The sequence below is a fragment of the Mus caroli genome, unplaced genomic scaffold, assembly GCF_978045245.1.
Source record: "Mus caroli unplaced genomic scaffold, Mus_caroli_1 scaffold_10, whole genome shotgun sequence".
NCBI classification, from domain to species: Eukaryota; Metazoa; Chordata; class Mammalia; order Rodentia; family Muridae; genus Mus; species Mus caroli.
In genome coordinates this window covers 70,675,211-70,747,299 of record NW_028227265.1, presented here as the reverse complement: position 1 = coordinate 70,747,299, position 72,089 = coordinate 70,675,211, and the positions used below count along the sequence as shown (strand labels likewise).

The 72,089-nt window shown below is 36.5% G+C and overlaps 1 pseudogene; it reads right to left on the bottom strand.

Annotated features, from left to right (window-relative positions):
* Window positions 1-35,072: 35,072 nt before the first annotated feature.
* LOC110300832 (ruvB-like 1 pseudogene) lies at window positions 35,073-42,618 on the bottom strand (annotated as a pseudogene).
* Between the last annotated feature and the right edge of the window lie 29,471 nt (window positions 42,619-72,089).

The window sequence follows — 72,089 nt, the reverse complement described above, 5'->3', positions numbered from 1 at the left end:
TGCCTCCTCAAACCTTGGGACATAAATTCTACTAGTAGCTATTTATAGATATATTTTTTTATTTTATTACATGTTTTCTTCATTTACATTTCAAATGCTACCCCTTTCTGAATTTCCTCTATGAAAATCCCCTATTCCCTACCATCTTCCCCTGCTCCCCAACCCACATACTCCTACTTCCCGGCCCTTGCATTTCCCTATAGTGGGGCATAGAATCTTTGAAAGACCAAGGGCCTCTCCTTCCATTGGTGGCTGACTACGTCATCCTCTGCTACATATGCAGCTAGAGACACGAGCTCCAAGGGTACTGGTTAGTTCATATTGTTGTTTCTTCTATAGGTTCTTGGGTACTTTCTCCAGCTCCTTCACTGGGGACCCTGTGTTCCATCCAATAGATGACTGTGAGAATCCACTTCTGTATTTGCAAGGCACTGACATAGCCTCACAGGAGATAGCTATATCAGGGTCCTGTAAGCAAAATCTTGCTGGCATATGCTATAGTGTCTGGCTTTGGTGGTTGTTTATGGAATGAATCCCTGGGTGGGGCAGCCTCTGGAATGTCCTTCCTTCAGTCTCAGTTCCAAACTTCATCTCAGTAACTCCATCCATGAGTATTTTGTTCCCACTTCTAAGAAGGAATGAAGTATCTACACTTTGGTCTTCCTTGTTCTTGAGTTGAATGAGTTTTGCAAATTATATCATGGGTATTCTAAGATTCTAGGCTAATATCCACTTATCAGTAAATGCATATCATGTGTATACTTTTGTGATTGGGTTACCTAACTCAGGATGATATCCTCCAGATCCATCCATTTGACTATGAATTTCACAAATTCATTGTTTTTAATAGCTGAGTAGTACTCCATTTTGTAAATATACCACATTTTCTGTAGCCATTCCCCTGTTTAGGGACATCTGGCTTCTTTCCAGCTTCTGGCTATTATAAATAAGGCTGCTATGAACATAATGGAGCATGTGTCCTTATTACCGGTTGGGACATCTTCTGGATATATGCCCAGGAGAGGTATTTCTGGATCCTTCGGTAGCACTATGTCCAATTTTCTGAGGAACCGCCAGACTGATTTCCAGAGTGGTTGTACCAGCTTGCAATTCCACCAGCAAAGGAGGAGTGTTCCTTTCTCCACACCCTCACCAGCATCTGCTGTCACATGAGTTTTTGATCTTAGCCATTCTGTTTGGTGTGAGGTTGAATCTCAGGATTGTTTTGATTTGCATTTCCCTGATGATTAAGGATGTTAAACATTTTTTCAGGTGCTTCTCAGCCGTTCTGTATTGCTCAGTTAAGAATTCTTGTTTTGCACTGTACCCCATTTTTAATAGGATTATTTGGTTTTCTGGAATCAAATTTCTTGAGTTCTTTGTATATATTGGATATTAGTCACCTATCTGATTTAGGATTGATAAAGAACCTTTCCCAATCTGTTGGTGGCCTTTTTGTCTTATTGACAGTGTCCTTTGTCTTACAGAAGCGTTGCAATTTTCTGAGGTTCTATTTGTCAATTCTCGATCTTACAGCACAGGTCTTTGCTGTTCTGTTCAGGAATTTTTCCCCTGTGCCCTTATCTTCGAGTCTTTTCCCTACTTTCTGCTCTATAAGTTTCAGTGTCTCTGGGTTTATGTTGAGTTCCTTGATTCACTTAGAGTTGAGCTTTGTTCAAGGAGATAAGAATGGATCAATTCACATTCTTCTACATGATAACATCCAGTTGAGCAAGCACCATTTGTTGAAAATGCTGCCTGTTTTCCACTGGATGGTTCTAGCTCCTTTGTGAAATATCAAGTGACCATAGGTGTGTGAGTTCATGTCTGGATCTTTAGTTCTATTCCATTGATCTACCTGATAGTCATTGTACCAATACCATGCAGTTTTTATAACAATTGATCTATAGTACAGCTTGAGGTCAGAGATGGTGATTCCACAAGGGGTTCTTTTATTATTGAGAATAGTTCTTTCTATCCTAGGTTTTTTGTTATTCCAGATGAATTTGCAAATTGCCCTTTCTAACTCTGTGAAGAATTGAGTTGGAATTTTGATTGGGATTGCATTGAATCTGTATATTGCTTTCAGCAAGATAGCCATTTTGACTATATTAATCATGCCAATCCATGAGCATTGATCTTTCCATCTTTTGTGATCTTCTTCGATTTCTTTCTTCAAAGACTTGATCTTATAAAGATCTTTCACTTGCTTAGTTAGAGACACAACAAGGTATTTTATATTATTGGTGACTGTTGTGAATGGTGTCATTTCCCTAAGTTCTTTCTCAGTCTATTTGTCCTTTGTGTAGAGATAGGCCACTGATTTGTTTGAGTTAATTTTATATCCAGCTACTGCACTGAAGTTGTTTATCAGGTTTAGGAGTTTTCTGGTAGAATTTTTAGGGTCACATATATACTATCATATCATCTGCAAAAGTGATATTTTGACTTCTTCCTTTCCAATTTGTATCCCGTTGATCTCCTTTTGTTGTTGAATTGCTCTGGCTAGGACTTCAAATACTATATTGAATAGGTAGGGAGAAAGTGGGCAGCCTGTCTAGTCCCTGGTTTTAGTGAGATTGCTTCAAGTTTCTTTCCATTTACTTTGATGTTGGCTACTGGTTTGCTGTATATTGCTTTTATTTTGTTTAGGTATGGGCCTTGAATTCCTGATATTTCAAAGACTTTTATCATGAATGGGTGTCATATTTTGTCAAATGTTTTCTCAGCATCTAATGAGATGATCATGTGGTTTTTTACTTTGAGTTTGTTTATATAGTGGATTATGTTGACGGATTTCTTTATATTAAATCATCCCTGCATCTCTGGAATGAAGCCTACTAGATCATGATGGATGATCATTTTGATGTGTTCTTGGATTTGGTTTGTTTGAATTTTATTGTGTATTTTTGCTTCAATGTTCACAAGGGAAATTGGTTTGAAGTTCTCTTTCTTTGTTGGGTCTTTGTCAGGTTTATGTATCAGAGTAATTGTGACTTCATAGAATGAATTGTGTAGAGTACCTTCTGTTTCTATTTTGTGGAATAGTTTGAGGAGAATTGGAATTATATCTTCTTTGAAAGTTTGATAGAGCACTGCACTAAACCCATCTGTTCCTGGGTTTGCTTTGGCTATTTTTTTTTGTTTGTTTTGGTTGGGAGACTATTAATGTCAGCTTCTATTTCTTTAGGTGATATGGAACTGTGTAGATCATTAATTTGATCCTGATCTAACTTTGATCCCCCCGGTATCTGAATAGAAAATTGTCCATTTCATCCAGGTTTTCCAGTTTTGTTGAGTATAGGCTTTTGTAGTAGGATCTGATGATGTTTTGGATTTCCTCAGATTCTGTTGTTATATCTCCCTTTCCAGCTATACTACTCTTGGGTATATACCCAAAAGATGCCCCACCATGCCACACAGGCTTGTGCTCCACTATGTTCTTAATAGCTTTACTTTTGATAACCAGAAGCTGGAAACAACCCAGATGTTTCCCAAAGGAAGAATGGATACAGAAAATGTGGTTCCTTTACACAATGGAATACTGTTCAGCTATAAAGAAGCAGGATATCATGAGTTTTGTAGGGAAATGGATGGAATCAGACAAAACTTTTAAAATATAACTGAAAATGAACTTTTTGAGAGGAAAAAAACCCTTTTGTTACAGAACATTCAGAGGTAACTTTTTAGATAGAGCTTAGAATTAAGGATTAAAGCTACATTTCATAGTGTTCCTCTTTTCTTCCTGGAACTTCAACTAGCAGGCTGGAAGTTACAACAAAGGCTACTTTACTTAATCCCCTGTTGTTTTACAATGAGGACCAAATGTCAGAGACTGTAGTTTCTGGCCTTAGGGAAACTCAGACATGCAAATCAGCTAAAGCAGCAAAGTGACCTAGACTTAAGACTGGTAAATATTTTGTTATTCAAAAGGACACATGCTCCACTATGTTCATAGCAGCCCTATTTATAATAGCCAGACGCTGGAAAGAACCCAGATGTCCCTCAACAGAGGAATAGATACAGAAAATGTGGTACATTTACACAATGGAGTACTACTCTGCTATTAAAAAGAATGAATTTATGAAATTCTTGGGCAAATGGATGGACCTGGAGGGCATCATCCTGAGTGAGGTAGCCCAATCACTAAAGTACTCACTTGATATGCACTCACTGATAAGTGGATATTAGCTCAGAAACCTAGAATACCCAAGATACAATTTCCAAAACACAAGAAAATCAAGAAGGAAGACCAACACGTGGATACTTCATTCTTCCCTAGAATAGGGAATAAAATGCCCCTGGAAGGAGTTGCAGAGACAAAGTGTGGAACTAAGACAAAAGGATGGACCATTCAGATACTACCCCACCCGGGGGTCCATCCCATTATCAGCCACCAAATGCAGACACTGTTGCATATGCCAGCAAGATTTTGCTGAAAGAACCCTGATATAGCTGTCTCCTGGGAGGCTTTGCCAGTGCCTGGCAAATACAGAAGTGGATACTCACAATCATCTATAGGTTGGAACACAGGGCCCCCAATGGAGGAGCTAGAGAAAGTACCCAAGGAGATAAAGGGGTCTGCAAACCTATAGGTGGAACAACAATATGATCTAATCAGTACCCCAGAGCTCGTGTCTCTAGCTGCATATGTAGCAGAAGATGGCCTAGTGGGCCATCATTGGGAAGAGATGCCCCTTGGTCTAGCAAACTTTATATGCCCCAGTACAGGGGAATGCCAAGGCCAAGAAGTGGGAGTGAGTGGGCAGGGCCGGGGGAGGGTATAGGGGACTTTTGGGACAGTATTTGAAACGTAAATAAAGAAAATATCTAATAAAAAAAAAGTAACCTAAATATCTCCCAAGACTAATTCCTAGCTCCCCCCCCCCACCTCCCACAATGCCTTTCTCCCTCTCCTACCTCAAGACAAACCAAGATAGGACAGCCAGGAATGCCCCCTGGAAAATAGTAATATAAACATGTATATATTTTATGATTAACTTTTAAATTATTATCTGAACATACATTTTACAAAATATGTAACAATTATTATTGGCACTTCCTCTGATAGTGTCTGTCAAAATAAAATCTCTATTCTTTAATTGTTTCTTGTAATGATATTTTATCACAGCAAAAATATATCAACTAATATAATAAAGAAGAATATAGAGTGAGGGAAGGTAGTAGCATATGGGAGAGAGAACATGTTTATGAAAAGCTGAAAGATAGATTTAGGTATTAGTGTGTATACTCTAAAGGTATTGAGAAAAAAGGGTGTCCGGTATACATGAGGGGGATATATTTCTGGGATAAAATAGATAACTATTTCCATTAAGTCAAATTAACATACATGAAATATGTTTAAATTGTAAACACTCCAAGGAGAGAGAGAGAGAGAGAGAGAGAGAGAGAATTGGCTCATTGAAATTATGAAAGACAGCATCTAATTTCTACAAGTCACACTCACAACTCTGATGCCATGGTCATATTGTGTGTGTGTGTGTGTGTGAGTGTGTGTGTGTGTGTGTGTGTGAGTGTGTGTGTGTGTGTGTGTGTGTAAAGCACTGCTGCCTGACCAGCTTCCCCCACTTCAAAGAGTTCCTACTTCCTCCATCCCCTTTCCCTTCTCCTCTGAGACAATTCCGCCCCCCCCACCCCTCCCTTGTATCCCCCTCACCCTGGTTCATCTGCCTGGTTCTCAGCCAGATTAGGCATGTCCACTCCCACTGAGAACAGACAAGACAGACATTGAGACTGAGTTGTATTTCTGTTACATATGTGCTAGGTCCTCATTCCTGCCCATGTGTGTTCTTTGGTGGGTGATTCAGTCTCTGAGAGCTCTCAGCGGTCCAGTATAATTGACATTGTTAGTCTTTCTGTGGAATTTCTACCCTCTTCTGGGCCTTCAATCCTTCCCCCAAGTCTTCCATATGGGTCTCTGACCTCCTTCCAATGTTGGGCAATGGATATCTGCATAGTCAGCTGCTGGGTAAAGCTTCTCAGAGGACAGTTATGGTACACTCCTGTCTGCAAGTAAAACAGAGTATCATTAAAAATGTCAGGGATCTGTGCTTGCCCATGGGATGGGTTTCAAGTAAGCCTGCTGTTTGGCCATTTCCTCAATCTTGGCACCATTTTTGTCCCTGACTTACTTTTAGAAAAGACAAGCTGCAAAAGTACAATATGACAATCTAAGTATATTTCACTTAAGAATACATATAAAAAGACAATTAATACTATTATTATTTTCTCTCTAGGGTTCTTGCATGTTATCTTTGTGTTAATATAACTATACTTTAATATTATGCTTGAAAAAAATAAGAAAGACTACACATTCCATAAAATCAAATGGCTATTTCTGAAGTTCTCATCTCTGACATTGCCTTTGAATGTTCCAAATTATAAAATTAATTCACCAAACTTGAGATAAAATGTCAAAGGTACATGACCAATTATCTGTGACATTTCATTTGTAGTTAAGACTATAAATTGTTCATGATGAAGCCTTGAGAGAGATACAGAAATGTCAAATCCTAGAGTTCTGGGTTCTAAGTTAATTGCTACTTTCATGATGTATCATCTTTCACATTTGTTATCTTTCTGCCATTTAATATTATCTTAGAACATTTGCCTCTTTAAATCTTAATTTGGAAAAAGAACAAATAAAAGTATATGTAGTGGTAACTGAGGAGAAAAAGAATTAAGATGAACAGATTTTCAACTCCAAGATCATAATTTCATTCATTCAACCTAATGTACAAACCTAAGATAAGCATTCTACTTCACAATGTATAATGAGATCTATAGACTTCTACCCATTCACATTTGGAGGCTGACTTTTTTCTTGTGACTCAATTTTTAACTATTAATACTTGAAGCTGGATGTTTGATATTTCCCTTGTTGGTAAAATTTAGTATAGTAAATTGTTTAGGGTAAGTATGCTGAAAAACTAGCATGTAATGTATGTCTCAGAAAAATAATCATGCTTAGCAAATTACTTGACAAGAAACTTCAGTTTTAAATGACTTTCTGAGTTTGCTAAATCAAATAATGTTTGCCTATATACTTAAAGAATAGGTTAAAATTTATATTTGTATACATAAAGTTTATAATAAATATTTACTTCAGAAAATAAAGCTGAGTCCAGTTTGATTTAAAAATCTTTATAAATCTATAGGTGGTACACATAAGAATATTTTAATTAAGGCTGGGTGTGGTGGCGCACGCCTTTAGTTCCAGCACTTTGGAGGCAGAGGCAGGCAGATTTCTGAGTTCAAGGCCAACCTGTTGTACAAAGTGAGTTCCAGGACAGCCAGGGCTATACAGAGAAACCATGTCTCAAAAACCAAACAAACAAACAAACAAGAATATTTTAATTAAACTTTAAACAATAAATCTGAGATCATGGATTTTCCATCCAAAATAATAAAATAAATTATTCTACTCTAAATAGAATTGTTTCATTAGAGAAATAAATCAAATGATAAGATAGTTCAAATGATCTTAAACATATATAAGAATTTGGATTGCAAAATGTATATAGGGGTATTTAATTCAATATTCATGATGATGTTTAAAATTGATAACATTTGCCTAACAAAGATTTCTCTCAGAAAAATAGTTTACTAACGATATACAGTGCTTTTCAAGTGAATTAATATTCTTATCCCCAATGAGTTGATATTTTAAGTAAAAATAAACCATATAAAAATAAACCATGGAGTAACTCCATCATTAAAAAGTCATTGATAAGGAAATCACAAAATCATCTGTCATAAAGGAAAAGAATGTAGAGATGGCTTTATTCCTAGAACATTAGCACATTAGTGTTCATTGTAAACTAGTAAAATATGCATGATAAACTATAAAGGTGTAGTTGTTTCAAGTGAAAGAAGTGAGAAGTTCTTTGTTAATGGATCATACCTGAAATTCTTCCAAGTAATAAAGGGACAGCCTCTCTGAAGTGGACATATTATAGGAAAATCCTAGAAAACATTTACAACTGTGATCGAGAACTTGAAGCCTTGCTGTTTCTGAAGACAGAGAGATCCATTAGTATAAGATTGATTCCCATCAGGAGTAAAGTGATTTTTTGCATTTTAACACTCTTTCTCTATATTTTATTCTACACTTTTGACAAATTAGCCTATTTTCAAATTTACTCATTCTGATAACTTCGTATGTAGAAAAGTAAAGTATTACCTATCTTTAATAACTTTTAAAAAGACAAGACGGTTCCTAGATATTTAACATTGAAAAGCTTGACACAAATAAGTTATACTGGAGAAGGGTTTGAAACCATATTGGGGTAAATTTGAAATGAGTGAAAACATCTATTGAGATTGGATGGAGTGAGGTGTCGTAGGCAGAATTAAGGGCTAAAGTCGCAGAAAAGAAAGTTTGAAATGATGGAAATAATGTGATGTCATAGACTATAGTACTTTGGATAAGATAGTGGTGTTTTTCTTGGGCAATACATGGGCAAACATTCTAGAACAGATCCTTGAAACAGATCAGTAAGCTAGAACATTTCTTTTAACCTTTACACTTTCAACTACATGTTAATAAAGAAATTAAGACATAAAAATCTCTATACAAATGTAAACACTATTTTAGCTTCTAAAATTGATTCTTCAAGAAAGAACTATTTCTGATCATAGTACAGGTTAATTGTGAAAAATAGTTACACATTACAATAGAATCAGCTATGGGACACTTTTGTGTGGTTTCCTTGTTTGAGAGCTAAATTCCTAAGGGGCTTTCTAGGATGGCAAAGTACCCATCTGTATCATCAATATGCATGAGTCTGGAACAATTCAGTTTTAGACAAATTTATAAGATTCTCTGAACTGATCTGTCATAGATCAAAATTTTCCTCCCTCTCCTTCCTTTATATAAAGAGATAAAATTGGGCAGCTATTACTTTCTGGTCCAGAAGGAGACAAATGGACCTTTTTATTTTAAACTGCTTTCTAGAACATCCTTTTTAATGTAGATAGATCAAACTAACAAGGAATGAAACGTTAGATGCCTCCATGTAGGTTGACTTCCACACTGGTCACTGGGGTCTTCCCCACCATTACTTTGAATGCATTAATCTGTTTTAGTTCTGGCTTGGTGCTGGAGAAATCCCACTCTGACTTTACTGGGTACTCTTTCCTCTTACACTTGATTAGCAGGGCAGTGTTCCTACAAGAAGTGTATGTGACTGCAGTACGCAATGCAGGCATACTTAAAGACATATTCTTCTCAAGAAAGTTTTTTGAAGTTTTGAAATGTGGACAAGTTTTAAAAAGTGAGTTTGGTAACTTGTAAATGTTTTACACTGAAATCTTGAGGGTACATAGCTTTACTTACCTGTATCTAAATTTTATACCCAGAAAGGAATTTATGGGGGGAGGGGTGTAAATTTAAATTGAAAAAAATATATATATAGTCACATAAAGTACCAAATTCAGGTCAAGGCATTTTTCCACACACTCCTGTATAATAGCACAAGTGGTATGTGTGTGTGTGTGTGTGTGTGTGTGTGTGTTGGTTTCCATCATGTATGAAGGTAGAGTTATTCATTGTTTTTGTTTCTGTTTTTGGAGGACAGTTTTTCTCACTAACCGAGAATTCACAGGTAGACTAGGCAGCCTGGCCACCAAGCCCCAGGATCTGACTTCTTGTCAACAGCAGTAAGTGTTTTTACGTAGGTGCTAGGGACTTGTTTAGGTGTTCATGATGACTGGGGAAGAGCTTCACCAACTGAGCTGTCTCTCCAGCCTGCATGCAGGCAGTGATTTTCTAAATAAAGAAGACACTTTCCATAAATGATGTACAGTGGATTCAGGCCTCTTTTCACATCCATACTATTATTTGGTCCTTACCATGTGCTCTAAATATCAGTACAGATTCGATCTAGCAATATTGTTTATGGTTGACATTTATGTATAATCTTTAAAGATCATATTTTAATGAATTTTAAATGCACTGTAAGTTTTGTATATCAATAATTAAATAAACTATCACAGCAATATGACAGTGGAAAATAAAAGATTTAATTAATATTCTGATTCAATTTATTTGCATTACCTTTCTGTTTTTGGAGGACAGTTTTTCTCACTAACCGAGAATTCACAGGTAGACTAGGCAGCCTGGCCACCAAGCCATTTTTAAATTTTTAAACATTTTTAAATAAGCAATGTGAAACACACAATATTTTGATAACGAGCTGAGTTATGTTGTTTATCTTTAATAGTTTTCCTTCAGGAAACTATTTAACTATTTCCTAATGGAACTATGCTACATACTCTTCATTCTGCAGTTTCTGTAACTGTTAATAAGTTTTGATAAATATCATAAATAGTTATACTTATCAATTGTTTGCTGTAGAAAGGAAGATGCATAATAGAGAGTAAACCAAATGTTCAACACTTAGTAGAAACTGTAAAATGTGAGGCATCATGTAGTGGATTCATCCAGTGAAAATATTACTGAAATGTTTTCAATAAAGATTTTCTAGAGAAAATAATATCCTGGAAGGAGATGATGAGGTAGGATTATTGCATATATATGTCTAATATATATATATATATTTAAATTAAATATATATTAATATATGTCAATATATTAAAACACACACAATAAAGTCTATAGTTGAAGTGATTTCCAAAAAAAACCCCATATCATTAGCTAAACATACACACTCTCACACACATACACAGACACACACACACACAAACACACACACACACACACACACACACACACACACACACACACACACACACACACACACACACTGCTACTCCTCAAGTCAAGGATTGCAAAGTTTTGTGGCAATCTCCAAAAGCTATTATGATTCTACATTAGAGATACCACCCTTTTCTGTATTTCTTTCTAATTTCATGAAATGCAGGGACATTTCAGGACAAAATAGTTTATTGTTCCTTCCTTATAAAATAAGACAGCCAAGGCTACACAGAGAAACCCTGCCTCAAAAAAACCAAAAACAACAACAACAAAAAAAAATAAAATAAAGGAAATTGATATTTACAAAATTGTACTTATTTACTAATAAGTAACTCAACTAATATCTAGTTTTACTAGTTCTTTGAGTAATTTCTTTGAGTCAGTCTACCCTTTGACAAATATATCCTTTGTTAGCTAAAATATTGAAACATTTCATGAAACTTTATAAATCTGAATAGCTACATTTTTGATAAAACATTAAATTTCTACTGTATTTCATAAGCAGCTACACATCTTGGAAGAATTACTCAATAAATAAAAATCTGATAGTTCTTACCATTTAGTGTAGAAGACTCAAAACCTCAGATAATCCACAAGAAACCATTCTATAACACAAGAAAAGAAATAATGTAAAGCTTTGTTAAAAGTTAATAGTTCATTCTTGGGTTTCTGCTTACCACAGGCAAATATTATATTATAGACATTTAAAATACATATTATGTCTCTATTTTTATAAGCATCTATTGTGTTTATCAGTAGAATGCATAATGGGCAAATTAGATAAAATGTTGGAATGTTAAAGTATTGTGAATTAACAGAACAGACACAAGTATCAGAGGTAGCTGGAGAAATAGGATGGTGTGTAAAAGATAAAAGAAAAGGCAATCTAGTCCTGGATGGTCTCAATATCCATCAAATTGCTTGTTATGACATATAGGTGACATAAAATAATATATGCTTGTATCAACTGTCCTTTTCATAATGAATCTATGATACCTACAAATAAGCCAACTCACATGGAATTTTCTTTGTTTTCCATGTGTTTTACAGTGTTAGGTCTATGGTGTGTTTAAATTATCTATTATTAATATTTATTTTGCACAGTTTAGAAATGTTGTTATTGTATATGGATCACCAAATTTCCAAGCAGAATGAGCTAAAAAGGCTAAAATTTCTCTACCCCATTTCTGTTATAACTCTAAAATTCTTTTTTTAAAATCATTTTTCTCATTATTTGTTTATTTTAAACTCCAGATTTTTTTCCTCTCATGAACTATCCCCATACATTTTCCTGCCCCCATCTCCACAAGATGTCCCCACCCTCACCCCCACCCAACCAGACTGATAAACTCCCTGGGCCCTTCAGTCTCTTGGTTAGGTACATCTTCTGTGACTAAACCCAGGCTAGGCAATTCTCTGCTGTATATGTGTTGAGGGGCTCATAACAGTTATTTTATGCTGGCTGGTTGGTGTTCCAGTATCTGAGAGATCTTGAGGTCCATGTTTACTGAGACTGTTGGTTCTCCTACAGGGTTGCCCTCCTCCTCAGCTTCTTCCAACTTTCCCTAATTCAACCACAGGGATCAGCAACTCCTGTCCATTGATTAGATGCAAATATCTGCCTCTGACTCAGCTACTTGTTGGGTCCTTCAGAAGGGCAGTCAAGGTAAGTCCCTTTTTGTAAATGCTCCATAGCCTCTGCAATAGTGTCAGGTCTTGAGGCCTCCCCTTGAGCTGGATCCTGCTTTGGACCTGTCCCAGACCTTCTTTTCCTCAGGCTCCTCTTCATTTCCATCCCTGCCTTTCTTTCAGACAGGAACAATTATGGGTCAGTGTTTTGACTGTGAGATGGCAACCCCATCCCTTACTTGATGCCCTGTCTTTCTACTGGAGTTAGGCTCTACAAGTTCCCTCTCTCCAATGTATAGCACTTCTTCTAATTGAGTTCAGAGAGTTTCTCAACCCCCAGATCTCTGGTACATTTTGGAGGGTGCCCCCAACTTCCCACAACCTGAGGTTTCCTGTTTCCATTCTTTTTGCTGTCCCTCAGGGATTTCAGTCCTTTTCCCCCACCCAATACCCAACCAAGTTCCTGTCTCTGCACTTCCATTCCCTTTTCCTCCCAGGTCCCTCACTCTCCCTTTGTGGTTGCTTTCTTCTCCCTCCCAAGCGGGATTTTGGTATCCTCACTTGGGTCCTTCAGCTTGTTGAACTTTTTGAGTTCTGTGGACTGTATCTTGGGTATCTGGCACTTTTTTGGGCTAATATCCACTTATTAGTGAGTATATACCATGCATGTCCTTTTGGGTCTGATTACCTCACTCAGGATGATATTTTCTAGTTCTACCCATTTGTCTACAAAACTCAGGAAGTCCTTGTTCTTAAGAGCTGAGTAGTATTCTATTGTGTAAATGAAACACATTTTCTGTATCCATTCTTCTGTCATGGGACATCTGTGTTGTTTCCAGCTTCTGACTATCACAAACAAGGCCACTATTAACATAGTAGAACAAGTGCCCCTGGTGCATGGTAGGGCATCTTTTGGGTATATTCCCAAGAGTGGTATTACTGGGTCTTCAGGTAGATCAATTTTCAATTTTCTGAGGAATCTGCAGATGAATTCTCTTAGTGGTTGTACCAGTTTGCAATTCCACCAGCAATGGAGGGATGTTCTTCTTTTTCCACATCCTCGCCAACATGTAGGATAATTTTCTAGAAAATTTTTATCATACTAGGTGAGAAACCAGGTTGTTTCCAAAGTTTTGAAAGTGATTTGCCTTGGAGACTTCATATTCTGGAAGATCAGTGGAGAACTCTCTGTAAATAACACATCAATGGTCTAATAATAAATGCTCTAAAAACTATCTTAAAATTCAAACTGATAATCATGTGAAAATGCATAATCTAAAATATAGAAAGTAAAATATTTGTACCAAAACCTAAATATATTGTTTTAAAGCTGTGCTACTCTATTACAGTCTATATTCATTAAAAATGAAAAATCATTAAACTACTTAATTTTATCTAATATAATTCATTGTAAACAATTTATTGCAATATTATAATAACATTTTTATGTTTGAAATTAAAAACAACTTGTATAAAATTTAAATTCATATACTTTTTCTTACTCTAGCTCTAGGCAAATTGTGATTTTATGTACATATAAAATCAAAGACTCATGGTTGAATTATTTTCAGAAAATTATTTTTATATATGCTATATTAATTTTAAAATCCAATGAGTGTATATTAAGTAAATTTTAGTACTTTTTAGCATAGTTTACAATTAAGGATTAAACTTCCATGTTGACTATGTGGACCAGTTCAGAGTTCTCCTTTCACAAGGCTCTGGGTTCTGCTTTAAGTTGAAATGGTAACATACATCAATTAGTATTTGAGGTTAGAAGCAGAAGAATTAAATATTCAAGGCCAACTACTAGAGAGATGGTACAATGGTTAAGAGACTAGATGCTCTTCAGACCACCCAGGAACAAAACATAAGATGCAATCAGAACACCCAGGAATACAAAATAATGAAAATAAAATCTAACCTTTTAAAAGTTTAAGGTCAGTTCAAGCTGTAAGTCCCACATTACTGGGAGAATTCGCTAGGGTTACTCTCTTAGATTCAATGGACTTTAAACCACACTAGGTTCCTGCCTGTAATCAGACAAGACCCCAAATAAAGTGATTGGTATACCAAACCAGCCACAAAACCTTCTACCTACAGTTTATTCTGTCTGAAGAATTTTCTGGGACCTAAGACTGGCAAAACTGTCCTCAGAGAGAGGAGAGAGAATTCAACCTGCAACTGACAGGAACAGATGTATAATCACACAGCCTAACATTACATGGAACTTGGGGAATCCTGCAGAGAAGAGGGAGGAAGAATCCCCTCATGGGGCCTTATAGAGATCGGGTGTCTGATTTAAGCCCTCTGTGTATATATTATGTGTGAGTAGTTTGCTGTTCTTGTGCGATCCCTAACAGAGGGAACAGTGGCTATCTCTGAATCTTTTGCCTGTTCCTGGGACCATTTTCTTTCTACTGGGTCAGCTAGTTCAGTCTTGATGTTATGGTATATGCTTGGTCTTATAATAGCTTGTTATGCTGGGTTTCATTGATGTCCTTGGGAAGTCTGATCTTTTTCGAGAGGAGACAGAATTGGATAGATGTAGGGGAAAGGGAAGATACTGGTGGATGAAGGGAGAAGAAATAGAAGGCAGATTGTAATATATGAGAGATAAAAAGAAAAAAGTAAAAAAAAAAAAAAAACTTATGGTCACATTTAACTATATAGTGAGTTCAAGGTCAACCTGGAGTACATGAAACTCTGTCTCAAAGATAAAGGGGAAAACCGCAAATTTCTACCCTCAGTTATGTTACATATACCCCATATTAAACTTAAAGATAAATAACATTTGGAAAATTCTACTGCAACTTTTTCTTCATCAATTCAAAGAAATACCATAGTGGTTTTGATGGGAATTGGTCAGAATGGCTACTTACTTCAAATTTTAATTGCATAATAGTGGTCACTTAAGTGAAACATGCATATTGATCATATTAGGGATGAATGTCACTGGTCTTTCTTGACTTTAATGCTTTCTTTTCTTTTCTTAAGGAAAAACATTATGCTACAAAATGTTTGCACAATCTCCAGCAATCACAGTAGCAATGTATATAGCAGAAGATTACAAAGATAAAGTGTATCTTCTACATTTTCCTCAGAGAAGAGCACACGAATTGGGCAACCAGTGCCAAATTGTTTGCCCTGAAAGCATAGATATAACTAGGATCATATGGACCTTATAGGCTATAGTTAAGTATATATTTGTATATAAATGTACATGTGTGCATACATGTAGTAATAATTTGCATAAAAAGAGGCCATGAATTGAAGGATAACAGCCAAGGAGACATAGAAGGATTTGGATGGAGAGAAGGGAAGAGAGATAGGTAGTAATAATTATATCTCAAAAATAAAATAAACAATTCTGCATTATTAATTTTGAAGAAAACTTGCTCAGATACTATCTAATTTCCATACTTAAAAATATAATCATCTGTAATGTAACTTGAACTCTGAGAAACCATGTATATTAAGAAAAATATGGAAGTATATTACCAAAAAATAGAAGTCTCTAGTATTCACTGCCCCTCTGGCTATGTATATATATATATATATATATATATATATATATATATATATATATATGTATGTATAATCTCCCTTATGCATGAATGGAGAAAAAGCAAAAGAGAATAAATTGAGCAAACCATTCAACTATTCAACAGAGATATCAAAGTAGAGATTAAAATATGAAATAAGTTAATATGTTTTTCTCACAAACTACATGTGGAAGTTTTATAGTCTATAGGAGGAACTTAGCCAAGCATGCCTAGTAACAATGCTGGCACATACCCTGCCAAAATTTTCTCACCAGCTAACCTAGAATCTGTTCACATGGCTAGAGACTGCTTGTGCTTGATCCGGTGATAGAGTGAGCCAGGGAGAAAGAGAAAGCACCACATTGGCTACTTGAGAGCCAATGAGATACTGGTAAGGGGACGTGAATGTTTGCCTAGTTTCTGCAATAAACTAGTCTGCTTTTGCCACTATCCTAACCCCTGGATTTTATGTCATTTACTCTTTGCCTTCATACCCCATCCCTAGGGGTCTTGGCTGGGGTCATAAACAACAATAGTCATTTTATACTCATATCTATATTTATTGTTAAGCAAACAGCATTCTTGAAGACTATTATATTTTTAGTGAGCCAAGCTATCGGAATATTTGGGCATGTGAGCTTTCTTGTCATGGATGGCTACAAGTTGAATATCAATGTTATGTATGTGATAGGATTCTAATGTACATTTTAAAAATATATTCAAATACTTAATAACTTACTAAACTCTCAAAAAAGTAGAATATTCCATAAAAATAATATTACTAAAAACAGGTCCTCAAATTAGTGAAATGTGAGTTAGGAAATAATTATAAATAAGCAAAAATTTTAATACTAAAAATGAGTCACCCTCAATGCTAAATAGATATTTAAATATTTGCTATCACCAATAAACATTTATTTATTCATTGACAATTTAGTTGTATCAGAGAATATTCTTTTCATCTACTGTTTTATCTGGCAACATAGTAAAATATTAATAAAGAGTTTACTATAGTAGTAAAAAGGCTCTTCTGTTTGTTACTCTGCCCCTTTAAGGGATAAAGCTTTAAAGTTTTAATAGTGCACTCCATCAACAACATTTTTCCAATAAATACTTACAAGTGTCTATGCTGTACTTTAAATTATGTTTATTGTGTATATTTGTGGGTATGCATACATGCGACAGCTTGTATCTGGAGATCAGAAGACAATTTTTAAGACTTGATATTTCCTTCCAAAATGTGGGTTCTAATTATGAAATTCATACCTTCAGGTTTGGCATCCAACACCTTTTCACACAGCCTTTTCACCGACATGTTTATATATATATATGTATTATAGTATAAAATATATAGTATAAAATATATCTAATAATACTTAGCTGTAGGCATAATGTTTTATATGCTGTATAAAGTTTATCCTTGAGTTATTCAAGTGTTGATTCATCTGCCCTCATATTTTGTTTCAATCTAAAAACAACATTGTAATGCTTATACCAAGATTTTCCTGTCTTAAGTTTGTGCAAATAATTCATATCATTTATTCTCGACCTTTTCAATAAATGATGATCACCCAATGGCTGAGCAAAATAGAGAATAGAATGGGACATCAATCAACAGAGAAAAGAGAGAGGGAGAGTGGGGGAGTCAGATCATTGGGAAAGTTGAGGTTTTGGAGCCATGAAGAAGGAGTTCTAGTATATGTGATGGATCTAGAGGTAGTTGGATTAGCATAGGAGGTAAAGGTAAATCATTAAACTGCTCAGCTATAGTGGTGCAGTATTGAATAACTTCTATATTCTCTGTGTGGGTTATTGGGGAATGTCAAAAAATAAAGAAATACAGCCACCTTATTCATTAATCCTTTATATTTACATTAATGATAATTCATTTACATTTTAAGTTAGTGAACCAACAATATATTTTTCTGTCAAGTCAGCACCTTAATGACACTATCTGTCCTTTATATAAAAATGTATGTGAGTCCTGGAATAAAACTCAATGTAGTGCTTGCCTAACAAAGGAAAAGTTTTATGTTCAACTCCACGCCATTGGGTAGAGGTGGATTCAATAAATACAGGTCTGAATACATGTTGAACAAAATACTTGTGAGGCAAGTGTAAGGAGCAAGTTTCAAAACCCTAAAACTCAGGAAATGTCAGGTTAGTTGGCTACTTGTGATCATTTATTTATGCCTGGCCCAGGGAGTAGCACTATTAGTAGGTATGGCCTTGTTGGAATAGGTGTGTCACTGTGGGTTTCAGCTTTAAGACACTATTCCTAGCTATATAGAAGTGAGTCTTCTCCTAGTAGCCTTCAGATGAAGGTGTAGAACTTTCAGGTCTTCCTGCACAATTGCCTGAACAATGCTAAGCTCCCACCTTGATGACAATGGAATCAACCTCTAAACTGATAAGACAGTCCCAAATATGTATCTTGTCCATATATTAGTTGCCTTGGTCTTAGTGTCTGTTCACAGCAGTAAAATCCTAACTAGGACAGAAGTTGGTGTCAGGGACTGGGGTGTGCCTGTGATAGACATTCTTTTGTTTGTAATAATTTGGATCTTGGGACTTTGGATTTGGAAAGCAATGGGATCCTTAGTGGGGCTTAATGGAGTAGGCTAGTAGGAATATGGAAGAAATTACTCTTAACAGTGATTTAAAGTGTGCAAATCTGGCCCAAGAGTGTCAATGGAGAAGAAATTCAGTATATGGCCTAGAGACAATTTTTTTGGTATTTTGGTGCAGAATGTGTCTGTTTTTTGCAATTGTCCAATTAGTCTACCTGAGGCTAAGGTGATAAGATTTAGATTAATTCTTTGAAAATGGATGTCTCAAAACAGTCTGGTATAAATTCTGTTGTATAGTTACTAAAGTTCACTCTTATAAAGATCATTTTAATGAAAAGGAGAAAGCTAAGAAAGGAAAAATACAGAATATATGGTTAAAGTATTGAAGAGCACCAGGAAGAAGAATAGGACCGAATCCTATGTTCTAGGAGACAACAGATTAAGAGAGTGTGACTTTGGGACAAAATTCCAACTAGCACAGTTTAGGTCTAGGCATAGTGGTACATACCTTTAGTCCCAGGAGACAAAGACAAGCAGATTTCTAAGTTTTAAGTCCAGCCTGAGACAGAGCAAGTTCTAGGTGAAGAAAAGCTTAAGTTCAGGTATGTTAGTACATACCTTTAATCCCAGAAGAAAGAGCCATGCAGATCTCTTAGTTCAAGATCAATCTACAGATCAAGTTCCAGGACAGTGAAGGAGTTGGAAAACTGAAATCTGGTAATAGAATAATGTGAGGACATGTTCCAGCCCCAACCAGCAATAGAACTTGGCAGCTTTGGCTGTGAGGCTTTAGCTTTAGAGTCCAAAATAGAAAGGACTAATGGGAAAATTGATGCTACTTAGCTGGAGCTCAGAAATTAATGATTATTAAAAAGAGAGCAGCACCACTGATTTGAAACTTTCTGGGAAGTATTTTCTAAGAGCAAAGAGAAGCTGTGTTCCAGAGATAGCCAAGGTTGTACTTCACGATGCAGGTGGACTTGAAAATAATATGTAAGACTCGCCCACATGGTACTGGATGAAGTTATTAAGGGTTCATGGAGGGCAGCTGAGACTTGGGACTGTGAGAGGCCAGGGAAGGACATTGGTGAAGGTTAAGCCTCAGTTGCAGTTGATGGCTCAAGACTGAACAGGACACACAAAGAAGTTGAGACTTGGCATCATGAAGAGAACCTATGAGGCTACTGGTGAAGCCTGGTTGCAGTGGAAGACCCCAGTGTATTGGAGATGCCAGTACCATGGGATGATCGCCAAGAACAGCAGCAATAGTGGAGTGGAGTCAAACAGAGCTTAGAGTGCTACAGAGGACGGAGCTGAAGAAGTGATGCAAGCCATATTCAGGAACCCTGGGGATTCTGTTTGGGTCTGACATTGGAACAAGAAGCTATGAAGCTGAAGTTGACTTGAAGACTCTAAGATGTCAAAACCACGGGATACCTGCCAAGAAAAGATGCTAACAGGGAGTGGAACCAGCTCAGGAGAAAGAACTTTGTTGTAGTCAACAAAGATGAAAATACAGTGGAGCAGACAGGTGGTACTGGTTTTGAAACATGAAGGGGTAGCAGCTGATGCTTGGCACTGTGAGAGGCCATGAGAGGCTATTGTTGAAGGTGTAGCCACAGGGGGAGTTGAAGACCCAGGACTGGTCAAGAAGAGAATTTGAGGCTTAGCACCATAAAAAGTGCCTATGAGAGGCTATTTGTGAAAGTTCAGCCCAGTTGCAGCAAGTGACAACATTGTTTTGGAGATGCCAGTACCATAAGATAATCTCCAAGAACAGCAGCAGCAGTGGAGTGCAGACAAGCTGTGTGCTACAAAGGGCAAAGCTGGAAAAGTGACCCAAGCCATTGCAGTAGACCAGAAGTTCATAAGCTGCTCCCAGATATTGGAGAGAGTTTGATTTTAATTTTGATGGTGACGATGCCCTGTTGTTTTTCCCTTTTGAAGTAATTATTTTAGTGGAGCCCACATTTAAGAGACTTTGAATTACAAAAATACTTTGAATTTCAAAAGAGATTGGATATTTTAAAGGGATTGAAATTTTAATATTAAGAATTTTTGAAGACTGTGAGATTTTTAAAGTTATTTAGATCTTCCTCCCATGGTCTGCCTCCATGAAATCCAGCTATAAAGCATTTTCTCAATTAATGATCAAAGGCCCATTGTTGGTGGTGACATCCCTGGACATGTAGTCCTGGGTTCTACAAGAAAGCAAACTGAGCAAGTCAGGGGAAGCAATCCAATAAGCAGCATCCCTCCATGGCTTCTGTATCAGCTCCTGCCTCCAGGTTCCTACTCTGTGTGAGTTCTAGTCCTAACTTCCATTGGTAATGAACAACAATGTAGAAATGTGAGCTGAATAAACCCTTTCCTCCCCAACATTTTTCTTGGTGATGTTGTTTTGTGCAGGAATTGAAACTCTAAGACACATGCTTTTCTGAAAACTAAAAAGTATTAAAACTTTAGTCTTACCAATCAAAATGAAAACTTAAGAATCTGAGACAAATTTACTTCTACATATCTATTGAGTTTCAGAAATTCTCAAAAGAAAATGTATTTCTATAATAATGAGAAAATTTTCTTATGTTCAAATGTGTCTTTATAAGATAAACATTATCCTTTCCTTTGCCAATAAATTGACATAACCTTTCAAAGATAAATACAGAAAGTGGTTTTGTTCTTACATAATTAGTAAAATGTTATCAAATTAATTCAGAGAGAAAGGACAATTTCTAATATGGTAATTTCATGAAAGGATAAAAGAATGGTTAGAAATGAAACCTTCATAAAATAACATTTGTAGACAGAGAAATATTGAATATAAGTGGAAAGGTATTTACTGAGCGTCTAAAATATGTACTTCTTTTTCTCTCCATAAAAACAAATGCAGTGCATTTAGTCTTTATTTACTTATTTATTTATTTGGGGTTTTATCAATTTATTCTCCCCTACTTTCTCTATCCTCTCTCTACCACTTCCCTTATTCCTCCTCCATTTACCATGTGAAAAGGGTAGGCCTCCCAGGAATATCAATCAAACATGGCACATCAGTGCAATAAACATGGCATTTTACACCTTCTATCATATGGGTAGAGAAGACAATCCAGTCCCCAAAAGCAGACAACAATATCACAAACATGATGTTGATCACTCTGTCAGGAGTCCCATAAAACACCAAGCTACTTAACTATAATATACATAACAGAGGGCCTCTGTTAGATCCATGAAGGCTCACTAGTTATAGGTTCAGTCTCTGTGAGCCCCCATGAGTCCAGGTTGTTGATTCTTTGTGTTTTCTTATGGTGTCTTTGACCCTTCTGGCTCCTAAAATTCTTTCTCCTGTTCTTCAGCAGGGTTCCTGAACTGTGCAACTGTTTCTATCAGTTCCTAGATGAATTCTTTCTGGTAAGAGTTGTTGGGCCCTTTTGGGCAGATACTGAGGCCTAGTGAGGAAGCCTGAGCCTTTGCTCTAGTTTTTTTTTTTTTTTTTTTTTTTTTTTTTTTTTTTTTTTTTTGTACTGGAGTGACTCAACATAACCTGCTTAAGCCTGCCATTGCCTAGCTACTACTGATGTAGAATAACTTTATTGGCCCTGTCAGTCACCCCATACCCCCATCACCCTTCCCTTTCCCCTTGTCATCTCACCTCATCAAAAATCCCCACCTTCTTCCTCAACCCTATATAAACAAAAGACTGATACAATAAAACAAATTTTTCCTTTGGCAAGACTCCTGACCCAGATGTGTTTGTTTGGGGCAGTCAACACTCACTATCCACTTCAGGCCTGGAAAGACTCAGCAGGACCAGGTTCTCTCCTCTTGCCTGGACCTGCCAGCAGAGAGCCTACAATTGTGTTAGGCAACAATCTATCAAAAGAGCAGAATATCATTAGGCATCCTTTTATTGACTTTGTTTAGACAGCCTTGTTTGGTTCAATCCTAGGCCTCTGGGCCATCTGGCATCTGGTTTCTGGTTCTAAACCTAGTATCATAGGTGGGAACCCTTTTGTGTCATGAGTCTCAAGCTGGGACAGTAATTGTTTAGCCACTCACACAATATCTGTGTCAGAGTTACCACAGTACATCATTCTGGCAAAGCAATTTGTAGGTTGAAGGATTTTTGGGGGGTTGGTATCTCAAGCCATCCACTGGAAGTTTGCCTGGTTGTAGGAGGTGAGTTATTCATGACCTGTAGGCCCTGTTACTATGAGTATTAACTTGTGCTATCCTAGTTGACGTGACTCTAGCTAAGGAAGTGAAAGATCTGTATGATAAGAACTTCAAGTCTCTGAAGAAAGAAATTAAAGAAGATCTCAGAAGATGGAAAGATCTCCCATGCTCATGGATTGGCAAGATCAACATTGTAAAAATGGCTATCTTGCCAAAAGCAATCTACAGATTCAATGCAATCCCCATCAAAATTCCAACTCAATTCTTCAACGAATTAGAAAGGGTAATCAGCAGATTCATCTGGAATAACAAAAAACCTAGGATAGCAAAAACTCTTCTCAAGGATAAAAGAAACTCTGGTGGAATCACCATGCCGGACCTAAAGCTGTACTACAGAGCAATTGTGATAAAAACTGCATGGTATTGGTATAGTGACAGACAAGTAGACCAATGGAACAAAATTGAAGACCCAGAGATGAACCAACACACCTATGGTCACTTGATCTTTGACAAGGGAGCTAAAACCATCCAGTGGAAAAAAGACAGCATTTTCAACAAATGGTGCTGGCACAACTGGTGGTTATCATGTAGAAAAATGCGAATTGATCCATTTCTATCTCCTTGTACTAAGGTCAAATCTAAGTGGATTAAGGAACTCCACATAAAACCAGAGACACTGAAACTTAGAGAGGAGAAAGTGGGGAAAAGCCTCGAAGATATGGGTACAGGGGAAAAATTCCTAAATAGAACAGCAATGGCTTGTGCTATAAGATCGAGAATCCATAAATGGGACCTCATAAAATTTCAAAGCTTCTGCAAGGCAAAAGACACCGTCAATAAGACAAAAAGACCACCAACAGATTGGGAAAGGATCTTTACCTATCCCAAATCGGATAGGGGATTAATATCCAATATATATAAAGAACTCAAGAAGGTGGACTCCAAGGCCAGGCGTGGTGGCGCACGCCTTTAATCTCAGCACTTGGGAGGCAGAGGCAGGCAGATTTTTGAGTTCAAGGCCAGCCTGGTCTACAAAGTGAGTGCCAGGACAGCCAGGGCTACAAAGAGAAACCCTGTCTCAAAAAACCAAAAAAAAAAAAAAAAAAAAAAAAGAAGGTGGACTCCAGAAAATCAAATAACCCCATTAAAAATGGGGCTCAGAGCTGAACAAAGAATTCTCACCTGAGGAATACCGAATGGCTGAGAAGCACCTGAAAAAATGTTCAACATCCTTAATCATCAGGGAAATGCAAATCAAAACAACCCTGAGATTCCACTTCACTCCAGTCAGACTGGCTAAGATGAAAAATTCAGGTGACAGCAGATGCTGGCAAGGATGTGGAGAAAGAGGAACACTCCTCCATCATTGGTGGGATTACAAGCTTGTACAACCACTCTGGAAATCAGTCTGGCGGTTCCTCAGAAAATTGGACATAGTACTATCAGAGGATCCTGCAATACCTCTCCTGGGCATATATACAGAAGATGTCCCAACCGGTAAGAAGGACACATGCTCCACTATGTTCATAGCAGCCTTATTTATAATAGCCAGAAGCTGGAAAGAACCCAGATGCCCCTCAACAGAGGAATGGATACAGAAAATGTGGTACATTTACACAATGGAGTACTACTCAGCTATTAAAATAAATGAATTTATGAAATTCCTAGGCAAATGGATGGACCTGGAGGGCATCATCCTGAGTGAGGTAACCCAATCACAAAGGAACTCGCACAATATGTACTCACTGATAAGTGGATATTAGCCCAGAAACTTAGGATACCCAAGATATAAGATACAATTTGCTAAATGCATGAAATTCAAGAAGAACGAAGACCAAAGTGTGGACACTTTGCCCCTTCTTAGAAATGGGAACAAAACACCCATGAACTAGGTTTCTATCTTGCCCCAAATTACCCTCCAATTGCAGTTGTCTCTTACAGTACTGCCTCCCTCAATCATAACCCAATCTGATCACACCTGCTTCTGTCTCCTAGCCCACCTGCAGTATCAATTTCCCCTTCAGATGGAAATCCAGGTATCTTGCCTTGAGTAGTCCCTGTTACTTAGTCTCTCTTTGTCAATGGATTTTAGCATGACTATTTTTTACTTTTTAGGTATTATCCACATATAAGTGAATACATAACATGTTTGTCTTTCCAGTTCTGAGTTACCACACTAATGATGATTTTTTTTTCTATTTCCATTCATTTGCCTGCAAATTTCATGATGTCATTGTTTTAACAGCTGAGTAATATTCCATTGTGTAAATGTGCCAAATTTTCTTTATCCTTTCTTCCATTGAGGGACATCTAGGTTTTTCCAGGTTCTGGATGTTATAAAGATACAGTTGCTATAAGCATAGTTGAATTAATGCGTTTGAAATAGGTTGGATTTAATGCCAGGAATATTAGAGATGGGTCTTGAGATAGATTGGTGCCCAATTTTCTGAGAAATTTCCATATTTATTTCCAAAGTGGTTGACTAGGTTTACATTTCCACTAGTAATTAAGAAATGTTTCCCTTGCTCTACAACCTCACAAGCAAGAGTGGTCATTTTAATATTTGTCTTAGCCAGTCTGAAAAGTATAAGATGGAATCTTGGAGTGAATTTTATTTTATTTTCATTTTCATGAAGGCTAAGGTTGTTGAACATCTCCTTAAGTGCTCCTCAAATATTTGAATTTCTTCTTTCAAGAATTTCGTTCCTTCAAGGTCTGTAAAGGACTGTGTTTTAATTTTGATTGGGAATGCACTGAATCTATAGATTGTTTTGGTAAGTTGGCCATTTTTACTGTGTTAATTCTATCATTACATGGGCATGGGAGGTCTTTCTACTTTCTTCTCTCTTCTTCAATTTCTTCAAAGAGCTGAATTTCTTGTCATACATGTCTTTCACTTGTTTAGTTGGAGTTACCTTAATCCTAGTTTGGATTATTTGAGGCTTTTGTAAATAGTGCTGTTATCTTGATCTCTTTCTCAGCACATTTGTCATTTGTATATAGAAATATCCAGAAGATGTCCCAACCGGTAAAAAGGACACATGCTCCACTATGTTCATAGCAGCCCTATTTATAATAGCCAGAAGCTGGAAAGAACCCAGATGTCCCTCAACAGAGGAATGGATACAGAAATTATGGTACATTTACACAATGGAGTACTACTCAGCTATTAAAAAGAATGAATTTATGAAATTCCTAGCCAAATGGATGGACCTGGAGGGCATCATCTTGAGTGAAGTAACACAATCACAAAAGAACTCACACAATATGTATTCACTGATAAGTGGATATTAGCCCAAAACTTAGGATACCCAAGATATAAGATACAATTTGCTAAACGCATGAAACTCAAGAAGAATGAAGACCAAAGTGTGGACACTGTGCACCTTCTTAGAATTGGGAACAAAACACCCAGGGAAGGAGTTACAGAGACAAAATTCGTAGCTGTGATGAAAGGATGGACCATTTAGAGACTGCCGTATCCAGGGATCCATCCCATAAGCAGCTTCTAAACGCTGACACCATTGCATACACTAGCAAGATTTTGCTGAAAGGACCCAAATAGAGCTGTCTCTTGTGAGACGATGCTGGGGCCTAGCAAACACAGGAGTGGATGTTCACAGTCAGCTATTGGATGTATCACAGGGCTCCCAATGGAGAAGCTAGAGAAAGTACCCAAGGAGCTAAAGGGATCTGCAACCCTATTGTTGGAACAACATGATGTACTAACCAGAACCCCGGAGCTCTTGTCTCTAGCTGCATATGTATCGAAAGATGGCCTAGTCGGCCATCAATGGAAAGAGAGGCCCATTGGACTTGCAAACTTTATATGCCCCAATATAAGGGAATGCCAGGGCCAAAAGAATGGGAATGGGTGGGTAGGGAAGTGGGGGCGCTATGGGGGACTTTTGGGATAGCATTGGAAATGTAATTGAGGAAAATATGTAATAAAAATATTAAAAATTAAAAAAAATGCTTTTGATTTTTTTCTTTCTTTTTTCAGGGTTATTCTTTTATGCAGCCACATCTCTGAAGGTATTTATCATCCTTAGGTGTTCCCTAACACAATTTTGGGGGTCAATTATATATTCATATCTTTTGGAAATAGAGACATTTGATTTTTCCTTTCTAATTTGTATCAACTTGAACTTCGTTAGTCGTGTTATTGCTTCAGCTAGAATTTAATTACTATATTGACTAGCTACACAGAGACTAGTTCCTGATTTTAGTGGGATTGCTTCAAAATTTTCACTGCTTAATTTGATGTTGGCTACTAGCTTCCTGGAAATCACTTTTATTATGTTTAAGTATTTCCCTTATATTCCTGATGTTTTCAAGACATTTATCATGAAAATGTGTTGGAGTTTCTCAAATGCTTTTTGAGTATCTGATGAGATAATCATATGGTTTTATTTTCCTCTTTTTAGGTTAAGAAATTTTTCTTCTATGATTTTGTTGAAAATATTTTCTGAGCTGAAACCAGAAATCCTCTTCTTCTCTTTTCCTATTATTGTTACATTTTGACATTTCATTGTATCCTATATTTTCTGAATTTTTTGTCAGAGACATTTTCTTTGAATAATGTATAGTTCTTTTACCATATCTTCAATGGCTAAGGTTCTTCCTTTTATCTCTGTTGTTGTTGATTATTGATTCTGTGTTTCCTGTTTGTATTCCTAGCTTTTTCATTTCCAGATTTCCTTCATTTTTTTGCTTGTTTGTTTGTTTCCCTCTCCATTTTTGGGGATTAAACATTTTTAGTTTTATTCATCCCCTTCAACTGTCTCTTCTTGGCCTTCTTTAAATTATTTATTCATTTCCTCTAATTGTTTTGGGTTTTCCGAACTTTCTCAGGAGATTTATTCATTTACTTCTTATAGTCCTCAATCATCACCATAAAGTTGGTTTTATGGTCTTTCCTTATGCTTCTGCTGTGTTGGAATATTCAGAGCTTGCTGTAGTAAGATAACTAGGTTCTGGTGGTGACATGAGTTGACTGTAGTTGTGTGGGTTTCTCTCTATGTGTGTGGCTGTGTTCTTTTTTTTTTTTTTTTTTTTTTTTTTTTTTTTTGGTTTTTCGAGACAGGGTTTCTCTGTGTAGCCCTGGCTGTCCTGGCACTCACTCTGTAGACCAGGCTGGCCTCGAACTCAGAAATCCGCCTGCCTCTGCCTCCCGAGTGCTGGGATTAAAGGCGTGCGCCACCACGCCCGGCTTTTGTGGCTGTGTTCTTATGCAGCCCCTCTCTCTATATATATAGATATATATAGAGAGAGAGGCAACTAAATGTTTGGGGCAACTAAATATCTAGGTACTGATTTCTGAGTACATCTTTGAGGGATAGATGTTTTTCCCCCTGCTTTTTGTTTTCTCTCTGGTCTTCTGGTATATGTGGCCTGGGATTCCCCCAGCCTGTGTGGACTCTTATAGCTTGGTAAGACCCCAATCAAGTTTGAGGCTGGAGGAAAAAAAGTAGGAGTGCCCAAGATTGGTGATAGGACAAGGAAAGAGAAGAACAACCAGACCCAGTTGAGTCTGGGACACAGTAAGTAGGAGGGTATAGAGTGGGGAATGTGTTTGCGGGATGCCAAAATAGTGAGATAGTGGGAGAGTTTGGTAGGTAAGCAGCCTACCTGGATTCTCCTTCTCTGTGACATCTCTAGTAGAGTGAGGAGTCTGTGTTCTTATTGGATGTTGGGGAAATGGAATATGGAGAACATAGACTAGGAGTGGGAATGGTAAGATAGTGAAAGATTGGGAAATTTGGAAGGGGGAACAGCACCTTACCTGGACTTCTCCCACTCTGTGAGGTCTCTAGGAGAGGGGACTCTATGGCACTGTTGTAGGCTGAGGCACAGCAAATAGAAGGGAACAGGACTAGGAATAGCGTAGGCGGATACTGTAGTTCTTAAGATTTAACACACTATCTTATATATTTATTAATTTCTCTCCCATTTCTTATACTAAAAATATACAATTGTCTTTAAAAATAACTGAAGATGCTATTTGTAGTCTCTGTGTTTCTCTTCAATTGGCCTGCAGTCAGAAATCTGGATGACTGGTCTCTTTACTGTCTATCACTGTTTCTCAGCTGTGACTTAAACTTTAGTTTGAAAACATATGAATCTCAGCCAGGTGTGGTGCCGCACACCTTTGATCCCAGCACTTGGGAGGCAGAGGCAGGCGGATTTCTGAGTTCAAGGCCAGCATGGTCTACAGAGTGAGTTTCAGAACAACCAAGGCTACACAGAGAAACCCTGCCTCGAAAAACAAAACAAAACAAAAATAAAACAAAACAAAACAAACAAACAAAAATCCCACATGAATCTCAAGCCTCACCCACATGCCATTCACCATTACTACACTGGAGTTGTTGGGAATGGTTGACATGATACTTACTGTCATTCAGCTTTCATTTGGAGTTTGATTCTGAGCTTCTCATTCTCACAGAGGACATGGTCCATGCTCATATTCAGAGATCCCTTTTTTAGATCCACCCTATGGGTACTGTGGAGATTACAAACCATTGTGCTCCAACATTATTCCCAAAGCTAAACCTGACTGTGAATGTGTAAGAAAGTGCACTGTTGACATGTTAAGGAGTATAAAATTCACACACAAAAGAACTTGATGAAATTTTGCTTCAGAATTATGAACTGAGCTTAATGAAAATCACATTATGTGTTGGCTTATATTTTTCTCTCACTGCTTGTTATGAATTTCTCCTAAAATTCATTTTAGTAAATCACTTGGTCAAATAATTTTCTTCGCTGATTCTGAAAAAAAAAAAAAACTCCTGTGCTAAACAATGATGAAATATCTAATTTAATATACTATATTTCCATCATAATTTATAATTTCTTGATTGGCAAATACACCACTATAAAACTATCTATCTATCTATCTATCTATCTATCTATCTATCTATCTATGCTTTGTTATATCTTAATATCTCCCTTAGTACAAGCATATGCATTGTACATGTACTCACCTCAATTTCTTCCATCCATGGCCCTCTTTATGGACTAAGATGCTCTTTAATCCAAGGGAGAACTGCCTATCTAAACACAACCATACTTATGTAGCTAGAGACAGCTGCATGTACATATGGACCCTGAAGAGCTCCTTAATTGTTCACTCCTACATAGAAGCATATATACAACGATTCATAGCAAAGTCAACCTTTTCCATTTGTTGCAAATAACAATTCAGGGTTTAGATAAGCAAGAAGCATTGTGAGCTGGATGCTTATGGTTTCTCACATTTCAGTTACTCAGAAATTTCAGATTGCTCGTCAACACAAGAGGCATGCTTCTTTCAAATTTGTTCTTGTTCATTCATTGTTTAAACGTTATTTTCATCTATGTAAATTATACTCTAAACATAGCAAATTTCAGAGTTATACTATACTCTAAATTTTTGAATATATTACAGTCTAAACATAGAATCTAAAATAATACAATTTTAGGGTCATAATATTTCAACAATTATTTATTATTATGTATCCTGAACCTGATTCCACTCTCCATCAGTATTCCTAATTGGAATGCATACAGAGACAAAATCAAGACAAACATTGAAACTACAATGAGGATAATCTATCAATATTTTATTAACACTACTGCTTAAGTAAATTAATGTGCAGAGTTTAATTAACTATGCCTGATTTTAATAACTATGATTTTTATTTGTGGCACAATGATAGAATGAAAGGGAATATATTGGAGAAGAGTCAAAAAGGAAAGAAGAAAAAGAGAGAGAATTGAAAGACAAATCATAGGAAGAATATAAAGGCCCATAATTTAATATTGAATCCTTTTACATTTTATTTCCATGTGGATGCATTTAATAAGATGTTAATAATATGTAGAATGACACTGACCTTAAAGTATTTATCAGAAACTATGATTATGATATCATATTTGAATGAAATATAAACATTATACTGTAAATGCTCCTATTGATGGTTTAAGTATCATAATCAGCTATATATTTTATGAAAAAGAGGATATTTTTTTCAAATAAGTCAAATTATTAAAAATAACAGATTTTATTTACTACGTCTAATAACTTGTAAATGGAACTGTATAATATAAAAATATCTAAACTCCATTGGCTGAATCATCCCCTAAAACAGGAGAGAAGTCAGGTACAAGATGGGTGTGGAACTTACTCTTCCCAGAGCGGTAAATTGGCTGCTCTCTTAACAGTGGGAGCTATATTTTTTAAACACATGCACACTTTCATTTTTGTAGCCCTTATGTCACTAATATCTAACACATTATTAGAAAATAATTCTATGAAAATTCACAGGAAACATTTAAATATTCTATATAAGCATATAAGGAATTTGACACTTTGTTTGGCCTTATAATATACCACATACTAAATCATCCACAGTTAGTAAGAAGCTTTATAACAAGTGACTAAAATTTACAAAATATTGCTGCTGTGCAATCACAATGATGGCAATTAAATACAATTTCCTCAACAAGGTCATTCTTAGAAAAATTATACTATAATATAATCATTAGTTCTTCAAGTTAGTTTGCTAAATTTTTATTTACGGAGGTATTCTTATTCCTTTCTGTGTTGATTTTTTTCTTAGTTGTGGATCTTTTAGTTTCTTTATTTTGTGTGTGTTTGTATGTAAGTGTTTTAATTATTATAATTATTATTTAATTTTTTTACAGTCCAGTTATCTCCCTCCTGGTCTGCCCTCTGACTCATCACATACCTTCTTCCCTCCCCAGGCTCCAAGAAGATGTCTCCACCCTCCTCCATCACACCAGACCTCTCCACTTCTTGGGGCCCCAATCCTCTTGAGGGTTAGGTACATCTGCCTCAGTCCAGAACAGGCAGTCCTCTGCTCTGTATGTGTAGTGGGCCTCATATTAGCTGATATATACTGCTTAGTTGGTGGCTCAGTGTCTGAGATATCTCTGAGGTCCTGGTTGAGACTGCTGGTCTTCCTATGGGGTTAGCCTCCTCCACAGCTTCTTCCAGCTTTTCCCATGATTCAGTCACAAGGGTCCTGACTTCTGTCTATTGGTTGAGTCCTGATAGTCTCTCACTTCTCAGGTCTCTGATACATTCTAGAGGGTGCATGATATTTTCCATGTCTATCAATTTATTAGTGTCTAGCTTGGAAAGTTTTGGTTCTCTTATATCACCTAGACTTATCTATCTGCTCTGATTAAGACATAACTAGAGCATTGAAATATTCATTTATCCAAAATAACAACAGATAATTATAAAACTGTCTTAAACTAGTGGATGGACAACATCTCTTTTTCTTACCAACTCAGCTTCCCAAATAAAGCTACCAGGCTTCCGAACTCATTTTTGGAAAAATATAGACACTGACCAACAGTTATATTCCTAGCTTAATTGGCTTTGTCTTCCAATCTCTATAAGTATTTCAATGTGGGGACATTAAACTCATCTACTTATACCCGATATCAGTTCTGTCCAGATCTCAGGAACTACCAAATGGCAGTCTGTACAACTATAGGTTGACTGCAATTATAGTTTGCCCAATCTACCGGAGGGAGGAAAATACACAAGATCTAATTTTTTTGACAAATATCAATTATCTCAAAATAATGCATTAGTCTGAATGAAAAATGTCTCCCATAGGTTGATGAGTCCCCCAAAGTTAGTGTTAGCACTGTTTAGGAAAGTGAACTGAGGCCTCCATGGAAGTGAGCCACTGGTGGTGGGCACTAAAGCTTTCTAAGCCAAACTCACTTTCAGCTCACTCTATACATTCTGAGCACAAACTCAATAGCTATTTAGCTTCTTTCTCCTGCTTGTTACCAAGTCATTCCAATCATGATGGCCTGTGTGCCCTGGAACTGTCAATGAAAATTACCTACTTAAGTTTGTTTTGCCAGGTATTTAATTACAGTAATGAGAAACTTCCAATTTCATTATTTTTCCTACTATAGATATTTTAAAATATAATGTTAATATCAATTAAATTTATTTCCTAGTTAAAAAGCAGATTGATGATATCATTTCCTATAGGAAGATATTATCATATAGGGTGACCCTATAAGAAGACCAGCAGTCTCAAATAACATGGACCCCTGATAAATCTCAGATACTGAGCCGAAAAACCAGGCAGGAGGCAGACTACACTAGCTGATAGGAGACCCCCCCCCCAACACATATACAGCAGTGGACTGCTGTGTCTGGACTCAGTCAGAGATGTACCTAACCTTAAAGAGACTTGATGCCCCAGGGAGTGGGGAGGTCTTGTGGAGTGGGGGTCAGGGGGTGAGGATATCCTCTTGGAGAGTGGACCAGGAGTAGGATAGAGTTTGGACTCTAAAGATTAATGATTAAAGAATATATTTTTTTTAAAGTGTATAGACAAAAAGTGTGCAAGTGAATATTTGCCAATGTGAATCACAAAATAAATATTTGGGAAACATGAAAAAATGTATTAGTAAAATCAGCATTTTTTCAAATTTTTCGTTTACAAAATTACTAAAGCATCTCAACAATAGTTTTGCAATAAATAGAAGTTGATTATTAGATTTACATAATGGTAAAAATAACGAAAATAATTAAAATAATTTAGCCAAACAAATTCAAACAACTACTTAAAAGACTTGTGTGTTCTTGTGTTCTTAACCTCAATAGTTACTGGGACATCTTTCTTTCTTTTTTATTTTTTATTTTTTTTGAGACAGGGTTTCTCTGTATAGGCCTGGCTGTCCTGGAACTCACTTTGTAGAGCAGACTGACCTCGAACTCAGAAATCGGCCTGTCTCTGCCTCCTGAGTGCTGGGATTAAAGGCGTGCGCCACCACGCCCGGCTTACTGGGACAACTTTTTTATTAAACATGATGTGTTAATATTCATGGAGAATGGGCAAATATATCAATTAAACATAATATAATGCAATAATTTCTCCTATAAAAATTTTCATTCCCATGGTCCAATGATTTTGGGTAGTATTATAAAATTGCAATATTTGTTTAGCCATGATATATAACTTTTCAATAAATGTTATTCAAATATTGGACTTTAGAAAAAATCCTTAAACTGAAAAAACAAATACTGACCAAACAAAATAGGTGGGATGTAGAGTGATAGGAATAGGAGAGGAGAGGAGAGAGAGAGAGAGAGAGAGAGAGAGAGAGAGAGAGAGAGAGACTTTTACTGCTGCAGTTCATCCTATAGCTGAATGTAGCTGCATAAGCACAATATCAGAGAGGAGGCTATTCTGAGTGATTCTTAGATAATTATTATACAGAGTGACCCCCATGTCACACCAGTACAAATAAGGAGAAGCTTGGCTAGTCTTAGCCTAGAAAGCTATAAAATATGTTGAATGGATGCCTCTCAAGTGTGCGATAAAAATGCATCTTACCGCCGCTGGCAATATTGTCCCTGACCTCAAAACATTATTGAAGAGAGACCCATTGAATGTTTTAATTTCCTCATAAACTGCTGATCATGATGGTTCAGATGCGCCAGATGGCAGCAGGCGTGATAAATGATGTTGATGCCTTAGGAGAGACAGACTGCTAAAATTATATTATATTCAGCTGCAATTTTAAAGCATGCACTATAATTAAAAGTGGTATTCCATAGCAAAATGACACACCCCTTTATTTAATAAAGGGTTCAATGGGGACTATAAAAGTGTGGTTTGTTTTGTTGAAGGTGATCTATTTTATTCTTTCTATCTCATTTCAGTAAGATCCCCAGATAGGACCTCACCTGTGACATTACTAGCAGGCCAGTCACAGATTCTCTAGCTGAGAGCAGAGGAGGGAAGACCAGTAAAACATGGATAGATAGATCTTAGACCCAGTGAAGTATAATAGAACGACTGATTATATTAAAATCACCTAATAAGATGTATTTATTCTAGGGTATGAAGACGTGGCTCAGTGACTAAGAGCACTGGATGCACTTCTAAAGGACTGGTTAGATTTCAAGTACCCACATGATGCAAGAAAGAACCTTAATAATAATAACTAATAATTATAATAATAACACAATTTAAGAAGAAATGTTCAAGAAGCTGAGCTACCTTCTCTTTGAAACAGTATTTCGAAATCTATCCATATTATTTAAAGACACATTTGTTCTGATAAAATATTCTAAAATGTAGAGTCATTCTAAAAGAATGCTTTATATTTCTGTTTCTTTTGATGAAATATAGTGGTTACAATTTCCATTCAATGTTCATTTGCTTTCCAACAAATCACTGTAATTTTTTTTTGTTTCCAAAATAACCTATTTATTTTATTAGAAAACGACAAGATGGGAAAGGGTTCCTTCCAAACAACCATGGAGGTTTGACAATTTACAAAGAAATTGTAACACTGCAAAGCATGCTTGAGGCAAGACCCTGTCCATGGTGTGGGGTCCGTCCTCTGAATGCACCTGCAAATCCAGCGTTACTTCTTGTAATTGTCCTGCTAGTCAGCCAAAATCTTGGCAGAGGACTTGGTGTCATAGAAGAGCTCGCTGATCTCTTCTACATGTTCCTTCTCAGTGCTGTCCTTCCAGTTGATTTTTGCCAGCAGGTTGGCTGGGGTCAACAGCTGCACAGAATACCTCAGAGTGGTCTTGGTGCCAATCTCCCCAAGGTGGTTCACTCCCTTCTCATTGATATTGATGCCTTCCATCTGTGATCAGATCTTAATGTTCTGCTTCATCTCCTATGGCACATACAGCATCGTCCTGATGATCATCACCCGATTCAGCAAGGTCCCATGGGATGCCTTGTGGAGAAGTGATGTCCTCAGTGCCCCTGATGACACAGTTGCCTCGGTTGCATAGATGATAGTGGGGATGATGGAGGACTCCAGGGCTTGGTACAGGTAGGCAAAGCACTCGATATCCAGCATGTGGACCTCATTAACAAAGAGCACTGTAGGGGCCAGCTCTGGTGGATGTATTTGTTAACCACCTTGCTGATCTCCCCTCATTGTTTATCTGTGATCTGTCTTTTTTGGCTTCATCTACTGGCCCATCATAGACAGAATATCTTGTTTACCCTGAGGCCATGCATTGGTCATGTCCAGGTCATGCAAGATCATATCCTGTATGATTTCCTTCTTTTTGTGCACATCTCCCTTTGGCAAGGGGATGTACTCTTCAGCTTCAAGGTCAAATTCTGTGACCTAGATGTCACACCTGCCTTGCCTCTTCACAATTCCACTGTTTGCTTCAGTATAAATCACACCTCCAGCCTCTACCCATTGTAAATTCTTAATTCTGCTCTCAACTTACTGTCTTACTTTTATTGCATATGAAGGTAGTACTTCCAGTTGGAAACCTGAGTGACTGGAGAGGACACTTGGCCCCTGTAGTCAGTGATTCAGTCATTGCCTTGAGATGAATAAAGCATTGAAGTGTTTCATACAAGTTTGCCATATTCAAAACATCATAACATGTTCTATAATATCATCAGTCATACCTTTACTATAATATAAAGAAAAATGCCAAGATTTAAAAGATTTTTTCTTTATTATTGTTATTCAACAAAATAGAACTTTTAACTTATTCCAATAAGCTACATGTTACAACTCAGCTATGGGGGTGTAATAATAATAATAATAATAATATATCTCTTGTATGTTTGAGCTTACAATCTACCTGAATATGGTGATTTTATTTTACATACATATTTAAAACTATATTTTGAGTGTAGGGGTTTGATAATGAGCCAAATTATAAGTATATATCACTAATAACTCTTCTTAAGAAAAAGAAAGGCTTCAGTTTATTGAATTTTGAAAGTCTCTATTCTTTATCAGGCATATCGTAAGGTCAGGAAGTCCTCCAACAAATGAAGGTTCCCTCTTACTGGTGCACCTGAGGGGACTTAATAGAAACCAGGTGGATATAATGCAGTCGATTCTTGTTTACAAGAGAAACTCCAGAGATAAGTGCCAGTGCTGGGCTTTAAATTCTATCAGATATTGGCAAGCCTTGGGCCACAATTCCACTAGTGGAGCAAGCAAATCAGCATAATAGATCTAAGGCTTTGTAGCCATGTTTGTGTTTAGCTTTCTCCTTTGGTAGCACGCAGAGTATCTTACAGGACTAATTAGTAAGGTTGAAAGATCTAGGTAGCCACCAGCTCAACTTCTCCATGTTCAATATGTTGTGTAAGTGTTGTCTTAGGTAATTGGGCCTTACCATCAGTTTGTAAAGATCAACCAATAGCTTGGCTTAGGTTAGGCTGTTTGGGGGTTATCACAGGGCCACTTTGGCAAACAACTCAGCTACTTAACCAATTTTCAGAACTGGAGTCTTCATTTGGCAATGTTAGGTGCCCAGCTGTAGCTCCATCTCATTTCTAATTAGATCATCTTCATTTATGTATATATCTATATATATATCTATATATATATATATACATTATATATATATAATGTATATATATATATATATTTTCGAAAGGTTTTGTTGTATTAGTTTTCCCAAACAATTGCTTAAGTCTCTCAAATGGCCCTTAGTTTTAGTTGTCCTTCTCATATTACCTTCCTCATGCCTTTTTCTTTACACTCCCTGTTTGATTCTAACAATCTAGCACCCAATTCGTCAATCCATTCATAGAAATCTATCATTTTTCCTTCCTAGAAAGATTCATTCCTACCCCAGCCACTTACTCTATATCTATCCTCTGGGGTTATGTGGATTGCTTACTGATGATTTAACAGCTAACTTCTGCATATAAGTGAATATATACCATATTTGTCTTTGTATGTTCTGGTTACTTCATTCGGGATAGTTAATTTTTTTCTAGATTCATTAGTTTTCTTGTAGATTTCACCTTTTTTTAACAGCTATGCAATATTCAATGCATAAAAGCACCACAGGTTTGTTTTGCTTTGCTTTGTTTTTTAAATTTCTTCATCTATTGACATCTAGGTTGTTTCTCCTTTCTAGCTATTTTGAATAGAGCAGCAATGAGCATGGTCGAATAAAAGTCTCTATAGTAGAAAGAAGCACCCTTTGGGTACAGCCTTTGCACAAGAATGGTGAAGCTAGATATTACAGTAGATCTATTCCCACATTCCTCATGAACTACCAGACTGATTTTCATAGTGCATGTTTAAGTTTACACTCCCACAGCAATGGATGAGTGTGCCACTTACACTGGATCCTTAACAACATGAGTGGTCACTTGTTTTATTTATCTAGTGGTGAGAGATTTTTACCTCAAAGTAATTTTGATTTCCATTTCCCCTAGGAGTAAGAATGTTGAACATTTCTTTACATGCTTCTTAGACATTTATATTTTCTCTTGTGACAATAATCTATTTATACCTGTACCACATTTTTACATATGGTTAATTGTAATCCTCATGTCTATGTTTTTTAGTTGTTTATATATTTTTATATATTAGCCTTCTATCACATGCCGAGTTGGTTAAAAAAATCTTTTCTCATTCGGTAAGCTATGACTTTATTCAAATCATGCTGTATTTATACAGAAGATTTTTAGTTTATTTATTTATTTATTTATTATTAATTCTTAGTGCCACTGCAATCAGTGTCATTTTCAGAAAGTCCTTTCTGTGCCAATAAGGTCAAGACAATTCCCCACTTTTTCTTCTATCAGGTGCATGTGATTTTGTATTCTCTTCAATGTATATGCCCTTATGTTGAACTCTTTGATTCATTTGAAGCTGTGGGGAAAAAAAAACCACTATACTGCTAAAGGAAATTAACAACCAAATTATATTCTATGGTAAGGCTCATTACATTTTACTACACCACTACACCTCTCTTGTCAGAGAGGCTTCTTTGCCATACATGGGGAACCACAACTGGACAACATGCATATAGTAAGAGACACTGGGACACTCTGTCCTGAATGGGATGTCTCCATAAATTCTCTCCATTCACAGATCAGGGAACCCTGAGAAAGGTGAGGTAGAATGATTGTAAGACCAGAGGGGAATGAGAACACTGTGGAAACAGCAGAACCCCAGAAGTTATGCATTCACAGATACTGTAACAACATGCACTGAGCCTGCAGAGATCAGAACCTGATGTGGTACATGAGATGAGACTGGAAATAGTTATAGACCCTCCACCCTTAACCCAATTGATAAGCACTTGCACATAAAAAAGTTAGTTTTCTTCAATTAAGTCTTACTAGGGACACAAATTGCTCTTAAGTCCAGATCCTATGCCCAGCAGTAGTAGATGGCTATTACAAAGTGTTTTGTTGTTCTTGTTATTGTTGTTTTGGGATGGCTTTGTTTGTTTGTCTGGGGTGTATGTGTATCTTTGTATCTCATAATGCTTTGTCTGGGCATGTTTCTCTGTTCTTATCCATATATATAATTCCCTCAAAATTTGTATTTGTATTTATTTCTAAGCAGTATCATTAGCTCTTTATTGTGAGAGATGTGGAAGTCGGCCTTTGAAGGAAAAAGTGAGATGAAGAGAGATGCTCCATAGGCTCCTGCTACTCTGTGAAGGATCCTGATCTGTCCCATATTACATACAAGATGGTTCCTGGAACACTGTTGAGACAGCCTAAGTCACCAAGGCAAAGGAGGTGGCTGCTTTGCCTGTTTTCACAGAAGTCCTCACAGGTGACTCCTGACTCCACAGGCCAGGATTTCATTGGAGCAGGGAGACAATGTGTCAAGATAGGATAGACCAACAAATAGCTTGAGATTGGTTCAATCATTCTATGTACACTTAAGGGATAGGGAGTAAACTCACTCATATATGCACCCTGATGCTGGTCTCAGGATCCAGATTTCCTGGGACTTGTTAAGTTACTCTGTTGCCTCTCAACCAGCCATCACCAGTCCTGTTTCAACACCTTATGTTAAAGTTAACTGTTCTTGGAAACTGAGTATGCTGCTTGGAGTCAAAATCATTGTTTTCCTCTTCTATATGTTTAATAAAATAAAAATGTAATATATTGTATCTCTATTCATTAATATAATATAAATGCACAGTTATTACTAGATTTAATGAGAACCTAACATACTAGAAAGTGAATATTGCAAGCTTTTATATCACTTGTAACAAAGGAAATATTTATAATTATTCATGCTTTTAATAATCTTTAAAACTTTTCGGCCGGGCGTGGTGGCGCACGCCTTTAATCCCAGCACTCGGGAGGCAGAGGCAGGCGGATTTCTGAGTTCGAGGCCAGCCTGGTCTACAAAGTGAGTGCCAGGACAGCCAGGGCTACACAGAAAAACCCTGTCTCAAAAAACCAAAAAAAAAAAAAAATTTTTTTTTCATTGCTTGAACTATAAACTTCCTGAAGTTGTATCACCCAAAACATGTATGGTACCCAAAAAACAACACATTTGTAATAATGGCTAGTTTAATGTGCGGTGAATTTATATTTTTTCAATTTAGACACTCTCTGGAGGATTTTAGTACTAGAAGAATTGCTTATATCCTGTTTCATCTCCATTCCTGGCACCTTGGTGAGGCTCAGCTGTTTTTCTGAGACCTCATTCAGTATCTGACTTAGTGACGAGAATCTTCTTGCCAATTTTTAATCTAAAGACAATAGCATTCTTTGCTATGATTATTTTGGCCATTTTATTTTCAGAATGTAATCTAGCTCTTAAGAATTAAAGCATTATTATTATGTTGAGAAAAAAAGGCAGAAAATTACACCTATTTTCATTGAGTTGTATTTAATTTATTCTCATTTCTTTGGTATTCTTCAAAAAAATTCTAACTTTTCTTCAATAGTTTTACAACAGTATAGGTTTATATTTAGTAATATTAGAGAAAGTGGAGAAATTAATATATTTCATAATTTAAAGAAGATAAGGCAAACACAGAATGTAAAATGAGGTTGAAAGAAAGAAAGAAAGAAAGAAAGAAAGAAAGAAAGAAAGAAAGAAAGAGAGAAAGAAAGAAAGAGAGAGAGAGAAAGAAAATTGTCCTATCATTTGTGGTCCTTTCTCATTAGTTATCCAGGTTCTTATAAAGCTACCTGTTTTCAAAATTAAAGTATTGTTGCCATGGTGACATGCATTTTATAAATCATGTACAAGAGCTGTCTTTATTTCCACTGTGCATGGAAATCATAAAGAAGATTATTAAAGTGAAGTCACAGACTCTGAAGTACAGTCTGGAAAAATGAGACATTAAACATGAAAAGCAATATTTCAAAAGAACCCATGAAGATCTCTTTAAGTCTATCTAGTAGCCTTGGGGTCATTCAGTGAAACTTTGCATAGTTTTTCGAGATTCTCTTGAAAGATAATATGTTTATGACTGATGATGAATTGTTCATTGATATTTGAAAGCACTATCAGTTTATCAATGTGACTTGAGGTTATTTTCTTTCACTGGGGATGAATGGGCTGGAATATCTGTGTATGTATTTCAAAAACAATATATCCTGTAAGGAATGCAGGCACTTTATACATTTTTTCTCTTAATCTCTACATTTTTTGTACACACATGTATGCTATTCATATTTCATTTTTTAAGTTGGATATTTTATTTATTTGCATTTCAAATGTTATCCCCTTTCCTGGTTTCCCCTATGCAAGCCCACTATCATATTTCTTTAATAGGTAAAACAAATATCTTTACTTTGTTTATAGTCAATTTTTTTCTGACTCACCCAAGTTAAACACAAACCATGCAGAAGATTGATGTAATATACCATCATTTCACAGTGATTTTCTTCCATATGCTTATGTACCTCTAGTCTATTTTGGTTTGTTTTTTACTGTGCTCATAAGGGTGCCACGTTTCAGTTGACAGATATTAGGTTCTGTTGGGAAAGTCTGAACAGCTTCAGAGAGAAGACCCTGCAAAATCAATAGCAAGATTTTCTTCCACTGAGAACTATCATCAGAGACCCTGGTCCAATTAATTACTGTAACTGGTGACAAAGGCTCTCTTTCTGTAACTATTTTAATTAGAGTCTTTTGCTATGGATCTACTTTCAGCCCTGTATTCTGTAGAATATAGGCCCCAAATACATTGATAGAAACCAGTATAACTGACCAAATTATAGATATGATACCACAGAAATTTAAACCAAGATAATTATTTTAAAAACCTACCACTGTTGCTTTTTCATAATATTAATTTTGTAATGTTAGATGTAAAAGTACCTTTATCTAGGGAGCCCCATCATGTTGTGGGTAGCATGTAGTTTAACAATGCCAAATTCAAAAGTAACAACCCCAGATTATCAGCCACCTCCATAGTTGAAATATATTGTAGTCATTAGGAATTATGACTAATTTACTAGGCCAGTTATTTACTCACAAAGAGGAAAGACAACATCACTAGCTTTAACTGTGTCAATTCTCAATGATTAGTCTTATTTCTCCGTGGACTAAAAGGTAGGTAACCTGCAGCTAACTACCAACATGTTCTTGGACTGGTTTTAGAATAATGAGATTTGTTAGGTACAATATGATGCACTTTTTTCACATAGAAAAAGAAGCACACATTCGATAATGAAAATACTTTACAAGGAAATAAGTCCTTTGAAGATGATAAGCATTATTCCTTTCTTCATAAAGAAGTGACATGTAATAGACTAGAGATTCTGTAACCTAACAAACTAGAGTAACCTAAGGGCTGTATTCTCATTGGACTTCATAAACCTAATAATGCTGAAGATGCTTTCGTCCAATAATTGATAGCCACATAGGACAATTATCTAATTCTTGTTTATATTGTCAATTTGAGGTCACTAATTTTTTTCTTTTTTCTTTCTTTTTTTCTGTTTTTGTTTTGTTTTGTTTTGTTTTGTTTTGTTTTTCGAGACAGGGTTTCTCTATGTAGCTCTGGCTGTCCTGGAACTCACTTTGTAGACCAGGCTGGCCTTGAACTCAGAAATCTGCCTGCCTCTGCCTCCTGAGTGCTGGGATTAAATGCGTGTGCCACAATGCCCAGTTGAGGTCACTACTTTTCTTACTTGGCAAAAATCATTTTGTCTTGATTGTGCAGAATAAGACTCATGGTCATGTCTTGAACAGATAGATATATGGTATGTCTGAGGATCTTAGATGACAAGTTATGAGACTTAGATACTAGGTACTAGTGAAACAACATTTATGTTCCTATACCCCAGACTTTTTCCAATAATGACTGAATCTGATATAAGAAGGTAATGCTCTGAAAGCAACATTGCCTATGGGGTTGAACTCTGATAACAACAAAAAAATTCATTTCAAGGCAGAAACATAAAAGAATATCTGTATACTGGCATTTGAATTTTGCAAGGATACTTGGGTGTTTCTCTCGACCTTCAGGCCACCCAAATTTATTAATTTTGAACAATTGTGACATTGTCAAAGTTTCCTTTGCTGGAATGCAGGGTAGGGTGTCTACATGACTTTCATTAGCTAAATAGGCATGGTACCTGGTAAGTTGTAATTTCTGGTGTCATTTTGCTTATTATGATCTAAGTTTCCTAATTCTGAGGCAAGTACTAATAAGGTCTCCATAGGTAGTAAATGTAATAGACCTATAATTAAAATTTGTCTATACCTATTGTAGTTTTAACAGGGATATACAGAGAAAGATTAAGTATTATAATGGCCAAATCTGAATAACTAAAAATGAACAAGAGGGATATTTCTATGATTTACAAAACCAAACTGACCAGAAAAAAGAGGGGTATGATCTAGATAAGTGGAACTAGCTTAGCTATTCTCCCATCATAGCTCTTAGGGAATCCATTTTAAGGAATTATTACACTTTCATTTGTTCTTGTAATTAAGCTCATACTAAAAGATAATTAGGAATAGCTGCTTTAAAAAAAAATAAAAAAAGAATGCCTTCATCTCTTTCTGGAATGATCCCACAGGCCAGGAGTCAACTAAAATCAACTTCAGCTAAATTTTTATAGACATAGGAACAAAGAAAGCTTAATTTTATTAATAGTAAGTGAGATCCTGCAAGATTGCAGTTTAGTAATGTCAACAAGGTAACCTACAGAAGAGATCAATAGCCAACACATCCTGAAGTCAGAGAAGGGGAACTGTTGTTGTTACAATTTTCTCTGAGATTCCTTCTATACTACAGAAAACTTCATTAAGACAGAAAGTAGACAACACAAGTAACTTTCTGGAAGTCTTTGAAACTGGCCACTTTCACTATGTCCCTACCTTCCTAAGAATATATAAACAGAAGAGACTACTGGGGGTCACTCTCAGATCAGTCCAACTACAAAGAAGACTCTCATACATGCCCAGCTTCCTGGAAGAAACAGAGAACACTAAAAGAGTCAAGCAGTCTGCTAGAAGTAAAGGTCAACAGAGCTGCCTGGAAGGCACTCAGAGCAACTGAGTTACCTGCAAAGACACCCATCACCTGAAGGTTGTTTAATGAGTCCCAGTCTACCCTTTTGGAACGGCCATATATCCTGAGGTGGGTTTTGGCTATAGAGTTGTCTTGCTTTATTTCTATTTCTGAAAGTAACTTGTCATTCTGATATCTTTCAGCAAATCCAATAATATTCATTGATTTGCCATTGGACTTTGATGGAATTTGAAATTTGTAGCATCATAGTATGAGTTGTGTGTGTGTGTGTGTTTGTGTGTTTAGTGTCTCCTCAGGAAATATCTTGTCACACAATAACAGGGAGAATCAAGATTTCAACCAGCACTATCTGATGGGTAGGGGAAAATAAAATACAGTATAATTAATTTTTCATTGGCTTAATCCATGATGATTCACAAAAACTAACTAATTTCACAACCATTTCATCAAACTTTGTCTACTTTCTTCTAGAAAATTCCTAGACAAGGAAGATCAATGGCTTTTTTTCTTTCTTGGAAATATTTTTCCCTCTTAAGAGTCTTTTCTTATTTTCTCTTTTTTTTGTTTTTTTGTTTTTTTGTTTTTTTGTTTGTTTACTTTTTACTGACCCCTTAATCAATCCTGATTTTGCCTTGTTGACACTTATAAGTATTTTAGATTTCAGTATTCACTAGACTGAGACAAAAAACATCTGTGATATCGAGCATAGGTCAGTGACCACAAAACTCTAATACACCATGTCTTTCAGTAATACACAAATAGAATAAAAAAGGTTTGACATTCTTAGAGTTATTTGTTTTATCAAACAGGGGAAGAACAGTTGTTTGTTTGTTTGTTTTTCTTTTTTATTAGATATTTTCTTTATTTGCATTTCAAATGTTATTTCCTTTCCTAGTTTCCCCTCTGAAAATCCCCTATCCCCTGCCCCTTCCTCCTGCTCCCCAACCCACCCACTCTCATTCCTGGTCCTGACATTCCTCTATACTGGGGCATACAACATTCACAGGATCAAGAGACTCTCCTCCAATTGATGACCAACTAGGCCACCCTCTGCTACAAATATGGCTAGAGCCACAAATTCCACCATGTGTTTTCTTTGATTGGTGGTATAGTTCCAAAAAGCTCTGAGGGTACTGGTTAGTTCATATCAATGTTCCTTCTATGGGGCTTCAGTCCCCTTCAGATCCCTGGGTATTTCTCTGGCTCCTTCACTGGGAACCTTGTGCTCAGTCCAGTGTATGACTGTGAGCATCCACTTCTGTATTTGACAGGCACTGGAAGAAACTCGCAGGAAACAGCTATATCAGGCTCCTGTCAGCAGGCTATTGTTGGCATCTGCTTAGTGTCTGGTTTTGGTGGTTGTTTATGGGGTGGATCCCCATGTGGGGCAGTCTCTGTATGGTCATTACTTCAGGCTCTGCTCTGAACATTGTCTCTGTAACTCCATACATGTGTATTGATCCATTATTATCTCCTTATACAAAGCTTAAGACTAAGTGGGTCAAGGAACTCCACAAAAAACCAGAGACTCTGAAACTTATAGAGGAGAAAGTGGGGAAAGTCTCAAAGATATGGGCACAGTGGAAAAATTCCTGAACAGAACAGCAATGGCTTGTGCTGTAAGATTGAGAATCGACAAATGGGACCTCATAAAATTGCAAAGTTTCTGTAAGGCAAAAGACTGTCAATAAGACAAAAAGGCCACCAAAAGATAGGAAAAGGATTTTTACCAATCCTAAATCTGATAGGGGACTAATATCCAATATATACAAAGAACTCAAGAAGCTGGACTCCAGAAAATCAAATAACTCTATTAAAAAATAGGGTACAGAGCTAAACAAAGAATTCTCAACTGAGGAGTATAGAATGGCTGAGAAGCACCTGAAAAAATGTTCAGCATCCTTAATCATCAGGGAAATGCAAATCAAAACATCTGTGAGATTCCACCTCACACTAGTCAGAATGGCTAAGATCAAAAATTCAGGAGACAGCAGATGCTGATGAGGATGTGGAGAAAGAGGAACACTCCTCCATTGCTGGTGGTATTGCAAGATTGTACAACCACTCTGGAAGTCAGTCTGGAGGTTCCTCAGAAAACTGGACATAGTATTACCATAAGATCTAGCAATATTTCTCCTGGGCATATACTCAAAGACGTTCCAACTTGTAATAAGGACACATGCTCCACCATGTTCATAGCAGCCTTATTTATAATAGTCAGAAGCTGGATAGGACCCAGATGTCCCTCAACAGAAGAATGGATACAGAAAATGTGGTACATTTACACAATGGAGTACTACTCAGCTATTACAAACAATGAATTTATGAAATTCTTAGGCAAATGCATGTATCTGGAGGATATCATTCTAAGTGCGGTAACCCAATCACAAAACACCACACATGATATGCACTCACTGATAAGTGGATATTAGCCCAGAAATTTAGAATATCCAAGATACAATTTGCAAAACATATTAAATTCAAGAAAAAGGAAGACCAAAGTGTGCATACTTCATTCCTACTTAGAATGTGGAACAAAATACCCAGGCATGGAGTTACAAGGACAATTGTTTTAATTCTTGCAAGACTCTTTTATATATGTAGTGCACTGTAATGGTGGTCCTACATTTGGGATGCATTGATGTCTTTGGGAGACAGCTAGAATCTATTGTTAGAAACATATGTGCCCAAGTTCTTTTAATAGTACTCTATCCAATTAAGGTGACACAGTTAGATCCATGTCTTTGATGTTTACTGCAACTTTAGCCTACCTCTCTATCCTTTATAATGTCTTCATGATTTGTCTCATTCTTGAGATATTGTGAGTATCTACATTTCATTCTGGGGATAAACAGGAGGCACTTGTGATCATTTGTTAAGGGAGTACTATGTGACTTTATGAAATCTTCAGAATTTACTTCTTTACTTATTTTTTCTTTTTTAGTTTGTCATGGATGTCATTATGGGTAACAGGAAAACTTGAGTGAGTTATAAGCAGCTATGAAATCCCCGTTATTTATATCAGGAACTCTCTATATTTCCAATTATTGATTTGTCTACTTTCAGAGTGTATTATTAATACATTTACCATGACTCTTAGTCTATAAATATGAAGCAAATAGTTGTTGATGTAAACTGAACATATTTTATGAGTACTTCCAAATATGTCCATCTCTAAGCTGTCTCAGGATTCATCACAACTGTGGATTATGATAAATACGTATCTATATATAAATAGTTCAGTAGTGGAGATGAACAGTATACATACAAAATATGAATTTCATATAAAAAGTTATAATCAAGATAATATACTTAACAGAAGTATTCCAACTTCAAACTATGGAAAAAACGCACTGAGACAAAGAGTTTAAGGTTTAACAGTTTAAAAATATTGCCAGAAGTCTGTTGACACATAGCATTTCACAGGTTTTCTGGAAACTAAGTTTTGTTTTCAGGTAATTCTTTCAGGTCTTTTTGTTTGGTTTGGTTTGGTTTGGTTTTTGTTCATTATGTTTGTTTTTGTTTTTGTTTATGTTCTTGTTTGAGTGTATGTGAGAGAGACAGAAAGCCAGATTTGTAGACTTTTTGTGGCAATTTAATAACAGAAACGATAGAGGCAGGACTGTCAGTTTTAGTCTAACCCAAAATTCATGTGAAATATCCTCCTTTTCTGCAGTGGTAGTGAATGCAAACTTGATATATAAATGTGGAAATTAAGCATAGCAAAGTAGAGGAAACCAAGTTCTCTAAGAAACATTCCTTGAATATGTCAGCACTTTACTATCTGTTTATTAGCAAAAAATAGCTATCCTGAATTGCTTCTTCACTAAGTGTTTTATCTGCTAAGAATGCTACAAAAGTCTATTTAGTTTCTTTCAAATCTTAACTTTGCCAGCTTGAAAGCAATATATAGAGGGAATAAGAATGACTGAGTTAATTACATAAACTTAAGTACCCCCCAAAAGCCACATTTTAGCCCAAATTCCTGGTTAGAAATTGAAAATTGTAAAGTTAGAATTTTGTATATATCTATATCTATATCTATATCTATATCTATATCTATATCTATATCTATATCTATATCTATATCTATATCTATATCTATATCTATATCTATCTATATCTATATACATATATGCAAATTATCATGAACTAGTTTCAGTCTTAACATCACCCATTTTCTATGCTTGTATCTGTCCTGGCATCCTTGTGACTAGTAGTATAACCTCATGGAATGAATTAGCTTAGCAGATCACTTGTTTCTACAAAGACAAACATGAAAACTATCAATAGAAAACATAAGGTTGACATCACAAATTTTCTATTTATCTTCCTCCCCAGCATTTTTATAAATTCATTTAGTAAATGTCTGTATTTATTATCTTATATTACTTTAATAAACTTTCATGAAAACAAGAACATGGTAAAATATATTATTTCAGACAACTAAATCCATGTTTCTGGGCTATTATAATGAATATTTAACTAAAAAATAAACTATTGCATTTTCCTTATATGGAGGGCTCTGAATTTTATATCAATTATGCCACAATTACATATCAGTGAAGAATATCTGTGTATTGCTTTTGTTTGATTTACATGTTTGCACTTAGACACACCCATATGTAATGTGTATAATTTTGCCACTATTTCCAAATGTATCATATATAGTACAGAATAAAAAAGATTTTATCTTATATCTTGGGTATTCTAAGTTTCTGGGCTAATATCCACTTATCAGTGAGTACATATTGTGCGAGATCCTTTGTGATTGGGTTACCTCACTCAGGATGATGCCCTCCAGGTCCATCCATTTGCCTAGGAATTTCATATATTCATTATTTTTAATAGCTGAGTAGTACTCCATTGTGTAAATGTACCACATTTTCTGTAACCATACCTCTGTTGAGGGGCATCTGGGTTCTTTCCAGCTTCTGGCTATTATAAATAAGGCTGCTATGAACATAGTGGAACATGTGTCCTTCTTACCGGTTGGGACATCTTCTGGATATATGCCCAGGAGAGGTATTGCGGAATCCTCCAGTAGTACTATGTCCAATTTTCTGAGGAACCACCAGACTGATTTCCAGAGTGGTTGTACAAGCTTGCAATCTCACCAACAATGGAGGAGTGTTTCTTTTTCTCCACATCCTTGCCAGCATCTGTGGTCACCTGAATTTTTTATCTTAGCCATTCTGATTGGTATGAGGTGGAATCTCAGGGTTGTTTTGATTTGCATTTCCCTGATGATTAAGGATGTTTTACATTTTTCCAGGTGCTTCTCTGCCATTCGGTATTCCCCAAGTGAGAATTCTTTCTTCAGCTCTGATCGCCATTTTTTAATGGGGTTGTTTGATTTTCTTGAGTTCACCTTCTTGAGTTCTATATATATATTGGATATTAGTCCCCTATCTGATTTAGGATAGGTAAAGATCCTTTCCCAATCTGTTGGTGGTCTTTTTGTCATATTGAAAGTATCTTTTGCCTTACAGAAGCTTTCCAGTTTCATGAAGTCCCAAGCCTGAAACTCAAGAAGAATGAAGACCAAAGTGTGGACACTTTGCCCCTTCTTAGAATTGGGAACAATACACCCATGGAAGGACTTACAGAGACAAAATTTGGAGCTGTGATGAAAGGATGGACCATCTAGATACTGCCGTATCCAGGGATTCATCCCATAATCAGCTTCCAAACGCTGACACCATTGCCTACACTAATAAGATTTTGCTGAAAGGACCCAGATATAGCTGTCTCTTGTGAGACTAGGCCGGGGCCTAGCAAACACAGAAGTGAATGCTCACAGTCAGCTATTGGATGGATCACAGGGCCCCCAATGGAGGAGCTAGAGAAAGGACCCAAGGAGCTAAAGGGATCTGCAACCCTATAGGTATAACAATATTATGAACTAACCAGTACCCCGGAGCTCTTGACTCTAGCTGTATATATATCAAAAGATGGCCTATTTGGCCATCACTGGAAAGAGAGGCCCATTGGACTTGCAAACTGTATATACCCAAGTACAGGGGAACGCCAGGGTAAAAAATGGGTGTGGGTGGGTAGGGGAGTGGGGGGGGAGGGTATGGGGGACTTTTGGGATAGCATTGGAAATGTAAATGAGGAAAATACCTAATAAAATATTTTTTAAAATGTTTTTAATTATGGGTGTCATGGTTAAAATCAGTATGTCTCCAATTTTGTCATCTTTCCTTTAACTCAAGTCCTCTGCAGTGTAGATATTTTGTACTCAGCTAATGATGCAGTGTGCATGCTTTGATTTCAGCTTTAGCTCAGTATCCTGCATTAAATAATGGATGCTAGTTCATGGAGAAAGGTACCAGAGTAATAAGGATGTTTGTGCATGTTGTCCATTACTGGCTTTCCTTGTTTCAATTATTATGCATGAATCATCAGACAAATAGAGACAGAGCAAGCATGCCTTTTAGTATATTTCAGATGGTAGAGCACTAACACAGCATTGGCAATGCAATGGGTTTGATATCAAATATGACATTAACTGGGTTTGTTGGCCCATACTTTAAGTTCTTGTGCTCTTATAGTAAAAGCAGAAAGATCTACATTCAGCTGCATCCTCAGTTGCCTGGCAGCTTAAGGCTAGTATAGATTTCCTGAGGCATGACCCTGTTCAAAACCAAAAAAAATAATGACATGGAAATCAGAGCAATAAAAAATCTACACAGTACCTGGCCTGACAAAGCAAAGCATAAACTTGTTGAATATTAATAAAGTGCGCAATGAAGTGATTAAACTAATAAAACATATCCTTATGTAAATTTATTACATAAGACTTGTTACTATTTATGGTACATTTTAATATGTTTTTACAATTGAATCCATTGTCTGGTAAATCTGTGCTGTATTTTGTAAATAGGAGAGATACTTTAGAAAATGGCCAGGAAAGGATAATTTCAGAAAAGTTGACCATAATTTCTTTGTATTTTTCCATTTTCCTTTTCTGAAAATGAATATTGGAAGTCGAAGATTGAGAGAGGGAAACGAAGGTATCTGTCCAGATGGACACCTCCTGGCCTTCATTACTGTGTGTGGGATGTGCTTGGGCTAAGAATGCAGACATTTCAAAGCCAGCATTTTAAGGCAAGTTTAGAAAGTTGGGTTGTAATTTTGAGAGTTATTTGCAGACTAGAAAGATTGTTTTGAATATCACTTGACTTGATTAAGGTCTTGAAGAGTAAAAAATTTGAGAAGTAGAAATCTCAAAATATGAAAGAAGGCCCAGTGATATTTTGCTGGTGAAAGAATTAGAAAAAAAAAGAGTGAATAATTTCTTTTTGAACTCTCACTACACAAGTGTTAGCAAGCATAAAATTGAGAAGCCAGTGCAGTGGATAAAAGAAGAAAGAATATAAAACAATAACAACAAAAGAAGAAATTATTATCATTACTAGGAACATTCTTTAGAATTAAAACACAGAAACAAGAAAGGAAAATTGTAAAAATATGAATAGCAGAGTAAAAAATTCACAAAACAGTCTGGAGATATATAGCTAAGTAAATTTTAAGCACCTGTTAAAATAAGCAAAATCAACATTTATTATAATTTATATAAAATTCATAGAGTGCTGATCAAATGTGGTCTACCTGGCCTCATTCACCTATTGTATCTTAACAGCCACTACCATCACATTTGAGAAGAGAGACAACTGATGCAGGGAAATGTTGCAAAGCTGACTTCTGACCATAACAGACATAGTAGAACATACATTTCAACATATATGAAATGATAACCCACAAAATTTAAAATAATGAATGTCCCAGAGAAGAACTATTTCCCATGAATTAATACAGCTTCATGAAGTTTTAAAATGTGTTGTCATACAAAAGCTTTAAACATATTGCATTTAACCTTGTAGTTACTGTATTCTTAAGTTCAGGGACTGAAGAGAGTTTCGTGTAGTTGATTTTGGGAAACAGCAAGCATAGGAATTGACTACTTTGTTGTTTGGGTTTCATTTTTGTTTTACTTTCTTTGAATTTTTGTTTCTATTTTTTGGGAAAGTCATATAGGAGTACTTCCCTCCAAAGCATCTCATGTTATTACCTGCAGTTTCTGACATCATCTTCCTTAATTATTATCAGAGGAGGGAAGGGGAGGAGGGGAGGGAAGGGGAGGGGAGGAGAAGAGAGAGAACCTCTGAGTCAATTTAATGCTGCTCGTGTGTGTGTGTGTGTGTGTGTGTGTGTGTGTGTGTGTGTGTATGCATGCGTGTATATATGCATGTGTCTGTGTGTTTCTGTGTGCACGCGAGCGAGCATGTGTGCTTAGGTGCTACCATTTGTGCTTGAGACTTATCAGTAAGAAGTTATTGAAAAGACTGATTATCCATTTCAGAAGCCATTGATTTATTTTAGCTCATCATCTTGGTATAGGGATTTGTGAGATTTTATTTTTGTGTAGGCAGAGTTTTGAGATTTCATAGGTACAGCTTCCCTGTTATATTGAAAACAGTGTCACACCGTAGACCCACTGATTCTTGTAGTCATTCTGTCCTCTCTTTTACCAAGGTCCCTCAACCTTATATACAGGGGTCATACTGTAAAAAAATAAATTGGGCCTGGGCAACCCATGAACAGATCTTTTCTATCCTCAAGCTCACACATAAATGCACATTTCTCTCATTCGTGGTTACTAGCTCCTAATTCTCAAATTTAAATATAATACCTGGAACAATAACAGAATCAAGAAAGTTATAATGACTATGGTGAATGGAAGAAGGGCAGAGAGGAACTCTGGAGAGAAGAATAGAAGGACACATGTGCTTAAAGGGGGAAAGGGAGAAATGGAAGAGTCATTAGTTGAGGAGAGAACAGGGAGAAAAATACAGAGTGGAGAGAAGGAAAAAGTAACATGAAACATTTTGAAAAGCCATATGAGAACATTATTTTACATATACTTTAAAATACACACACACACACACACACACACACACACACACACACACACACACATATATATATATAAGGTTTTGTGATAAATGCTTCTCTGAAGAGTCACAGAGTATTCAGCAAAACCCCAGCCTGGGAAGCCTCCCTTTGTATTGTTGGTGAGGACAGCACAAGACATTTGGGAGACAATGAAGGCTATTTTCATTGTCAGTGAGAATCTTAGGCTGAGGGAAGCAGTTTGTATAAGTTTAGGAATTAGCATTATCTGAATATCCCCAAACTGTATATACTCATATAAATATGATAGATAATAGGAAGGACAATCCCAATGTTAAAATACAAATTAGTATACATAATACTCAACTTTATTAATGTTTTCACTAGCCAAATATTTTTTCCTAGGAACTGAAAGACAAATAAAATATAACAAAGACAAAAGATGCTGTCCATTTAAAGGACTAGAAGCTCAAACAGAAGAGAGCTGTGAAAACAGGAGGGAGATTAATATTTGATGATAATCAATCAGCTAGAATTATTTTTAACAATTTATTTTCTTTACGTAGGTATAACTAGGGAAGGAATGTTCAAATTTAATAATAAAATTGTAAAACTTAGTAATTCACCTGATGAGGAAACTTCCATAAATACTTGAAAATGAAAGCATGACTTCTGATATGGGGTTGTGGAAACACAGAGGAGTATGACATAGAAATAAAATGGAAATGAAGCCTGTTGTCAAGAATTAGATGGTAGTTGCATAACAGTAAAGTTGAAAAATAGGATATAATATATTCAGTCAGCATGTATAGATAGTCAATTTATATTAGATTTTATGAGTTTTTACTTTATAAAATATAAAACACAAAGAATATAACTAAAAGTAAAGAATCAGAAAATCAGGGAAAACATGATATGAATTTCTATAAATTGAAGTATATTTGTGTATACATTTTCTACTGTATCTTAGCTTTACAGTTAAGAAGTTATTTCAATTTCATATAAATCCATATTTGTAACAAAGAGGGAGAAGTAGAGGGTATTAGGATAGCCAATAGTTACATTTGTCACAAGGGCCTATACATATTAAAACTATACAGATGCCAATCAGAAACACCTACATGCAAAATATACAAACAAAAACATTGCAGAGGTACCCAGTTTGGACAACTTAGAGTTACAGGTTAGATTTATCTGGTTATGAATTAAAACACTTACTAAATAAATATAATTAACACCTACTCTTATACTTGAATTTTGCATGATTAATTTGAATACATTATTTAAAAAAGAGTAGAGTGGGATAATTACAGAGAAATTATCACATTACAAGAAAATAATGGCAAATTTGAGATAAAGACAGTTAATTACTCTATTATAATTAATATGTGGTTTGTGATATTTACTTTTAGAAAGATATAGAAAACTGAAAATTTCTGTTACTTAACTAGGTATATATAGTACACTCTAAGTGCTTAGCTTATATAATCTTATCAACTTTGTTTGAATAATATAACTATTTCAGATTATTGAAACACAAATATATTGTCATAAACTGTACTTGTGATGAGGAGATAAACATATAGATGATGATGGATTTTAGAGACAATACTAGTCTTTCAAGCTTAAAAATGTCAATTCATTGAACATTCATGGATAGAAGAAAGAGGAAAATGAAACAAGTATGAGAAAAATCAAAGTGCAGACTGTAGAGAAAAATGACAAGAGTTTTGTTGGAAAGATTGAGGAATGAGAAAAATCAAGAACACTACTTTCTTATAGTGAATTAATCAGTGTTGGAGTATTTCATGAATTGGTTTCTTTCAAAGAGCTGCCAAGCAGGGACTGAGGTGACTGTGACATCCAGTCCTTATGGTAAAATTTCTCACCCTGAAAGAGAAGTAGCAATTAACCAAGGCATTGCTCATCCCAGTTCTTTTCTTAGTAGTGTGTGTTTTGTGTTGCTATTGTTTTTAGTTTACTTTTGCCTTCTCAATGAGTTTTATTTTATTGTTTTTGTTACTTTGTGAAATGTCATAAATTCAGTTTGAAAATACTGTGGATTCTAAAATATTAATCTTCTGATGAATATAAGTAAATAGTACACATCATTGCCTTGTGGGTATTTATAGCACTTTGTTCATGAACATCCACATCTTAATGTCAGTTTTTTGCTCTAAACAATTAAAACAGTTGTCTCCTTTTGCCAGTTGTATTTCTTTTATTCTTTTTTTTCTGTCTTTTTTGCCTATTTTGACTATAACAATTATTTGATAGTCAATAAAATTACATTGATTTGTGGACAATTATTCCCCAATAAACACATGTACAGTAAAAATCTACTTTTAATCATTCAATATAAACTATCCTATCAGGAAAAAAGAATCATATTGTAAAAACCTCATTCCACACTTCATTTCGTTTTGCAAGAAATACATAAACCCTGTAATCTTTTTCATTCATGTCTACTTTCATATTACATAAAACTCATAAGTGGAAAAACTCACTTTGAGTTCAACTTTTGTCTGAGACATACTTCTAAGTTTAAAGCAATACATTCAAACCCAAAGCTTCAAAATCTATCACTGCACATTAGCTGATGTAAAAGCCTCATGAAGAGAACCAACAGAAAATAACACCAGGATCAAGTGTAAATGCTCCTCAGAAAGGAGAAAGAAGAGGAATATAACAGAAGGTGGCTTTGAGAAATCTTTCAAGAGCCCTGAAACCCCCATCTGAAGGCAAAGAAGTGTAGTCACGGGCAGAGTCACCCACAAAGCAGCACAGTGAGTGAACAATTAGATACAGATTCTGTCCAAAGAACAGCAAGGTGTTATCCAAAAGGCAATAGAACTGCAGATAATGGAATCCACCCCAGGAAAGGCTGAGACAAAGCAGCACAGCTTCTTGTAATAGCACTTCCAAACACACACATCCTCTTAGAAAATAACACTATTATACCCAGTATCACCAGCTAACAGGAGCAAAAAGCAGAGGGAAAGTATAGTTACAAGGACTGAAGTCTTATCTGCTTTCCAGCCAGGCATTTATCTGTTGAAGAAGGAGATTACCATCTGTTGATCAGCTTCTATTGCCTGTGCTCTCTAGGACACAACTCATGGCATTTCTAAGTTGGGTTTTAATGTATTAAAGATAAAGTATAGGCTTCGAACTTATCTTTGTAGAATCCCTGTGATGTGTCTTTTTCTAAGTCATTGTTTTATTATTACAAATGTGCATTTTGTTTAGCTACCAGGATATTTGGAAGTAATGTGGAATGACATGATTATATCTAGCAATCTAAAATGTAAACATGAAGAAACGGTGGTTAATTTGAAAGAAAAACAAATTAGCCAGTAGGTAATGCATTAACTTTAACAAAGCATGACCCAAACCTTGTGTGAATATGGACCAAATAAAAGATGTTGGAAAAGAATTTGCCACACTAAGCATAAAACTCTTCTAGTTAGCAAATAATACTCTGCTTGTTAAAAAAAAATTAAGTAATCTGAAAATAACCTTTATACAACATGTTGTGGTACTTTCCCTCATAAGAAAAATAGGATAATATTAGGTATTCAAAACTCGGTTCCTAGGATGTATTTTTCCTTTTTTCTAGATTTTTTTATTGTTATTATTTATGTGTTGTTATTATAATTTTATTTTTCATTATATAAAACAATTTTCAAATTCAAATATACTTTGATCATGTTCTTCCCTTTTCACTGGTCCTTCTATATCCTTTCCACCTCAATAGCAATGCAATTTTCAGTTTTTTCTGAAAATAGAGAATAAAAACAAAAACAAAATCAAAATAAGCACACTAACTTATAATCAAATAAAGCACACATACACAAACACACACCCACACACATGTAGTGTTCAATTATATGTTGGTCAATTATCCCTGAACATGAGGCCCATCTTGGAATGATTGATACACCTAATTTCACTCTATTGGAAAAATAAACTGTTTTGTTCCTCTCCAAGCAGGTGTATTTAACATTTCAGTTGTTAGCCCTCACCCTAATGGCTAGGTTTCATTCCCTCCCTTCCTCCCTTCCTCCCTCCTTCCCTCCCTATCTCCCTCCCTCCTTTCTTCCTTCCTTTCTTCCTCCCCCTCCCTTTCTTCCTCCCTTTTTTCTGTCTTATTTGAAAAAGATACACAATACAATATAAAAAGATAAAACAGAAACTATTTCATCAAAGTTTCACAAGACAAGCCAATGGGAAGAAAAGAGTCCCAGAGAGGGCATAATGATCAGAGAGACCTACCTACTTCTTAGCACACTCAGGAATTACACAAAAATACTATACTGGAAACCATAATGTATCTGAAGAAGACCGGATGCAGATCCATGCAGGCCCTGTGCTTGCTACTTCAGTCTCTAAGCTCATATGTGCTTTGTTCATCTTATTTAGAGAGCTTTGTTTCCTTGGAGTCCTCCATGCCTCCCATCCTTACTCTTTACGATTGATTCCTCTTCCACATGGTTCTCAGAGCTGACACAAAGGATGTGATGTGATGGACACAGCCCATTTAGGGCTGAATGTCCCATTGTCTGTGTAATGTCTGCTTGGGTGTCTCTGTATTCATTCTCAACTGCTGAAACTAGACCTCTCTCATGTCTGAACAGGTCAATAATCTACGAGTGGCAAAATGTCATTAGGACTCATATATTACTACATTGTTTTCATTTTCTAGGTCAATATGATTTAGTTTTGCCATAGGTCCTTTAACTATCTCACTTTCTTAGTCAACCAAGTTATATCAGGTAAGTCCTACCTCTCATGAAGTAGGACTTAATACAAACCAGTTGTTCATTTGATATTCCCACATGTTTTGGGCCACCATTCACCTAAAGTATCTTGGAAGCAGGAAAGCATTATATGTGAAGGGTTTGTAGCTGCTTGGTGCCCTTGTTTCTGTTTAGAAAGTATGCAGAGTACATAAGATGCTGGAACAAACAGATGAAAGCAGTATGTAGGCACCGACTCACCATCTTCATTTTTAATGAGTTGTATAGGTCTTGTCACCAAATAAGGGAACTTGCTATCAGTTTCTATTGTCTTCACATCAGCTTACTTTGGTTGGGGATTCATCTGGGTCTTCTTTGACCCAATTTATATGTAACCCAATCCTGTTAGTGGATATTTTGTTTGGTGACAAGAGATAGACAGATGGAACTCTGTTTCCCCAATATTTGGTGATTTTATTTATATGTCCTTCAATATATGCATATTGAAGTTGAACTTTCTAGTTTCTTTGGAATCTCATTTGTGTCATGTGATGTTTTTTCTGAAAGCAGTCCTGTGAGATGTTTGGATAAAGCAGAAACTTGAGAGGATATTTTGCTGAACCAGACACATGAAAAACATATGATGTGTTGCTAGAACAGATACTTGAGAGAGTGTGTGAAAGAATGCAAATACAACCACACAGACATGGAGAGGATGCTCTTGCATTGCTATACCATGCAATGAATGCTTCACTGATCTTTGCTATTCTTCACTCCCTGTGAGACACTCTGATGGTCTTCACTGATCTTTGTTTGCTGTGACTTCATAGAGTAAAGGGTACCAAAGTCCATCTTGTGGTATTCCAGCTGCTTCTGGCCACTTCCACTTACTCCAGCAGATTTGGCAGAGCATCACAGTGTCTGCTATGTTGAGCCGCTGCTACTAATTTGTGTCCAATGCTTGATATTGGACAGGACTGCTAATATACTTACAAGGAATATTGGAATTTCTGCCAAAGAACTACTTCTAAACAGGTCAATAACACTTTGTCCTATTAATATCTTTCTCCCCTACCTTTGGTTAGTGGGCTAGAAAGGAGGTTGGAACATTAAAGAAGCCTATAATGTAGGTTTTGAAAAATATAAGCTTACAGTTTATATGTTGGTAGGTCCCTTCTGTAGGAGGAAGGATTCCTTACTATCCCTTAACTGCCCCTTAATTTTAGCTACCCCTCCTTGTATTCTTTTTCATAACCCCTTCCCCCTTCCCCTTGTTCTATCCATTCAAGCTAACACCTACTATACATGCATAGTTATGTGTTCTAATTCTGTTTTTGTATAACAAATGAAAACTATCTGTTCTGTCTAGTCCCTTTCTCTATTCTTTGTTGTTGTTTTTGTTGTTGTTGTTGGTTTTTTTTTTTTTTTTTTTTTTTTTTTTTTTTTTTTTGAGTCAGGGTTTCTCTGTATAGACCTGGCTGTCATAGAACTCACTTTGTAGACCAGGCTGGCCTTGAACTCAGAAATCCGCTATTCTTATCCTCTGTGACTTTATGAGTTGTAGCTTTGTTGCCATTGTCTTACAACCAGTATCAAATATGACAATATTGTAAATATAAGTACAAATATATACCAGATTAGTCTTCTGAGTCTGAGACACCTACCTCGGGATACATGTTTTCTAGCTCTGGTCATTTGCCTGAAAATTTCACAATGCCATTTTTTAAAAAGAATTTCTTGAGTTATTTCAGCTGACCACACCCAGTTTTTATATACTTATCAGTTGAGGGACATTGAAGTTGTTTCCTTATGTCTATTATGACTACAATTGCAGTGATGATAGTTAAGCAGGTATGGTAGGATGAAGCAAACTTTGGATAGATGCCCAAAGGGATATATCTAGATCTTAAGGAAGATTTGGGGGGAATGATTGAAGGCGCCATGGGTATGGGAACCCCACAGGAAAAGAACCAGGGTCAACTAACCTGGACCCCAGTTAAATCTCAGAGACTAAGCCACTGACCAAAGAGAATACAGGAGCTGGCCCCAGACCCCAGGCCCCAGGCACATATTTAACTGAGGGCTGCCTTGTCTTCCCTTAGCAGGAGAGATTGAGGTCAGTCCTGTAGAGATTTGATGCACCAGGATAGGAGTATATCCAGAGGGACCCCACCCTCTCAGAAGTGAAGGGGGAGTGTTGCATGTAAATTTAAAAACATGGTACTACCTTTGCCTACACTCTGGTTCCTCTCAGCTTATCTCCTTTGAAGGCCAGCTACTATCATTTTTGGGATTGCTGCAATCAAGTTCCCAGCCCCTCCCAGCTTACCATCTCCAAGCCTTTGTCAAAGATATGGCTTCTCTCTATCTTTGCCCACCTTTGCTCCATGGAAGAAGACACTCAGACAGCTTTACTAATTTAAAACTTGCCAGATACCACAATTGTTGGGCATAGAATCTTCTGCCCTGACCTTATCAGCTAGTCTATATCAGCCAGATTCCACTGACCTCCTTAGTTAAGCATCAGTGACAGAGGCTGCTGTTTCTAATTTCCCCCAAGATCTTTAATGACTGCTGCTTTCTGTTATTGTTACAAAGCCTGGATGAAAAGACCACTTCTCTTTCCTCCTGTCTCTTTTTCCTCCTGGGACCCAGAAGTTCCATCTTTACTCTTTGCCCAGCAATTGGTTCGCACCTTCTTTATTGACCCAATCCAGAACCAATTTGTGAATTAGCATCTCCCCCTATAGGGAAAAGGGTAGGGGAAGGGACTCTGTGAGAGGGAAACCAGGACAGGGAGAAGGATTTGGGATGGAAAGGAAGGAAGGAAGGAAGGAAGGAAGGAAGGAAGGAAGGAAGGAAGGAAGGAAGGAAGGAAGGAAGGAAGGAAGGAAGGAAAAGACTTCCAGTTTCCAGTACTATATTAAATAGATAGGGAGAGAATGAAGAACTTTGTCTTGTCCCTGACATTAGTGGAATTGCTTTGAGTTTCTCTGCATTTAAATTGATGTTAACCATGGGCTTGCTATCAGCTGACTTTATTATAATGAGGTATAGCCTTTTTATTCCTAATCTCTTCAGAATTTTGTAATGAAGGGTATTGGTTTTTTCTGCATTTTTCCGATCATGTGATTTTTGTCTTTCAGTTTGTTCATAGGATAGATTATATTTATCTATTTGCACATGTTGATCTATCCCTCTATCTTAGAAATGAACCCTACCTAATCATGGTAGATGATCTAGTTGGTATTTTTTTGGATTTGACTTGTGTGTGTTTTATTAACTAGCTTTTCTTTATTTGTTGAGTCTTTACGTAGTTTGTGTATCAATGTAACTAAGACATGGTAAAATAAATTGGGCAGTGTTCCTTATGTTTTTATTTTGTGGAATAATTTGAGGAGTATTAATATTAAATCTTCTTTGAATGTCTGGTAGAATTCTGTGCTCAGTTCAACTATCACTGGACTTTTTTGATTGGAACATTTTTAATGATTATTTCTGTTTTATTAGAGGCATTAGAGATGTTTAAATAGCTTATATGGTCTTGATTGAACCTTGGTAATTGGTATGTACTGAGAAAAAAAATCCATTTATTTTAGGTATTCCAATTTGATGGCTTGCAGGTTTTAATGTATGTCCTTATGATACTCTTAATTTTCTGGGTGTCTGCATTTAATGTCAACCTTTTTGTTTCCAATTTTGTTAATTTAGATAATTTCTTTCTGGCTTTTGTTAAATGAAAAAAAATGGTTTGTCAATATCATTGATTTTCTCAAATAATCAAGTCTTGAATTTATTGATTCTTTGTACTTTTGTTTGTTTGTTTCAATTTTATTGATTTCAGTTCTGTGTTTGATTATTCCTTCCCATATACTCTTTTTGAGTGTTATTTTTAGCTTTCCCCCGTAGGGATTTCAAATTTGCTGTTAAGTTGGTATAATGAGAACTCTCTAATATCATATGTAGTCACTTAATGCTATGAACCTTTCTCGTAAAAATGCCTTCATTGTGTTCCATAAGATTTTGTATGCTGTGTATTCATTTCCATTCAACTTAGAAAGTATCTAATTTCTTCCTTAATTTCAGTTTTGACCAGGTTTTTGTTCTGTAAAGAGTTATTAAGTTTTCCATGAGCTTGTAATCTTTGTGATGTTTTCTTATTGTTGATATCCAGCTTTAATCTATGATGGTCAGACAGAATGCAAAGTATTATTTTGACTTCCATGTGTCTGTTGAGACTTGCTTTGTGTCTGAGTATGCAGTCAATTTGGAGGGAAGTCCCATGAGATTCTGAGAAAGGGGTATATTCTTTGGAATTTGGGTGAAATGTTCTACAAATATCTTCTGGGTCCTTTTGTTTTATATTTTCTGTTAGCTTTAGTGCCCCTCCCTTCTGATGTTTAGAGTCTCCATTGAGAAACCTGGTGTGATTCTAATAGGTCTGATTTTTTCTGCCTCTGGTACTTTATAGACATCTCCTTCTTTAGTGTACGGAGATGTTTTTTCTATATGTTTGTTAAAAAATATTTTCTGTGACCTGGATTTATTCCTCTTTTCTGTTTTTATTATTTATATATTTTATCTTTCCATAATGTCTCAGATTTCCTGGATGTGTTCTGCCATCTTTTATTTTATATTTAAGATTTTCTTAACTGATGTTTCTAGCCCTTTACTTCATCCTATCTACATTGCCTGATATTTTCTCTTCCATCCCTTATATTTTTAAGACTAAGGTTGTCTGGGTGATTCCTGTTCAATTTCCTTTATTTTGTATTTCCAGATACCCCTAAGTTTGAGTTTTCTTTATTGATTATGTTTCTACTTTATAGTCTTTAGTAGTTTTATTCATATTCTTCCACTTTTCTTTTATTTTGTTATTCATTGATTTCATTACAAGATTTTTATTTTCCTTTTAAGAATCTCTATTCATAAATGTTATTTGATGGTCTTTTGATTGTGTTTCTATTATGTTGGACTATTCAAAGCCTATAGTGGTAGGTCTCCTAAGATCTAGGGGAGACTTAATGTTCTGGCTGTAACTACTTGGGTTTTTTTATATTGGTGTCTAAGTATCTGGGCTGGGAAGATTGTAATTACAGGAATGCTGATATCTGTTTTTGTCTTTGTTTAGTGGGTATTTTGATCCTTTCTCTCTGTTTTCTCTCTTGTTCTTAGGGGGATGTGGTGGCTTTGTGTTGACTATATAAACATTTTCTGGGATCATGATAGTTGTGGGCACTCAGGTTTTCAGGTAAAATGCTTCTGAGTATTGAGACCTGAGTCATAGGATGATGTGCTTGGGACAGTGGATGAGCATCACAAGATGGAAGAAAGTAGGTGTTTCACCAGTATCTGCACATTTCATTCCCTGGGAATGTGTAGAAAGAAGAAGAAAAACCTATAGCTGATTGTCTGCTACAAAGCTGGGCATAAGACTTGGGGATAGGACTTGCAGAAATTGAAGAAGTAGTGAAAATGTACAAGTAGCCTAATTACTCAAAGTGGCCTGTGAGATCCCAGAAGTAATTGTTGGAGTGAAAGGCTTTGAAAACGCAAGGAGTTTGGGGAAGAAAGTTTTGAAGAGAAGATCCGTGCAATCTACTGGAAAAAGTTAGAAGACAAGAAGGGAGGTTGGAGAAGGTTTTCTGCTAAAGATTTGAGGGTGAAACTAGGAAATTCATTTGGAAGAACACAAGAGGAGGTGAAAATCTGAAGTTAGCCTACTTGGTTCCTTGGCAGGAGTTACTTCAGGAGTGGAGTGGTGGGACAAAATATTACATGGAGGTAAGGGAAGATCTGAGCGATCTACCAGAGACAAGGTTGGGAGAGTCTACTTTGCTGCAGCACTGATGATGAGAATAAATGAAGATATGCAGTTTGCCTACCTCCTTTCCTGCTAGTTGTGGTCTGTGTGTTCTCAGTGAGGTTCTTATGAAGTTGGAAGATTGAGTAAGTAGGAGGCAGAGGGTGGAAGATCTGTGAGATCCATTCTAGATGTAGGCTTGTTGGAGAGGCTGCAGTGGTTTTATTGATGTTTTCATTTTTATTGTTGTTGTTGTTGTTATTGAAGAGTTAAGAATGTGACTTGGGATTGGATGTGTACTAGCAGGAGATGTGAGGATTTGCTATTGGTCTACCTGCTTTCCTGGCTAGAGTCCTAATTCTTTTTCTTCGTATTTTTCATGCTAGTAATAGTTTTGTTGCTTTTACAAATAGATAAAGATTTATTTTGCTCAAGTTTTCTTACTACAGGTACATGGTTTCATGGCTTTTTGGGTCTGTGATCATGTTGGTGAATACAAAACAATGCTACTTAATTGATCTTGTCATCAAACCAAGAAGAAATAATAGGCAGAGTCTCCATACCTTTTCAAGGCATGCTATCTACTAGCAAAATCTAAACCGTCAATATAATCAAATGCTCATAAATTTATATTGAGAGCTACTGCTGTATAATATTTTTTCTAGAAAATCATCGTTGTCTTTATTTTATTTATTTTTCATATGCTTTGCTTGAGACAAGAACTTTCTGTGTAATTCTGATTGTTTTAGAACTCACTATGCAGATGAAACTGGCCTCAAACTCACAAAAATCCACCTGCTTCTGAATTCTGAGTTAGGATTAAAGGCTTCCGATACCATGCTTAGCTGAGATAACAAGCTTTATTATTAATGATAAAGGAGAATACTAAAACTGTGGTAAGCATTACTGTTTATAGGTAAAATGGAAAATAATTTATCTTAGTTCATTTAGTTTGAAACAACATACCTTGACTGTGTTAATCAATTGCAGTGTGTTTCACAGCATAGTCAATATCCCAGAATTACACTCTTGCAATTTCCTGAATCACATGGAAGGAAAGGATCTTTTTTGTATAGTCTCTAATCTTACCCATAAGGAATATATTATCATCAAGGCCTGGTCACTTCTCACATATGACCTCTCAATAACATCACACACAAAGTTACTAAGTAATTTCTTAAGGTGCACGAACATTTGCTTTATGTAAGACTCCACAGGAAACATATTACCACATTTTCTTTGAGAGGAAGTCCTTATCTAGAGATTGAAATTGATACCCTACTTACCAGGATTGCAGACTGAAAAATGATAGCTTTTCTTGAAGAATTGGCTCCTTTTCTCTGTTGCCTGAGATGTACCTATGATATTGGAAAGTAGGAGATGATGATTTTTAAATTAAGCTGTGCTTGTTCTCAACTTCCACAAGTGTAAGTGTTTTAGGAATATGAATTTAGTATGAAAAGAAGAAAATATTTTCTTCCATGTAATTCCAGCATTAGGAAGGATGAAAATGTATTTAAAAAATTAAGATAAAAAAATAATGAGAAAGGTGGAAGTTTTCAGTGTTTATATTAAATGTTAAAGCAGCTGATAAGTACATATTTCATATTTTATATATTAATTGATCTTAACCCATTCATAATACTTTTTATATGACATCCCCATTTGATTCTGACTCAACTCTTAAGACCTTGGTACAATTATGATCTACATTTATAGATGAAGAAATGAAGGCAATGAAAAATTTTTAAAAATCTAGTAAAATATTTACTAAAAGTAAGTTACTCATATGTAGTTAGTGGCTTATGTGGGCTTTTAATTCAGGCTGACTGACTTTTATTAGTAATATAAAGACATTTTAAGTACTGTTTAAAATATTACTGAGTAACAATTATCCCCAAGAGTGTATGCATCTTTAGCTAATTCAATTCCTGGTGAGTGGTAATTTTATTTAGCTTAAAGGAAATATATGTTTAAACATTTCAATTTAAAATGATTGTGCTTCCCTGTTGTTTAAATCATAAAAAGATTATAGGACCTTGCAAGTCACTGGGCTGTAGCTCAGCAGCTCAAAGCCCTCTGGAGAATTTTAAAGCTGAAGCAAAGAGAATTTATAATAGTTGTAGCTGTAAGAGGAAGTCACTTGCCTGTGCATCTCCTTTTGCATTTATGTCACTCTGCAAATATGGAAATGGGATTCTGTGCATTTCTCAGGGGCAGGAAAGAAACATTGTTCTGTATATTCTTCAAGCTTGGAGTTTCTAGTAACTGCTGTTTTATTTCAGCCTGTCAACATAGCAAAATTTTAAACACTTTGTAGTTTAAAAACAGTAGTGGGTTGTACGTAATTGAAGGGAAGAATAAAGAATAGAAAGAGAGTTTTAAATGAAGGAGAAATAAGAAATATTACTAAAATATTTGAAAAAGTCCTTGAAGAATCAAATTACTTTATATTCATTTAAAAGTACCTATAATGCACAGTAACTTGTGTATAAATACACACACACACACACACACACACCTTAAATTAAATAATGCTACTTGGATTGACAATTCTGTTGTCAAAATCCACAGTACAATTATAAAAAAAAAATGAAAACAAAAAACATTACATTGAATGAGAAATCTCCTTTCTAGTTCTTGGTCAGCAGGTTATATATAATATTCACTATTAAAGTATCCCTGGTTTGCCTGTCAGAGACTGAAAGTAATCCTCTATTGCTGAAGACACAATACATTTAGGGCTGGAACTTTGGCAATTTTACCCGGATTTCATCTGGATGCCTCAACTCTAAAGTTTAACTTTATCGTTCCAGAAGGTGTTAGGCAAGCTCCTGAGAGAAGAAAGCAATCAATGTCCAAGCCAGCTGTGATGTCTATAAACCACAACAATGACCAGCATGGCAAGATATGCATAAAGGTTCAATAGTGGCACTCAAACATTAATGATACAAGAAAGCTGTATAACTGACTTAAGGCCCTCTGACAAGATGAAAACCATGTCTAGTACTTACAACAACATATATAGCTGAAATGGGATACTAAAGTCATGAATCTGAGAGGAGAACCTATTACTGTCACTATACTAAACCAGCATAATTTCTAAATGCATTCTAAAACTTGTCCTTACATTCACAGTAAAGTATAGTGTTCACTTCTCAGCAAAAAGCTTCTCTTTGCAACAGATGGAAACTATAACAGAAACCCACAACAGGTCAAAATACAGAGATCTACTAACCACCAAATGCCCAGCCCCCATAATATAAAAGTGCAGCAACACAATGCCTGCACTTAAGGTTCAGGGAACATAGTGGAAAAAAGGCACAATAAGATTTTAAGAGCAGGAGGTACAAGGAGTCAGCTATGAGACTGTGTGTCCTATAGATACAGAATAGCTGTATCCATGATGACTCAACAGTATGTGTACTGACTGTGGGTTGTGTGTGTGTGTGTGTGTGTGTGTGTGTGTGTGTGTGTGTGTGTATGTGTCAGCTTGATACAGGCTGCAGTTATCACAGAGAAAGGTGCTTCAATTGAGGAAATACCTCCATGAGATCCAGCTGTAAGGCATTTTCTCAATTAGTGATCAAGGGTGGGAGAGCCCATTGTGGGTGGTGCCATCCCTGGGATAGTAGTCTTGGGTTCTATAGGAAAGCAATATGAGCAAGCCAGGGGAAGCAGTCCAGTAAGTAACATCCCTGCATGGCCTCTGCATCAGCTCCTGCTTCCTGACCTCCTTTGGTGATGAACAGCAATGTGGAAGTGTAAGCTGAATAAACCCTTACCTCCCAATTTGCTTCTTGGTCATGATGTTTTGTGCAGGAACAGAAACCCTGACTAAGTCAATTGGTACCAGGATAGTGGGGTATTCCTGTCAACCTGACCATGTTTTGGGGGAGAACTGTGGAAGGACTTTGGAACTTTGGGCTAGAAGATCCATTTGGTGTTAAGAGCTCTGAGGGGTGTTGTGTAGGAGCTTGGAAGATGAAATTGAGAACAGTGCAGAAGATGGAAGCCTGGCTTGTGAGATTTCAGAGGGAAGATTAAAGACTCTTATCAGGGCTGTTGCTATTTTGATTGTGAAGATCTGTGGGTTTGGTTATCTGGGGCTGTGATTAACAAAATATCAAAACTACTAAAGTGAAAATTTTGCAATTTTGGGACTGTTAAAGCTGGTTAGCTGGAGCTAAGAAATTAGCAGTGACTAAGAAGAGATTAGCATCATTGAAGTGAAATCTTCTGGGAAGTGTTGTCTGAGAGCACAAAGGCTGTGTTCTAAAGATAACCAAGGTTGTACCCTGTGCTGTGGCTGGACTTGGTAATGTGTAAGAGTCACCCAGGTAGTGCTGGCTTTGAAGGCATGAAGGGGTCATGAAGAGCAGCCATGGCTCGGCACGGTGAGAGGCCATGGAAGGTAAAGGTGAAGCCTGAGTTACAATTGATGGCCCAGGTGAAGAGGTCATGCAAAGGAGTTGAGGCTTGTCCGCATGAAGAGAGCCTATGACAGGCTGTTGGGGAAACCTAGTTACAGCAGAAGACAGCAGTATTTTGAAGATGCCAGTACCATGAGATGACCACCAAGAACAGCAGCAGCAGTGGAGTACAGGCATCCGTAACCTAGAAGACAAGATGTGTGTTACAAGGGCAGGACTGGAGACATGACCAAAGCCTTTGGAGGAGCCCAGAATGTGATGCATGGATACGGGACATTGGACAGTTAAGTTTGATTTTGCTTTTGATTGTGACTGTGCCCTGATATTTTTCCTTCTTGAAGGAAGAACGAATTTTAATGGAGTCCACATTTAAGAGACTTTTAATTTTAAAAAGACCGAATTTTAAAAAGAGATTTGATGTTTTAAAGGGATTGAAATTTTCCTAAGTAAGAATTTGCAAAAACTGTGGGACTTTTAAAGTTATTTAGATCTTGGTGATGAATAAGAAAGTAAGGGTTGAGGCTTAATAGTAAGTAAGGTGTTTGGGGGTCAATTGTGCTGGTTGCTTTAGTGTGTCAATTTGACACAGGCTGGAGTTATCACAGAGAAAGGTGCTTCAATTAAGAAAATGCCTCCATGAGATTCAGCTGTAAGGCATTTTCTTTGTGATCAAGGGTGGAAGAGACCATTGTGGGTGATGCCATCCCTGGGCTGATAGTCCTGGGTTCTAAAAGGAAGCAAGCTGAGCAAGCCAGGGGAAGAATACCAGGAAGTAACATCTCTCCATGGCCTCTGCATCAGCTTCTGCTTCCTGACCGACTTGAGCTCCAGACCTGATTTCCTTTGGGGGTCAACAGCAGTGTGGGAAGTGTAAGCTGAATAAACCCTTTCCTTCCCAACTTGCTTCTTGCTCATGCTGTTTGTGCAGAAATAGAAACCCAGACTAAAACAGTATGGTTACCTGCACAAAACCTAAGCAAAGGCAAGACTAGTAGACATGCATTTGTGGAAGGGTCAGATCTCCTGGGGGTCCACACCTAAACAAGAACTACTGACAACTAGAGACTAAAAGAGAATTAATCTTTCCCAGAAATGAGATCCCAAATAGTTTGTTCAATAGATACATAACAGGAACAGAAAATAGTGACTATGCTAAGGGTAATCACTGACTCAGCAGTTTGTATTAGTATGGTTATGCACATATATGTACCTATAGAACAAATAACAATCAAAGAAAAGACATTCTGGATTTGAGAGGTAATGAATGTGAGACATGAGGTATTGAACGAAGAGAAATGGGGGATTTCAAGGGATGAGAGGGGAGTAGAAACTATTTGATTATGTTTTAAATACATTTTAAATTCTGAAAGAAAACCAGAAACTTACTTTCCAGAGTTCTGGAGACAGGGGAGTTTATGACCAAAGTTCTGGAAGGTCATAAAGCCTCTTCTCTTGGCAAGTGGGCAGCTGTGGGGCAGTAGACCATGCCAGGAGACTTGGTAAGCCAGGGGAAGAAGTTGAATATGTTCAGGGACCCTGACACCTGAAAACAGTAGGTGACTCCCTCATTTCTACTAGGTTCTGGGCCTGGAACATATGACCACACTCCCCACATAGGGACATTACCAATGATCACATTTACAAAAACAGAATGTTCCATGCTAGTGAGGTATCTAGATAGGTCCTGAAGATGTAGCCAATAAGCTTCCCTTCCTGGACATTCCTTTCTGCAAAAGAAATTTAATCTCTGGTCCACCCTGAGGAGGTGGCATGCACCTATTTTCCATGATGAACAGGAAATATATAGTTTGGAGCCAAAGACTATCTCCCATTAAGAACTACTGTGGGGAACATCGAGAAAGTCTTAGTCTACAGAGCCACACCTTCTGAGTCTCCCACAGAAGGCCTCTTTGTGCTCCTGGACAGTAGCCCCTAAGCTAAGGGCAATCACTGATGAGGTAATATGGAGTTCCCCATCCACCTGGCCCCATGAGTAGCCTCATCATCTCTGTCTCCCCTTTAGAATATCAGACCACCTCTTAAAGGCCTGTCTCCAAAAGTTATCACACTGAGAGTGAAGGATGCAAAATATGAACCACAAAATTAACAGTGCGATTTCTTTCCCTTAAAGTTAGCACATGAGCTCTCATGTCTTGATAGTTACTGATAGGTATCTAATTGTATTTAAAGCATACTCAACAGTTTGGAAAAACAGCCTAGCAATAGTCAACAGTCAACTATGCATGTCCAGAAGAGGGCTGCAAGTCATACAGTATCAGCAACATGAGGAAAAAGAGTTTTAGGTTTATTTTGTTTGTTTTTGTTTTGTTTTGGGATGTGTGTGTGTGTGTGTGTGTGTGTGTGTGTGTGGTTTATATATGGTAAAAACAAATCAAAAATTTTGAATAAATTTAAGTCCTACTCCAGAAGAAGAAACTCGTTTCTAGCATTATTACAAGGGCAAGACCCATGGCTCTAAGGGAGAATCTACCACTACTATTCTGCTAAATTGACAAGTTTTTAAAACAAATTCTAATGATCAGTTAATATATGCACCGATTAGCACATTGCTCAAACCTCCAGAGAATCTTACCTATCTACCATCTCTCTCTCTCTCCCCTGCCTCTCTCTCTCTGTGTCTCTCTCTGTCTCTGTCTGTCTGTCTCTTTATCTCTCTCTGTGTCTGTCTTTCAGATGTTAATAAGTAGAGAAACAATTGGCTAAAGGAGAAAGAGAGAGATTCAGAAATGTCTTCTAATAAGATCTGGATCACACCCATTCCTTCTATGCTTCTGAGATAATCATAGAAGAGGTGAAGAAAAGAGCCAGAGGCAGGTCTCTACTAGAACAAAACAGCATTTTCCGGACACAGTGAAGGAGTTGCAGAAGGGAACTCATAATAACTTCACAGCATATACAAATCATCAGTCCATACAAAAAAATTCAGAATGTAGAGATTAGGTGGGCATAAAGAGCCAATGGTATCTTAATAAGCTATTAGCAATAAATGTTTCTGAGGATGATCCTATACCAGTATGTTTGCTGGCAGTATACATGGGTTAAAAAAAAAATGAAAGAACATTGTTACTGATGCTGTGGTGTGCTTGCAGACAGGAACCTAGCATGGATGTATCCCAAGAGGCTGAACAATCAGCTGAAAGAGTCAGATGCAGATATTTCCACCCAACCAATGGACAGAAACAGGTGACCCCTGTGCTGAATTGGAGAAAAGCTGGAAGAAGCTGAGTAGGAGGGTGGCCCCATGGGAAAACCAGAAGTCTCAACTGACCTGGATCCCCGAGATCTCTGAGATCTCTCAGACACTGAACCACCAACCAGACAGGATACACCAATTGACATGAGGCCCCTGACAGACACATATACAATGGAGGACTACTGGGTCTGGCCTTAGTGAAAGAAGATGCACTTAACCTTCAGGAGACTTGAGGAGGTTCGGTGGTGAGGGAATGTGGAGGTGGGGGACATCCTCTTGGAGATGGTGGGGAGAAGGTATGGGATGAAGAACAGTTCGTGGGGGGAGGGGAGACTGCAAAGGAGATGAATACTGGACTGTAAAACAGGATTAAAGAATTTTATAAAGGCATGTGATATATAATGCATTAATGGATGAATTCCTTTATCTTGAATTAAAGACTGTTACAAATTTAAAAATAAATGAATGAATGAATGAATGAATAAATATAAAGAACACATGAGATTGTCCTATGGTGAAGGGAAGAGGGAGGAGAATTGAAGGAAAAAAATGGGGATGTGTCTAATTTCAACAAAATATACATCTGAATGAAATCCTCAAAGATTAAAAAAAAATAGTAAGATGTGAAAAAAAATCTGAATTGACTTTATGAGTACTGGCATGGGCAATTTAGTGAATGAATTGTAGGAACTTGGAGTCAGGATTCTCACTGTCAGAGAGAAAAGCAACAAGTTTGCAAGGACGAATGAGCTCCATAATGCTAAATTACAGTCAGAGATTGCAGTGTGAGCACATGTCCAATTAACACATATAGGAGGATGTTACAGGTAGCATTAGAAAAACAGCGGCAGATATAATAATAGATGTGTGAATATATGTGAATTAAAATGTTCCTTGCTTAGTTCTCACTGCAAAAAAAAAAAAAAAAGCAATAATGGGACTTTGGGATCAATACTGTTCTCTGTGTCAACATTTTAGTTTCTAAGTACGATTAGTGAAAAAACAAACAATCAAACAAATAAGAAAACAAAACCAGGGATCTTCAGAGAAACACCTTTTTGTTT